The 69,360-nt window shown below is 32.6% G+C and overlaps 5 protein-coding genes across 10 annotated transcripts; 1 reads left to right on the top strand and 4 right to left on the bottom strand.

The window, feature by feature from the left end:
• Positions 1-2,961: 2,961 nt before the first annotated feature.
• Positions 2,962-4,008, bottom strand: LOC134716733 (uncharacterized). Its single transcript, XM_063579736.1, has one exon. It carries the CDS (start codon positions 4,006-4,008, stop codon positions 2,962-2,964), a length of 1,047 nt encoding a protein of 348 aa, XP_063435806.1.
• Positions 4,009-11,314: 7,306 nt separating this feature from the next.
• LOC134716732 (uncharacterized) lies at positions 11,315-11,782 on the bottom strand. The gene has a single exon (XM_063579735.1). The coding sequence runs from the start codon at positions 11,780-11,782 to the stop codon at positions 11,315-11,317; it is 468 nt and encodes a 155-aa protein (XP_063435805.1).
• A 3,560-nt stretch (positions 11,783-15,342) lies between these two features.
• LOC134714090 (perlucin-like) lies at positions 15,343-17,406 on the bottom strand. The gene is made up of 3 exons (XM_063575336.1): positions 17,294-17,406; positions 16,030-16,255; positions 15,343-15,476 (listed from the first exon to the last, which is right to left on the bottom strand). The coding sequence occupies exons 1-3, from the start codon at positions 17,385-17,387 to the stop codon at positions 15,449-15,451; spliced, it is 348 nt and encodes a 115-aa protein (XP_063431406.1). The 5' UTR covers positions 17,388-17,406; the 3' UTR covers positions 15,343-15,448.
• A 24,339-nt stretch (positions 17,407-41,745) lies between these two features.
• On the bottom strand, positions 41,746-57,080 carry LOC134715735 (CREB3 regulatory factor-like). Of its 6 annotated transcripts, none has more exons than XM_063578118.1 (7): positions 56,877-57,080; positions 49,643-49,745; positions 47,178-48,069; positions 46,639-46,710; positions 45,200-45,617; positions 43,890-44,113; positions 41,747-43,126 (listed from the first exon to the last, which is right to left on the bottom strand). In XM_063578118.1, the coding sequence occupies exons 2-7, from the start codon at positions 49,700-49,702 to the stop codon at positions 43,032-43,034; spliced, it is 1,761 nt and encodes a 586-aa protein (XP_063434188.1). In that variant the 5' UTR covers positions 49,703-49,745; positions 56,877-57,080; the 3' UTR covers positions 41,747-43,031. The 6 variants fall into 6 exon arrangements, with proteins under 6 accessions (XP_063434187.1, XP_063434188.1, XP_063434186.1 ...); XM_063578116.1 differs by lacking the exon at positions 56,877-57,080 and adding an exon at positions 51,724-51,892; XM_063578115.1 differs by lacking the exon at positions 56,877-57,080 and adding an exon at positions 51,066-51,605.
• A 10,282-nt stretch (positions 57,081-67,362) lies between these two features.
• Positions 67,363-68,737, top strand: LOC134716731 (uncharacterized). The gene is made up of 2 exons (XM_063579734.1): positions 67,363-67,967; positions 68,047-68,737. Exons 1-2 carry the CDS (start codon positions 67,363-67,365, stop codon positions 68,735-68,737), a joined length of 1,296 nt encoding a protein of 431 aa, XP_063435804.1.
• Positions 68,738-69,360: the final 623 nt, after the last annotated feature.

Here is a 69,360-nt window from a genome sequence, read left to right as displayed (position 1 = left end):
TGTTAAGGTATTGCTATTTTGATTTCAACATTTTCATAATCAAAATTACAAAAAGGCGAGACATATCTCTGTGATAACATTTTATCTTGTTTTAATTGTTCTACATTTGTCATTTCGGGACCTTTTTTAGCTGACTATGTGGTATGAACTTTGCTCATGTTTACTTAAAGGCCGTACAGTAACCTATAGTTGTTTGCGTTGTTTTGTCTCTTGTGGAGAGTTGTTTCATTGGCAATCATACAACATCTTCTTTTTTATATTTCATTATTTCTGTCCATAGCAATCGAGCATTGTTTGTGTTAGTAAGGATGTTTTCTTCTGACATTTGTGTCATAAAGTGTTGTTTGACATAAGTCCATTGTCCTTGAGCTCATTTTCATGTTTCAGCGACTGCTTGTAAAACATTTATGTTATTTCGGTCTTGTGCATTTCTTACTTATTATGAGTAATATGATAACTATATCTGTTGTATGGGTTCTTTTTTAGGTCTATATTTCTGTTTTACGGGTTCACCTGACCTTACACTCATCTCACAAATCAGTGAAATTACAACAGTAATCAAGGTTAATTTTAGTGATCTAAGATACTAGAAGAAACATTTAAACTATATTTGGTGTATTAAATAATTGTACTTTGTAAATGTCTGACTGGCACTTTTCCACCCCTAACACCATTTTCATGTTCATTGATCAATTTTAATTTTTGCTGATATCTAGTCTATTTTAGGACACTATAAGTAAAAGGTCAACTATAATTGGGAAATATGATTCATCTGACCTTGATCTCATTTTTATGCTTTGTTGGTTTTTTTTCATATACTATAAGTAATAGTATAAAAAAGAAGATGCGGTATGATTGCCAATGAGACAACTATCCACAAAAGACCAAAATGACACAAACGTTAACAACTATAGGTCACCGTACGGCCTTCAACAATGAGCAAAGCCCATACCGCATAGTCAGCTATAAAAGGCCCCGATAAGACAATGTAAAACAATTCAAACGAGAAAACTAACGTCCTCATTTAAGTAAAAAAGGTCTACTTTATTTTTGTATGTAATGATATCAAGGTATATATGTGAGCCAAGGCTCCTTGTTAAAAACCATGTTTTGGTCCATAGTGGTTTACTTTAACAAATTGTGACATAGATGGAGAGTTGTCTCACTCATACCACATCTTCTTATATCTATATATGTCCGTCTGGCTTTATCTGATTTATCTAAACTTGCAATCATTTTTATAAATATTTTCATGTCTTCTCATCAAACTCTATGAACAATAGCTCAACTATATTTGGTGTATGGAATATTGTAAGCATAACATGTCTGTCTGGCAGGTAACATTAAATAATAAGCAATAGTTCAACACTATTTGGAGTCTTGAATGATAGTTATGTGTACAGCGTACAGCAGTGTACATTACCATGTACTATTTTTTATGGTTTATGTATCAACGTAAAGTTTTTATATTTCTGTTTGGTATATTACTGTTTGGCATTCATACATCATAAAAAGAAGATGTGGTATGAAGATGTGGTATAATTTCTGTTTGTTTTGTTACTGTAAGGTCAACTATATTTGGTTGATGGAATGATTTCATGTTGTCTGCCATTTCCACATGAACCATCTGACCTTGATAATATTTCATAGTTCATTGGTCAGTGTTCAATTTTCGAAATTAGTGCCGTTTCTTAGATATAATAAGCAATAGTTTAACATTTATATACCTTATCTTCGTGAATAGTAGGGTTTAAAGGTGTTTATGTCTGTCGTGCATTTTTCATCTGACCATGAACTCGTTTACAATTATTATAGATATTTAATGCTCACTGTTTTTGAAAATTGAAGTAAAGCTTCATGTTACGCACTAAAACCATCAATTCTATCATTATAATAAAAGAGGGACGAAAGATACCAAAGAGACAGTCAAACTCATAAATCTAAAGCAAACTGACAACGCCATGACTATAAATGAAAATTACAAACAGGAAACAATAGTACATATGACACAACATAGAAAACTAAAGATTAAACAACACGAACTCCACCAAAAAGTAGGGGTGATCTCAGGTGCTCCGGAAGGATAAGCAGTCCAGACATTTCAGCGTGTACATTCTTGTTATAGAGTGTTCTTATGTTGTACTGTTACACCACTCTCCCAGGTTAAGGGAGATTTGGCATGCAGCCAAACATGATTAAAACTTCCCACATGCTGTTTTTGTCTGTCCTATATGGCAGGAGCATGTTATTCAGTGGTTTTTGTTTGTTGCCTTTTTTATATGTATTATTCGTTCATTGTTTTGTGATTTATGCAGCCGTTAGTTTTTCCGTTTGAATAGTTTTACATCTATCATTTATGTGTTTGCTCAAGGTTGAAGGTCGTATGATTACACATAGTACATGTAATGGATTGAGGTTGCCTGATAATTGACATTACATTTTGTACTCGTCATTAAAAACAAAGTATGTCGATTTCTTTACTTATTACTTCAATTTTAAAACAATGGATAAATATTTGACATTAATTATTGGGATCTATAGCGTACTAAATTATAATCCTGGTACCGTTGATAACTATATATAGAAAAGATGATAGAGTAATATGTATATTATATCAGTATGTGAGTTCTTATTTTTACAATATTTACCAAACACTATTGTTGGCATTACTAAAAACCTTAAATCCAAATAAACTGCTACTAAACCATCATCTGACATTTGGAATTTTGTTGGGTATTTTTACAGTCCTGACCAAAATGCTTTACTGCACCATGTCTTTATAAAATTAACATCTAAAACAAATTATCATGAAGGTAAATAATTACAATGATTTTTTTTAAGTATGTTAACAAAAACAAATCATGTAAATATATTGTAAATTATGACATATCTAACCTTTGAAAATAAACTTTAAATTAGTGAAAGATAACATTGTGCATATTGTGAAGATTTTGTTTCACATTAAAATCCTGATATGGTCACTTCGTATATCTTAGCCTCATTTTTAGTACTACCTGCTGATCTACCACATCCTATGTAGAGTTGTCCTATTGGAGTGAATGCAAGAGAACATGGGTAGCGTATGTTTATGTCACTTGTTTTATAATATGTCATCAGCAGGCCAGCGTTGTTCATAATATGAAGTGTATGGGTATGCATATCAGCTACAATAACATTGTCTTTTGGTGTTGTCACTATGTCTGTTGGTCTGAATGGTTTGTCCTTGTTTATTTCTGTTTCTCCTGTATAGATATTGATGATATCACCTCCCTGCCCTAACACTACCAATCTATATCTGTCGTCACTTTTTTTACCATCCACCACATGAATATTCCCATTTCTAGTACTGGTAATTTTTCTGAGATAGGTGAATAAAGGTTGTTTATGTTGATCATGTTCATACACTTTCTCGTGGTCTCCATTCTGATTCATAAGTATTACAGCTCTTCTTACTTCTGTACCACCTGCTACAAGAACGTTATTGTCACTGGTGATATGAACTGCTGTAGAAATGAATGGTGACACATTATATACTGAGTCTGTAAGTGTACCTGTATTACTGATTTGTTTTAGTTTCATTCCATCTGTAGATATAAGTAGATTATTTGATTGAGTAACAGTCATATCATAGACCTTGGTATTAAAGCTGGATAGTATGTTCAGTTTGGTTCCTTCAGGTTTTACTCTCTGTAATACTTTATCTGCACCATTACTTATCCACAGTGAATCATCATGACTATAAGATATATTTTCTACTACAGGTTGTTCTGTCTGATATTGTTTATTGATGTTTAACTGTACAACAGTAGGTTGTCCCACATCTTTAATGTTTACTACCTGATGATTCTCTTTGTCTTTTAAGTTTGGATGAATTTTTTCTTTGCAATGATTACACAATAACTTACTACAGTCAATACACTTCCACTTGATTGGTCGGTCATTGTCACATATTCCACATTTGGCTGAGGCTTGACTTCTTATAGCAGATTGAGAGTCAGAGAATGCCATGTTAGATTAATTGATATGACGTATTTTCTTCCTGGTTTGTATATATAAAAATACTACTACTTTGGTAAGTTATATAGTTGGTGGGTCATGGGAGACTATCCTGTTTATATTCAAGGTTTTTAAATATACAAGTGAAGGTGCGATTTGTTTGAACATTTAAATTATAATGATTATTATAGATTACAAGGCTACAATAGATTCAGTTGATTTTAACTATTTTCATTTTTCTCCATTATTAAACTATTTCTTGATTTATTTTTAACTGTGGTTCTTCAAAATTCATATTTTATTGTAATAAAAATTAATAAGAATGCATACACTGGGAATTGAATCAAAAGTATAGAACATGTAAATAAAGCCAACATTAGTATACCGCTGTTCAAAACTCATCAATCCATGGACAAAAACAAAATCGGGGTAACAAACTAAAACTGAGGGAAACGCATTAAAAATAAGAGGAGAACAACGACACCACATTAAAATGTAACACACACAGAAACGGAATAAACATTAGACAAATTCTATGAGAATAACAAATATAACATAAAAACCAGATATATGTACATGAATTTAGGATAGATAAGTACAGTGACACGTCTTATAGTAATGTGAATTTACACTCAAAAATAAGAGAAAACAAAATACACAACGGAACACAACAGCAAAATGTAACACACACAGAAACGAACTATAATATAACAATGGCCATATTCCGGACTTGGTACAGGACATTTTTAAAGGAAATAAATGTAGTCAAAGAACTTGAAATTGGTTATATGAATTGAATTTATATTCAATTAAAGATTTCTTGCTGTTGTGCAATACACTGTGCTGTTGCTCAATAAATCTGTTGTCTGAATATCAACAAATAAAGTTAAATTTATTCTCAATGTCATATTAGAAATTAAAGAAAATCAAAATGGAGCTTACATCAAAAAGTAAAATCACAAAAATACTGAACTCAGAGGAAAATCAATTTGGAAAATCCATAATCACATGTCAAAATCAAAAAACAAAACGCATCAAAAACGAATGGACAAGAACTGTCATATTCCTGACTTGGTACAGGCATTTTCAAATGTAGAAAATGGTGGATTAAACCTGGTTCTAAAGCGCTAACCCTCTCACTTTAATAACAGTCTCATCAAATTCCGCTACATTTACATGATGCGTTAAATAAACAGTCACAATTAATAAAATAGTCAAAATATGGGTACATCAGTCATCATCGTATAACAATTTTAAAAGGAACAAAAAAACATCTACTATCTACGAACACATGGATTGATTTGAGTGTCTGACGTCAGAAAAATTATATACGTCACATAAATTTGTCTTTCAATGTGCATACAAACAATTTTAAAATTTACATAGGCAATGTACGCATACAGGGGAAAAAAATCAAAAGTATGTAAGAATAAATTACAGAAATAGACCGAGATTCAAACTAGTCCAAAAGTTATACATAGAATTTATGAGAATCCAAAACTTTTAAAAGGAACAATTTAACAGGACACAAAAACATCTACTATCTACGAACACATGGATTGATTCGAGTGTCTGACGTCAGAAAAATTATATACGTCACATAAATTTGTCGTTCAATGTGCATACAAACAATTTTAAAATTTACATAGGCAATGTACGCATACAGGGTCAAAAAATCAAAAGATTGTTAGAATAAATTACAGAAATAGACCGAGATTCAAACTAGTCCAAAAGTTATACATAGAATTTATGAGAATCCAAAACTTTTAAAAGGAACAATTTAACAGGACACAAAAACATCTACTATCTACGAACACATGGATTGATTTGAGTGTCTGACGTCAGAAAAATTATATACGTCACATAAATTTGTATTTCAATGTGCATACAAACAATTTTAAAATTTACATAGGCAATGTACGTATACAGTGTTAAAAAATCAAAAGTATGTAAGAATAAATTACAGAAATAGACCGAGATTCAAACTAGTCCAAAAGTTATACATAGAATTTATGAGAATCCAAAACTTTTAAAAGGAACAATTTAACAGGACACAAAAACATCTACTATCTACGAACACATGGATTGATTTGAGTGTCTGACGTATACTAGAACACAATTAAGAGCTTGATTGAAAGTATGTAACCAGTTGTCTGGAGAATTTCAGGTATCAAACTGAATCATAGGCACTTGGAGACAGAACAATTATTTTAAGCCCTCTCCCTTTTGTCACAGGAAGCCCGATCTAGGGATCGTAACCCAGAGGCAGCGGTGTAAGCTAACTTCTTAAAAGCTTTATATTGTAGAAGATTGAAGACCTTGATGCATCATCCTTTGTATATATATGCCTTATGTTATGAAGTTTCCGTCTGTCATATGTTCGTTGTCCGTGACCTCATTTTCATGGTTCAGTGACCCCTTGAAAAGATCCTAATGCCTGTCGGACAGGTTTCACTTGACCTCCACCTGATTTCATGGACCAGTGAACCAGGTTAATTTTAGGTGGTCAAGTCCTTATCTCAGATACTGTAATATGTATACTGCATTTGGTGTATGGACGGATTGTAAGGTTTACATGTCCATCTGGCAGGTGTCATCTAAACCATGACCTCATTTTCATGGTTCAGAGGTTAAAGTTAAAGATTAAATTTTGTGTTTTGGTCTGTTTTCCTTATACTGTATGCAATAGGTCCACTATACTTGGTGTATAGAAATATTTCTTGATGTACTTGCCAGTCCGCTGGTTTTATTTGACCTTGATCCGATTTTCACGGTTCATTGCTCAGTGTTAATAATGTTTTAGTGTGTATTTCTTAAACAATAAACAGTAGGTCAACTATATTTTTGGCTCACCTGGCCCAAAGCTTTTCTCATCACTTGGTATTCGTCGTCCATCATCTTTAACATTTACAAAAATCTACTCCTCTGAAACTACTGGGCCAAATTAAACCAAAATTTAATTAAAAGATTCTACATCTAGGAAAAAGGTATGTTTTTATCCAGTTTAGAAAAGTTCGCACGAAGGACAGTTCTTCTAGCTAAGTTTAATGATCCTAAATTCATATTCACAAATTATGCCTAATCAATATAATGAGTGCATATTTGAGTTAAAAAGTTGACACTTTTTTTTTTAACATTTTTGTTTTTATTCATCAATATCATGATAGTGATGTGTAAAATGCTGCAAAATGTAATGCCCTTCCATGTTTCAATGAGCATACACCTTGACAGGATACAATTATTTCTAATAATAATAATAGAATTAATTCTATCATATCATTATTTCAATTCCAATAAACCGCCTCGACTGTATTGTGGCAGTGAGTTCGTCTCAAGTCTTGCAGGTTGTTGGTTTGAACCTGACCTGGTGAAACCAAATACTTTTAAATTGGTATTTGCTGCTTCTCTAGCAGCAAGGGATATTAAGGTGTAAGCGTAGATTAATGTATCCTCCTGTTGACTTTTAAACCTTGGAAAACTAGCATGTTAAAAATCTGCTTCAGCGTATCAATCTAGTACAAGGCAAGATAAATATTCATTTAAATATTAAAACGTTCTCATCCTGAATGTGCATAATAATTTGCAGTTTCTCATTAAGCCGTCATTCATCACTAAAATCATCGATTCTAATAGGAAAATTTATAACTTCTCTTCTCAAAAGCTGACCTATAATAAACGTTTCAAAATCAGCCATTTATATTTGATGAAGCCAATGCAAGATGATAGAAAAACTGTTTGACAATATTTTACAATTGAAATATCAATCGCATGCAGTCCACCATGTCTAATTTGAATAAGAACATGGTTTTTGTCAAGGCTGTTGCAGAAAGCTTGATGTTGGGTAGTGATCTGGTGGACGTGGCCACGGAGTTGTTAATTAACTTTAATATTTCAGAAGGTAAAAGTCTTCTTTGCTTCATACTGTATGTTTTAATGCCTAATGTTATGATTTGCCCATCTGTCATATGTCCGTTGTGACCTCATTTTTATTGTTCGTTGACTATGAAAATAAAGTTTAGATCTTTTGTAATGTCAATTTCTCACTTTTGATTGAAAGGATAACTATATTAGTTTGAACATACCTCGCACGGTCCTCATGTTGTCATACAGTTTTCCTTTGACCAAGACCTCATTTTATGGATAAGTTAACAAGTTTAGTTTTCATAGGCAAGTTCATATCTCAGATACTATAAGGATATGTTTACCCTATTTTGCGTATGTAATGATTGTATGGCGTACTGGCAGGTGTCATCTCACCTTTCCCCTGTTTCCAAGTTTCAGCGGTCAAAGTTTAGGTTTGGTGTTTTGGTCTATTTTTCTAATATTGTATCTGCTACATTTGTTGTAAGCAAATAATTTACGATGTAATTGTCAGACTGGTAGGTTATATTTTGACCTTGACCACGTTTTCACGGTTCATTGCTATATGTAATGTGCTTGTATTTTGGTCTAAAAAGTAGACAATATTTGGTGTCTTTACTAAGGTTTATATGTCTGTCTGGCAAGTATTATCTGACCTTGACCTCATATCCATTCTCAATGGTCAATGTTAAGTTTTCCTGGTAAAGTTTGATTTTGGATATTCTTATTCTATTTTTTTTTATACTAGAATTTATTCTCTATTTTGTATTTCTTCAACTCATTCAATATATATGCATTTTTGATATCAAAGAATACAATCTGTGTCAGCTCTTATATTAACATCCCCCTCCCCATACAAAAAAAATAAAATAAAAAAATAAAGACAGAAAAAAGTCATTGACTTGTACTCATATACGATAAAATTGATATCAAAATATTTTAATTATCATTGATGCAACATAGATATTCAGGGGGAGGGGTTAAAGGGGTCCTGCTCCCGAAATCCTGAGGTCCCGAAAATAGATAAATCTAAATCCCGATATCCCAAACTTCGAATAAAGAATAAAGAATTGCCCGGATCCCGAAACCTGAGTTTAAAAATACCCGATCCCGGATTCCCGAGAAAGGTCCTATCCCCCTCTATTCTATTCGTACATGTATTTTTATGAAAAATTATATATTAAGTGACATACATTTGTATTTTGTTGTTATTATGTCTTCCCGACAATATCTGGAAATCATATAAAAACAGTGTGATTTCTATAGGATGCACACCCACTGTCCAATTGTAATGTGCGTCTAGTTGTGTTACACAATAATATTCAATTAAGTATGAATTATCTTTCTTGTATCATAAAATTAATTGTTGAAATGGTTCCCATTTGGGTTTTTTATATTTTTTTCACATATTGCAGGAGAACTGTGAAAAGGGGACGATAGTTTTCCATAATATGATATTTTTTTTAATTTCTTTAGTGCAATCTTAAAACAAGGTAACAGTGAGTTCAATCTACAAGAGAACATATGGACGGTGAAAATAATTCCAGAGATATCTATAACAATATCTGATCCTAAGAGGATGTTTTTTGTTTTTTTTATATCAGAAGCTCATAATTGCAATCTGAATGTAATATATCAACTAGTTGAAGCCAAAAACATTTGACAATTCTTAAAACAATCCCCAAAAATATGTTCTATTAACTCTTACGGTTCATTGCAAAAACTACATGGGTGTGTTTTTTTAAGTTTACACTTTAATAGAAGATCATTTGAGTGTGCTAAAAAAAAGTGTGCAGAGTTTTGTATTGAAAAATCAGTTTATTATACACAAAAAAACAATTGAAAGGATGCATAGAAAGACCCCAGTGCCCTATTTCCATATGCAAAATTTCTTTCCATTTATTTAGTGATTTTATGGGAGTTTCATGATAAGTAGACAAAAATAATTTGTGAAAAATATGGGTATGATTTCAACTCTATTTGGTTAATGGTATGGTGTACATGTTGTCTGGCACTTGTAGGGCACACCTTTTTGGAATTTGGGGTCCTCAATGCTCTTCAACTTTGTACTTGTTTGGCTATATAACTATTTTAACCTGGACGTCACTGATGAGTCTTATGAAGACGAAACGCGCGTCTGGCGTATTGCATGATAACCCTGGTACCTTTGATAACTATTGACACTTTAACTGGCCTTGGCCTTATTTTCTTAGATCATTTATTTTTGGTGTTCAAAATTCGTAACTTGGTCTGTATCTAAGATACATCAATCAGTAGGTTAACTATATATGGTATATTGTTGTAAAACCTTCATAATACACACTAAAAACATAAATTTTTTCATGATAATTAAAGCAGGCAAAATACTTTAGCATATTCTTGATAAAGATTGTTCTTATTTTGTACTGTAACAGTACTGTCCCGTGTTTGGGGAGAGATAACATGCCTGAAATCTTTCCCATTCTGTTTGTTTCTATCCCATATCATGAACATTGTTATCTAGCGCTTGTCGTTACTTGCTGTATCGTGCTTGTTTTACGTTCCATGTGTGTTAAGGCTATTAGTTTTCCTATTGAATAGTTTTACATTTTTCATTTATGTACCTTTAAAATATCTACGGAAATTTGTATGTTTACCAATAGTCTCTTAAATATGACATTTTGTCTTTGGTGGCTAGTTTTCTTATTGGCAATTATGCCACATCCTTTTATTTTTATTAGAAAACTGTGTCTCATCATGTTGATATAACAAAACCAAAACATGTATGTCAATTAATCTACTTATAAGTTCGATTTTTAAAGAATGGATAAATATGTGAGATTGATTATTGCGATTTCAAGAAAAGATTATGGAGATTTATGTATTAAAAATCAAATTGCAAGTTCTTATTATTGCAATAACTAACTAACACTCGCATTGTACACATTATTAAAAACCTTGAATTAATTTTTTTTAATTTGCAGTATGTCTTTGTGATCTTCTGTTGTAGGGTTGATGTTTAATTAATAGTTTCCTCAAGCGTCCTTTTATCCAAATTGATTTCACTGTCTTCAAACCCTTATCATATAATAATATATGTTTAGTATTTTTTACCAAAATTACATGACTGTACCTTGTCTCCATAAAGTCAACAATCACAACAAACTGCCATTGAGATAACTTAAATACAACAATAGCTTTTTTTAAAGATGCTATATAAGTAAATTAAATGAAAATATAGATTACATAGGACAAAACAAATTGGAATATTTCTCCTATAAAAAAAAATATTAAAAAAAGCACTACAAACATTTATCATTTAATTATGTTTAAGGACATTTTTTACCTATATAACCCGTGACCATAAACTTTAAATTGATGAATAATACTTTATTCCGAAAGCAATACAGCTTATAGGATACATATACACAATTTTACACCAATATTGAAAGTAACATTATGCAAACTGTAAATCACATTAACATCCTGATATGGTCACTTCATATATCTTGGCATCCTTTTTTGTACCATGTGATGATCTATTACATCCTATGTAGAGTTGACCTGTTGGAGAAAATGCAAGAGAAAGTTGGTATTTTATGTTTATGTCACTTGTTTTATAAAATGCCATCGGCAGGTCAGCATTGTTCAGGATATGAAGTGTGTTGGTACTTGGATCAGCTACAATAACATTGTCTCTAGGTGTTGTCACTATGTCTCCAGGATAGAATTGTATATCCTTGTTGATCTCTCTGTCTCCTGTATATGTATTGATTATATCACCACCTTGTCCTAACACTGCTACTTTGCCTCTGGCACCACTAACTGCATCCAACACATGAATATTGCCATTACTGGTAGTTGTTATACTCCCTGGATAGGAAAATATAGGTTGTTTATGTTGATCATGTTCATACTCTCTCTCATGGTCTCCATTCTGATTCATTAGTATTACAACTCTTCTTCCTTATTTAGGGAAGTCTCTATTAATACCCCCTACTAGAATTTTGTTTTTACTGGTGATATGGACTGCAACGGGTACTAATTGTGACACATTATATAATGTGTCCGAAAGTGTACCTGTATTACTGATTTCTCCAAGTCTTGATTCCCCAGTTGATATAAGTAGATTATTTGATTGAGTAACAGCCATATCAAAGACCCGAATATGAAAGCTTGATAGTATGTTCAACTTGGTTCCATCAGGTTTCACTTTCTGTAATACTTCATCTTTGTAACTACACATCCACAGTGAATCCCCATGATTATGATATATATGACCTACTACGGATAGTTCAGACTGATATTGCTTATTAATGTTAAGTTCTACAACAGTCTTTTGTCCCACGTCTTTGATGTTTACTACTTGATGATTCTCTGTGTTTTTTAATTCTGGATGCACTTCTTCTTTACAATGGTCACACAGGAATTTATTACAGTCAATACACTTCCACTTGATTGGTCGGTCAGTTTCACATATTCCACATTTGGCTGGAGCTTGACTTCTTATTACAGACTGTGAGAACGCCATTGTTGATAAATTTATATGACATAATTTCTTCCTATAAATAATACCTTTTTGTTATATTTAGTTATGAATTGGTAATTCATTGGAGACTGTCGTTTGATATCAAGGTTTTTAAATCCCAAATTGTAGGTATGATTTGATTGAGATTTTAAATTATATTCATTATTATAGAAAACTAGGCTAGAAGTTGATTTACAATACTTTCATTCGTCTCCATTTTAAATCCCTTTCTAAATGATTTTTTTTTCTGTTGTACTTTAAAATTTATATTTTATTGTTGATACAAATGAATTAGAATACATACATAGGGGATAGAATCTAAAGCAGAGAGATTTACCTGCTTTTTTCCAGCAAAATATAAGGATATACAAAGAAATGGTGATTTACAATAGAAAATAACAACAACAAAAATTGAAGAAAATATATTGTTCACAATTTTTGGAACTGGCATTATATTAGCTGCAGTGTTTATTGCATGCTCATTTAATATACAGGTCCTAGTATGCCTGTCAACTTAGCAAAACAAAACATTTAATTATACGTTGTTATCAATATTGAGATTCAAACTTTTCCAATAGCAATTTTTGGGTCATGTATTGGCGGCATGCATAAAAGAGGAACGAAAGATACCAGAGGGATAACGAGAGAGTTCCCAAATTGCACCTATTATGACAGTTTTTGAACCTACGTTCATTTATAAATGCTTCAGACAAAAGGTTTCATTATGTGTTTATTTCGTAGATGTATCATAATGTACTATAAAATTATGATTTCACCAATTTAATTTTAATTCCATATTGAATCATAGAAAAATTGATCTGAACCGAACTCCAAATCATCAATGATTCTGTAATGAGAAGAATCCAAATTGTATCCACGCTTAAATTCAAATCGTCAAAAGTCGAATAACAGAGATTATGTTTAATATCTTCAAATATTTTGAACAATTTGATAGTAGTCAATGCTTACTCTTCATTTTTTTTATAATGGATACTTCTAACATATTGTATTTGCTACTTTTCAAACAGATGACGTTTGATGACGTCGCATGGCCACGTTTCCGTATATTTTGCTTTTTCAGTAAACACTCCATCTGTTGATAAATACTGTAAACGAATTGTGTATATCTAAATATGTTTACCTATGTTGAAAGACGTGCATAGTATCAAATCATAAAAATACAAACTGCTCTCTTTTTAGCTAAATAGGTGCTCTTTGGGTACTCGGTGCAATTTAAGTACCGTAACGTTATGTCTTTTAAAACCAGAATTTAATATAAGGTAGTCCTATTGTGATATGTTCATATGAACTGTTCTAATGGCAAATAAACTGGTTTTGATAATGTTTAAGTAGATTTTGTATAAGTATATGGAATTTTGGTTATAAATCTACATGTATTTCTATATTGAAACGGGATTATATGCTTTGTCTTTTGGGCAATTTTCTTAGTAATAAAATAAGATGAGGTGCTTGGCGTATGGCATTGTTGTCTAAAAATTTTCAGATTAATCAGGCAACCGCTGTGGGTTGCTGCCCCTGAATTGTTAAATTTAAGAAAATTTTACTATTTTTGGTTATTATCTTGAATATTATTATAGATAGAGATAAACTATAAAGAGCAATAATGTAAAGCAAAATTAGATCTACAAATAAGTCATCATGAACAAAATGGTCAATGGACACCGAAGGAGTAATTGACCTTTACAGTCAATTTAAAAAAAAATAAACAATTTTGTCAATTTTTGTCAATGTTTTCAAAATAATGTCCTCTCAAACTAATGGGCCAAATTCGTTATAAATAGAGATAATTGTAAACAGCAAAAATGTTTAGTGAACCAAGATCAACAAACACATCACCAAAACACATCACCAAAACACAATTTCGTCATAAATTCTATTCTTGTCTATAATGTGTGTCCTTTGTTTAATATGTACATAGACCAATGTGAGCGACACAGGCTCTTTATGGCCTCAAGTTTTCAAATTGTGTCTGATAAACCAGCCTGCCAAACATATTTGGCATAGGGGCTTAATTCAAGTTTTGTATATTATCTTGAAAAAAGCTATAGATAGAGTAAATCTGACAGCAGCAGAAATGTGTAGAATGTTTTAATAGGTACCAATTCGCAACCTTATTTAGTTAACTTCTTAATGTAGGTAAACTTATATCATAAACCTGTATGTTCTGTTATAGGGAGAAATTAAAGACCCAGCTTAAGATGTCAGAGGCAGAGCTTTTAAATAAAATCTTATGTTACTGTTTTGTAGTGTAAACAAAATAAAACATAAAATAAAGGCAACGGATACTGCTGTTCGAAATTCATAAATGGATTGAGAAAAAAACAAATCCTGGTTTCAGACTTAAGCTGAGGGAAACACATCAAATATAAGAGAACTACGACACAACAAAAAAAACACTAAAAGGTAACACGCACATTAACTAACTATACTATAACAATGGCCATTTTCCTGAATTGGTACAGTACATTTTAAGAAAAAAAATGGTGGGTTGAACCTGGTTTTGATGCTAGCTAAAGCTCCTGCTTTAATGGAAATGTTAAATATAACATTAAAATGACAACATTACATTACAGATCTTACAAAATACAAATACTATATTTTAAATGTATACAGAATATTTTTCATGTTTAATGTGGGCAGTATACGGCAGCAGAATTTTGGAAGTCTATTGGATACCAAATTCCTGTGTAAAAGTGAGCCACGAATTGTACATGCAAGCTTTCCTTCATCCAGGAAAAATTGGTACAAATGAAAATAAATGGATCCATATTACATCAATTGACAAGTACCATAAACACAACTGTCTAAAGAACACTAAAAAGGGACAAAGGAGGAAAGACATTTAGAGACTATGTCTATCCCAATCTGCCAAAAGGTATTACGTTTAAACCATTTTTGTTAAAATCTACCTTTGGACCTGAAAATATCCTTCAAATAAGTTGATACACAACGTAAAGTGTATTACTCATTAACAGTTTTATTTTAATAGTGTTTTCGTAAACAAATTACAAATTGCTGGCTCCAACTGATTACTGTTAAGCTAATACATCACCATCATCTCCATCATCCAATTATCTGTGGTTGATTTGATCTGGTAAATTATAATATAATATTTACTATGGTCGAGTCCATGAAATTTACCAATTATCGGTGATCAATTGAATTGTTTGTTGTTTGGTATTTAAAGTATTAAATTTATTTTTTTAAATTGTTTACAATATTTGTTATAAAATCTTATTTTCTAACAATTTGAATAAATGTATGCATTAACAAAGACTTTTATCATTACCCATAAAAAATTTGATTTCAATAATGGAATATATCATTTATAAATTATCAACTTCAATCCGAATTGAAAGACAAGTAATGATACTTGCGGTAATCCACATTGAAAAACTAGTATTGATACTTGCGGTAATCCACATTGAAAGACTAGTATTGATACTTGCGGTAATCCACATTGAAAGACTAGTATTGATACTTGCGGTAATCCACATTGAAAGACTAGTATTGATACTTGCGGTAATCCACATTAGATGTGTAGTATTGACAATAAAGGTAGTTCACCTGAGTCACATAGAAAGATTAGTGTGGGTACTAACGATAGTTCACGTAGAAACTTTAATGTGGATAGTCATACTTACGGTATTTCACACAGAAAGTTGAGTCTATTCTGACAGTCATTGTCATTCCATTTAAAGTTAGTAGAAAATTCGAACTCCACACAATTTTCTTTGCCTTGACTATTACTTGGTTGTCCTGATTGCCAATTAGTGAAGACAAATTGGTCACTACCATGTGTCCATACCCATATTCCCTCTGTCTGAATATCGGATCCTCCTAACCAGAACTTTCCAGGTGTGAATGCATCTAAATTAATTGAAACATCCAAAGGTTATTTAATATTTTTCTCAATAAAATTGACTATCTCTTTTTGGAAAATTGACAAATCCATTCGTTTAGGCCTATTTGAATTATACCTTTTGTTTCCATTACCTGCTACATTATTTTAGTTTAGATTGGTAGGCACATATTTTAATTCTTATAAATTCAATTCATATCACCAATTTAAACTTTGTTGACTACAGTTATTTTGTGTCAGAAACCTATTATGTGTCAATTGTTTAATGATAATCCAAATTCAGACCAGTATTAAACGCGAGAATCCATTTTTGCCCAACTGTTCAGGGTTGGATCTCTGCGGTCGTATCTAGCTGCACTCAGCGACGCAATTTTTTTATTTATTATTTACTTGAATCTGTTTGGGAGTCTAGATTTTACAAATATTATTATGAAATTCGATTTGCTGTCAATCTGACAGCCTTTTGTTGAAACTCTAATTGAATTCCGCATTTCTGACCTATGTCAATGGGGTTTAAGTTATCCTGAAATATCAGAGTTTTTATTATATTCTAAATCAAATTGTGTAGAAGGAGATTCAAAATCAAATTGTGAAGAAGTTTTACTTTTGGCTTTGTTTTTAAGTCGGTCAAAATTAGGGTGCAAAATTAAACTTTAATTGATTTAAAAATGCTGAATCTAACAGAGATTTGTTTATTGAATTTTCCTTCTTAAATTTTAAATTGGTAAAACGATGCATCACAAATTTATCAAATAATTAGCATTTTAATTAAGATATATCGATCCAATTCAATTGTAGTTTAAACATTACCCATTTACACTAGCTTAAAAACACTTTCCTCCATATTGGCATTCCTGTTCAAAGGGAAATAACTCAAATCACAATCCAATGATCTAGATTCACCTTCGATATCATTTGTAACCTAAGTGAACATTTTGGTGGATAAAGAAAAATTGTAAGTAAAAAAAAACCACACGCTCTTTAAAGTATCTAGTTCTTTTTAAACCATGAATCCATGTCTTCATAGATGTAATTAGATTACTTGCCTTTCCCTAACCTTGCTAAGTAGCTCGCAACGTAAAGTTGTTCTTGGTCAGTATCGATGTTAGCCAAATACCCACCGTAAACTTTGCATATCATCTAAAATATAGAAACTTTTGTAATCGGTACGATTTTTTTCCAGTAAATTTACAATAATAACTATAAAATGTTTAATAACTTGATATACTTAGGTTTTTCTACCCAACACATAGATCATTATCTGCCAACCAGGGTTTCCGCTGGCGGTCGCCATTTTCGCAATTTGCGAAAAAATAATAATTGTGGCGATAAAAATTCGTCATTTGCGAAAGAATTTGGCGAAAGAAATATATACAACGATTTATTTCCCTCCATCTTGTTTATTTACTTTTTCCGAGTTTCTCGGACTTTACCCGATCAGACAATACTCGGAATTCACCTTGACCTCATTAAGATTTTGACAGAAAATCAATAATAAGCTGATTGCATTTTATAGCTATCGATAACAAAGGACTAATTAATAAAGGTGTTGATTGAATTGTTTGACAAAATGATATGGTTAAATGGCTTCCGTTAACTGTCACATACAGAATTTATTTACAGCTTTGCGACGCACGTGTTTGAAGCAAACTTTTGACGTCTCCTCTCCTTTCAAAGATAGTTAAGAAAAGAAAGATGTTGTTGTGACGAAAAATGTTCAAAAGCAAGAAAAATCTCACATTAATAACTTAATTATCCTGTGACTTTAATACTACTCTCGAGTCGTTTGAGTGACACACGTGATTCAAGCATAGTTTTTTTTTACGTCTCACCTTTTTCACTAACGATGGTCAAGAAAAGAAAACTTTCGTTATGAAGAAATATATCAAAAAGGTTAGGAACAACCCCTCGAATGAGAGTAACGCTTCAAGGTAATGATTACACATGAAATGAGGGATCAATTTCATGTGATGAAAGCTTTTGTTTTGTTGTAAAAATCACTTCTTAGTACAAAGGGGCACATCAGTATTTTTCTTTTAAAGAAACTTGCCCTACAAACTATACTGGTATTATATGATAAAAACATGTCCATTAACTTGTTATATTCCAGGACTTACATCTTCTTTATTGATAAAAGAACAGTGGCACCTTTTGAGTTTGAGAGAATAATCATAGACACAATGGGAAAAAAACATCTTATTTAAGGGAGGGGGGGTTAGAAAAAAAGGTTAATTTTAAACAAAAAATATATTTATGTTACTTGGCGAAAAAAATAATAAAGTGGCGAAAAATATATTGTTTTGGCGAAAAAGGTGGCGAAAAAAATAATTGACCCAGGGGAAACCCTGCTGCCAACTGTCACATTTTGCTGGGGATTTCCCACATGGAGGCTCCCAATTGAAAAATTTTAATTAGCAATTGTGTCTTCAATTTAAAACAAAACAATCAAGTTTACCATTGAAATAGCATTGTAAAAGTATGAAGAAGCAAATACACAACATAATTTTTTTTATATTTGATGGCCCCTTAAAAGATTTTATAGGACTTCACAGCCATCTTGCAAGTAAAACTCTCATGTGTATTTAGAAATATTGGCATGTATGTTAGATTTTTATGGAGTCTTATGAACAACTTTTCGAAAATTTTGATTTTAAATGCATTTTTACTTTTTTGATTTTGTCTCCGAAATATTTTGGTGCGAGCGCTACTTATGAGTCTTATGTACAAGAAAAGGGTGCCTAACGTAAACATTATGAACTCGGTATATTTAGTGAGTTTTCATCACTTTTAAATTTTCTAAGACAAAAAGCTTTGTTCTTGTGATTTCTTACCAAAGTTATCATTGTGTTTTAATATACGTATGATTTTACTACATTGGACAATAGTGTGAATAACGTCACTATAGTATTCATTTTACTTAGTGGTTGACTTATATATATAGATCAGCTTTAACTTTTCTAAGATCAAAAGCTTTGTTCTTGTGTGATTTCTTGCCAAAGTTATCATTGTGTTTTAATATACGTCTGATTTTACTACATTCGACAATAGTGTGAATAACGTCACTATAGTATTCTTTTTTACTTAGTGGTTGACTTGTATATATATATATCAGCTTATTTTTCTCCTTGGGTTCAATTCTTGCTGAATACACTATCATGTTTTACTTTACACAGTAATGACACTATTATATATAAATTTAGAAATAATATTATAGACCTTTTTATGTGAATTTTATAGCGTTACTTACTACAATGAATTCTACTTCCTTTTTTCTGTTTGTTTATACAAATCCGTGCACAGTGTCTTCTGTTTTGTGGTGTTACACTTTTGCTTCCGGTATGGGTGAAGGTTAGTACCTATTAAAATGTTTAAACCCGCTACATCTGTTTGCTCGTGTTCTAAGTCGGGAAACTATTATTCAGTGGTTGTCGTTTGTTGTTGTGGTTCATAAGTGTTTCTCGTTTCTTGTTTTTTTCTAAATTTTATAAAGATTAGACCGTTGTTTTTTCTGTTTGAATGGTTTTACGCTAGTAACTTTTAAGGCCCTTTATATCTAGCCTTTCGTTGTGAGCCACAGCTCTGGTTTTGAAGGCCGTACATTTACCTCTAATGGTTGACTTTTAAAACGTGTGCCTTGGATGGAGAGTTGTCTCATTGACACTCATACCACATCCACTTATATATACAGTGTTACAGGTTTAAACCGTTAACTTCATAAGCATTTAATTTCAATAAAAAGTAATGACAAAAGGTCTTTGAAAACAAAGCATAAAGCGGTACACTAATTGAAAGTCTGCACATGTATTGTTTAAAAAGTCACACGACTACAAAATTTCACACAGCTTTCTATAAAGTTGAACGTCTAAGTCTAAATAGGTTTTTATCCCCCCTTCCCAGTTGTACCCTTTGCTAAGATAAGTGTGTTTGGAACTGTTATTCAGGGGGGAGGTATGGAAAAAAAAAGTATTGTGTAAAAGATATTTTTATATACACTTACTGATGCTTCAGCCCACGTAGCTCTAATTCCAAATTCTTTATAGCATGATTCTTTGTGGACTAGAAATCCATCCGGGCAATCTCCATATGCTACAAGTAAAATGGTGTACAATATATATTTTGTTCTGATATCACATTGTACAATGACAATGACACAATAGAAGCTCAAAGTATTGTGTACGAACCGATTTCTTGATGTTATCAAAGAAACAAAAAAAATATTATTTTTATTCAATAGAAGACTTGATTTAATGGATGCCGTATTAATATTATATCTGATTTCCTGTTGAATTATAGATGGTAGACTTACCGATACTGATTATATTCACCACTAAACAAACCAGTAGTCTGTAGACAGAAGACATTTCTTAAATCTTATCTTTCAAACTAAATACTGTTGAAGGTCAACATAGGTCACAGTATCTGGTCTGACATATTTTTGAAACTAGCTAAAGAAAGTTGTTCATGTATAGTAGGAACGAAAACTAAAAGTTTAATGTTAGAAAGAGCGGACTTGTTTCTACTGATATTCACGAATTGTTCATTTTCTCTTTTTACCCAACATCAACAATATTTGAGGTTTGAAATTAAATTTTGTTCTAAACATTTTATATATTTGAATTTGTTAGAGTTTAAGTCACGTAGAATACTCTTCAACTTCGTACTTTTTCTGTGCTTTTTAACTTTTTTTATTAGAGTGTCACTGATAAGTCTTTTGAAGACGAAACGCGCGTCTGGCGCATGTACAAAATTTCGATCGACGAGTTTATTTACAACCACTGGCTCGGTGCCACTGATGATGGCGTTTTTATTCTCCGAAGGTATCACCACCTCAGTCGGCAGCACTTCTGTGTTGACATGAATTATCATTGATACGGTCACAATTACAAATAAACTGTTAACAAAACGTTGAATATTTGAAATACTGTGGCTTTTCTACCTAAGAAATAGTTTACCTAAGCCAAATTTGCCAAAACTTTTAGGAACTCTAGGTTCTCAATGCTCTACAAATTCGTACTTCATTCGGTCTTTTTCACTTTTTATGCTTCGATGGACACTGATAAGTATTTTGTAGAATAAACGCCCGTCTGGCGCATATACAAAATTTCAATCCTGTTATCCATGATGAGTTTATTTACAACCACTGGCTCGGTGCCACTGATGATGGAGTTTTTATTCTCCGAAGGTATCACCACCTCAGTCGGCAGCACTTCTGTGTTGACATGAATTATTATTGATACGGTCACAATTACAAATAAACTGTTAACAAAACGTTGAATATTTGAAATACTGTGGCTTTTCTACCTAAGAAATAGTTTACCTAAGCCAAATTTGACAAAACTTTTAGGAACTCTTGGTTTTCAATGCTCTACAAATTCGTACTTCATTCGGTCTTTTTCACTTTTTATGCTTCGATGGACACTGATAAGTATTTTGTAGAATAAACGCCCGTCTGGCGCATATACAAAATTTCAATCCTGTTATCCATGATGAGTTTATTTACAACCACTGGCTCAATGCAACTACTGTTGGAGTTTTTATTTCTCGTGGGTATCACCAGCCCAGTAGTCAGCACTTCTGTGTTCACATGAATTATCATTGATAAAGTCATAATTATAAATAAACTATTTAAAATTATTTGCTAATATGCTTGGTTTATGTGTTATTTTGTGCTTCTTTGTTACATATGTGTTTGGGTTTTTCTTTTTAACTAAGATGATAACACAGTGTTGACTGCTTTATTTATGACATTTTATAACTGTGAATAAAATATGTTAGACATTAGAATGTTTAAAACTCATCATAGATAACATGATTGGAATTTTTTATATGCGCCAGACGCCCGTTTCGTCTACAAAAAAGAAAAATCATAAAAGTTCTGAAATTCGAGGAAAATTCAAAACGGAAAGTCCCTAATCAAATGGCCGCAAAATCAAAAGCTCAAACACATTAAACGAAGGATAACTTCTGCCATATTCCTAACTTGGAACAGGCATTAACTTATGTAGAAAATTATGGATTGAACCTGGTTGAAAAGCTAGCTTAACCTCTCACTTGTGTGACAGGTGCATCAAATTCCATTATATTGACAACAATGCTTTAACAAAACAAAAAGTTGTATATTTTCATTCAATCCTATTTTAGAATATTTATATACAGCAACATGTAATTATATTATTATTTAGAAGCACCAGCAATAGTTTAATTTAATTTCAGCAGACTGTCAAAAGATATTTGTCTATCTTAATACATCGAATTTATCTCCAAATAAGTTAGATGAATATAATAAAATATCAGAGGACGATGGCCACAACTTTGATATAGGCGTTGATGATCTCTTCAAGAATGTATATACTTTTGTATGAATCCATATTCTCTGGTATATGTGGTGTGGAATCAAGGTCGTAATTATTTATTAGCACATAGGATTTTTTTTATATGTGTACTTCATAATACATTTGGTCGTCAAAACTAAATATGATGCAGTTTTTCAAAAATCAAGATCAAAGTCAACCATCATTTTCCATACACAATGAATGGATATAAGATAACAACTAAAATACCTAATCGCCTTTTTTTTTTTTTGCAAAACGGCACGGATTCTGTTTTCTCATTCAATTGTTCATCCAAAAAATCAAAAAAATCCTATAACAAATTGTATCGATAAAGTGAAAGGGGGGTGAATGATGTACTTTTTCGTAATAATTTTTATTACGAGCATCAAAACCATAAAAAAAATCAAAAGAAAATACGATAAAAAATGCTTGCTATAAGATAAATATCTTCCATTGCCAAAAAATTTACAACTAAGTTTTGTACACTTACGGTAGGGTTGGTACACGTCGAAATAACAATGAACACAGACTGATATATGGCTTTAAACCCAAAACAAATGTTATAACATGCATTCCAAGGATTATGAGTCAGCATAGAACATACGAACAACTGTAAAAATTATTTTGGCTTACTAGAATCGGATTAAACTGTGTGAAACTTTTAGATTTTTTATAAGGGTCTTAGTGATACAATATCAGAAATGCACATTCAATTTGCAAATCGTACCAAAAGTCTTACTGAGAAAAAAAATTAGTTCTTTAACTTCTTCTGTCAGGGTGTGCGTTTGAACGTTCTTGCAGGATTCTGATCCTTGACAGGAACATAAGTCGGTACATGCAAGGTTTTGGGCGACACAAACACACGACTTTTTAAATAGTAAATTTCCCGTACACGAACACACGAGATCATGTAGAAAACTGCTGACATGTTTCCTTCAAAGAAGACAGGGCGCAAGGAACCTTTGAATGATTTCCATCCATATTCCAATGGTAGGGGTGGTTTTGCAAGAAAGGAATCATGCCAAATTTGGGTCTAAAATGAGGCATGAAGGATATGCTGTCGAAGCGCCGCTTCAGAGGGAGGCAAGCTGACAAGACTTAAATTCTTGCTCGTAGCAAGCTTAACGCGCAGTTTGTTAATGTCCTGATGGCAAAATGCATAGTTATTCTTTTGACCGTAAAGCCTTGCCACAAACCGTCTAGAGCATATTATGGCAGTCTCTGTGTCGGAATCTCCTAAATTGTATAGATCACTGAAATCAAATGCTGCCTCTTTCAACACTTTAAACACTGACTTTTTATCAATTCCAAATAGGGAAGATGTAGTTTCACACCCAGAGAGAGCATGTACGACAGGATGAACTCTACAAATGATTTCAGGTAGAGAAGAACACAGTTGATGAATTGGCAAAAACCTTCGATTATCTTTTAAAGTATCCATATTTCCCATTTGGACCCACAATTCACTCGTGTTGGTCATCTGCTTGAAAACATGAATACAGAGAACAATGCCATCTGTATCAGATGTTTTGATAACGATCCTGCCTTTACTTCCCATCTCTTTCCATCTTTTGTCTACATGTAAAGCCTGGAGGATCATGCGTGTGTCTGCCTCTTCCTGAGTACTAAACAATTCAGGACGTTCAACGACTTCCTGGTCAGAAATTGCTTTTGCAATTTCAGGATCTTCAATGGAACCTGCCATATAATAAGTATGTCCAGGGAGCACTAATAGAATATTGCTTTTAATGAACTTGACCAGGAAAACACAAAAAAATATAATGAGAGCCTGCTTGTTTTCTTTAACAATAAGAAATATCTTCCAGTCGGGGACATTTCTTCCTTAAATTACTTGAAACACCTGTGCATGAGCAGTGACTTTGGTTCGACGTTCTCTTTCAGTTGACTTAGTGGAGTGTTTTACATCATATCGATCAAAAACATCGGCAACTGAGTGTGCTTTTGTAAACCACCTTGCTAAATAATTGCAATAGGCAAGTGCGAGATCTCCAAAGGTTTTATGTTTGTTTGCATCCATGGACTGAACTATAGCCATACCATCTCTAATGTAAGTTGTCAATGAAGGATCAAAAACTGGCAAATAAAGAACTGGCGAGACTTCATTTTCAAACTGTTTAAATGAATCTGATTTACAAGATTTTCTCATTATTCCATCTTCATGGAACAGAGAAACTGGGAAAGGCCAAATTGGTAGTGAAAGAATACTGTTAATAGTAACATCATCTCTGATATTAGCCAAAACCAGAGCACTCCTGAAAACAATGTCTGGATTGATATGGCCGCTTATAATTTCGCCAGATTTACACTTGAGGGTTGTCTTAGCGTTCATATGTTCAAATGTTTTCAATTTGAACTTGGTTATAGGGCTATAGAAGCTTCCGATTTGGTCTACAGAAAGCGCACCGTTAATAATTTTTTTGTACATATTTTCTCCTTCACCGACAGCAGAAAGCAAAGAATCCTGAACTTCTCTAGTAGCATGCATGCCTGTAGAGATATTGATTATACAAGGAGGGTGGGCATCTATATCAAAGGGATGAGTCATAGTTTGGTTCAAATGGGTAACTATTGCTTGTACTTGTTCTTCGTCTCGCTTCAAAGCTGTTTGTTTGATTTCCTCATGCGAATTGTCACTTTTGCATGTAATACCAGCTCTGTCATTCATTTCATTACTAAAGGACGCTAATGAATGACGAGTCAGTGTCCATCTTATCAGAGCAGATTTCTATTTTGTAATTCCAACGACATCACCTGAATCCTTTGAATCTTTAATGGTAGTTTTTTCAGTGCCCATATCACTCCAAATACCATTTTATGTGCTAATTTTTGTTTGGTAGAAAGTTCTCCTAGTTTAAAAGCTGATTCGATCTCTGCTGGTAGTTCGAGCATATCAAGAATATATATAGACATTCATCTAGAGTAATTTGTACGGTTGGTAATGAAAAAATAGGGCAGCATTTTTTATGAGGACTTCAAATGTGCCGACCAATTACCTTTTCGTTCTGATCGTACATTTGACAACATAATTTGGACGGCAACCAGGAACCTGTCCCAATATTTGAAAGTAGGTGATGTATCGTGTCCCTATTCTTTGAACTTAGAGATAAGAGGTTGTACATGGTCTTCAAACAACTTTTCCAGTCTAGTTTTAATGTCTGGGGCTTGGTCCGTTTGGTCACATATACTTGCATGGAACTCTAATAACACATTCCAAAACGCAGATAGTATCTGATCGAAGTAATTAAAGGTCATACACCAGTGTATAAATGCTGAGATAAAAAGAACTTGTAGGGCTTCAAACACAAGTGTAAACCCTCTGACAGCCCTGTTAAACTCTTTGCCATTTAACATAAGTTCAGCTGTATTTCCAGCATTCACACCAGAATCCACCAACAAATCGTTTCCCGATAGAAGCTAAGAAACACGACAAGCTGTGGAAATCACCAAGTCTGAGCATATGGCGATTAAAAATGTCCGGTTTGGACCATTTGACTTGTTGTGCAATTGCATAGAGTTGCTGGTCAAATGTTTGTATAGCGAAATTCTGTCCAGCTTCATTAGACATGTCAAGACATTTCTTCATGGCAGTATACACTGTGGCCATGTCATTCGGTTTAGAATCTATAATTGAAGGATATGCTTCAACTGTAACATCGGCGACCTTTGTAGACAGAAGACAATTGTACCCTGTCCAGAAAGGAATTCTTTTGTACATTCGCTTTTATTTTGATTGGGAACTCTGTGACATCCCTCGACAAAAGTCTGGAGAACACCCATATCTGGTCAACATCATTACTTTTTTAATATAATCACATAATTGAAGTTATTCAAAAGCATCCGATCTTCGTGGAGGTTCTGATATACATTTTGGTTTAAGGTAAGGAATAGCATCGGTCAATGATGCTGCTGTATCATTTATAGCCAACGATCTCTCAATTCCTCGCTTGATTCGATCTAAACCATAGTCATGAACGCCAGCTGACGTAGTTTGAAATACAGCTTTAGCAAGAAAACAGAATGTGCTTTTTCCATGTATTGTCTCGGCGTTAATGTCAACATTATCGGAACCCTCTTGAATCAATCGATCAGCTTCTGAAATAGGGCGAATACCTCCTGGGATGTATCGATCGCCACTGGTACGACTTATCTCATGGTTTGCAACACAGGTAAGTTATCTTGCAATTCAGTATATGTAACGCAAAACCCATGCGCGTTCAGAATTTCAATAAAAGACGCTTCGACCCAAATGCAAACTCGTGGTAAACTTGAATAGCAAGACTAAGATGAAAAGGTGTCAGGATACTACGACTAGTTGCAACAATACATTCCGTTAAAGCCAAACGTTTCCTCACGCTTTCTGTTTTGATATCAGAAGGAACAGTTCAAGTGCTAAACGCCTTTTCGTCCGTAATCCAACTCAGAAGAATGAATCGGGCATTGATGTGAAACAAGTGAAATAAGGGAACATACGATCTAAAAAAAACCATCACATTTCTGAACGCTTTAAATTTTCCACAATGACGTCTTGACCTACACTTTTAAATTAATATAATGTGCATTATTCACAAATATTTTCATACACCTCAAATTAATACCTGTATTTCTCTTTGACTTGAATTCAGAATTTAGAATTTGAAATCGTAAGCACTAAACAAAAAAAATTGTACAAGTACTAAGTGTTTAAATTCTATAATGTTTAATTGTACTAAGCCGTCTGATAAATACATAAGTCAAACAATGATAGTTACTCGCACTTGAATCCAGAGGACAAAATATATGGGAACAAGAAACCTCTTCAACAAAGGTAAATGAACATAAATTCACAAAATAATAATGAGTGAATTTGTTTTAACAAGTTAAGCTGATCATGCTTAGCTACTGCACCATTAAAGTTAAAACAGATGGGAATACTAGTAAATCATTACTTCCTATGTAATTTTTTGTAATATTTTTTTTTTAAGTCCTACAAATAATTGTAAAACGCCTATTACTTTTTAAGAAATTTATTACTGTATTGCGATATCTTGCTTCATATAGTCATTGGTTCATTTAACCCTATCCAATAACTGAGCCCCCGTCTTGTTTTCTGAAAAAAACAAGAAAAAAGCATAATATATATTTGAATGTATCCTTCAATATTTTCTACGATTTTATAGAAAAAGTGTTTTTGAAACAACGAATTTGTATTCTAATTACACATCAGTAGACTCACACAAGTTCAAAAGTAAATTCCAATATATTTTTTTTTATATTGAAGTGTCAAACAAGGAAAATCTCATCATGGTTAAGGGATTCGAACGATATCTTAACATTCTCAGGAAAAGTAAAGATTAAGATTGAAAATCTCCCAAAAAAATAACCAACAATTCCTTCACACTAGAAAAATTGCTATCGGTATTTGTAAATATATTATAGTTTTCATTATCAACTTGTTTTTGAAAGAAAATCCAATACATATGTATAATTTTGGAAACATGAAATTATCATACTAAATTACTTACATTGCTTCACAAACAAAGTCTGCCTTAGTTTCACATGAAGAAGCTGTCCAGTTGAACATATGAGTCCTGTCCATAGAAGCACAGTTCTGTTGTCCATTAAAATCATTTGGTTGACCCAAAGCCCAGTGGGAATACATCGGAGTGGTCCTTGTTGTTGACCAGATCCAAGTACCAAGTTGAAACATGTCGGTAAGGCCAATCCAGAAATCTATTTAAATATAAAAAAAATAAACATTTTAGATATATAAAAAAACACGATCATGTTAATCAGATACGCTTGCAAATATAAGGAGATTCAACACAGAACGGGCTATTGCACATCCGCTTTACATTCCTAAGTTGAGTTGCAATCTTATTTTTAGCGAATTTACAAAGTCATCTTTATTTCATTGAACTTTTAGTTCTTAGTTTTATTGATATTACCATAACATACAATGCCATTCATGATGAAAACATATCAGATTTTACAACGATTTCATAGGTTTTACTTGTATTTGTTATAAATTCAAAAACGAACAAATCTACATCACTTGATATTCATTTAAAACGATTCAAGTGGGTAAGTGCAAAAACAAATTTGAAAGGAAGAAAAATGATTCATATAGAATAGAAAATTCTAAACGTACATACGTCCAGGGAATCTTGACAGCAAACTGCTAACAATGTTCTGTTCTACTGCCGAGTCTATAGTAAGTAAATGTGACTCAAAAAGAGTGCAATAAAACTGTAATATAAATCATGAAATGTCATGGAGTTAAAATCAGTCTGAAAAAGACCTACGTAAAATTGCTAACACTATACAAACAATTTTAGTATTCCAATGAGTGTGCGTTCGCATTTATTATTGTAATCCGCAATGTAGGTTTGTACAATCACGAAGAACTCATATCTAATGTTATTGAAAATGTTATTGAAAACAAAACCTAATGACATATGTCGGATAACCACTATAACGTTTTGTTATATTTTATGAATAAAAAGAAAGGAGTTAGTGAGTTAACGTTGACTACAACGAGACCATGTAATGATCACAGCAATACCCGCATTTAGCATTAGACCCTGTTAATACTCTTGAAAAAAAACATTTAATTTTAACAGAATTAAGCTTCCAAATTTATTTGTTCAATTATATTGTGTTTACATTCGAAAAGATACTTTAATATTGAATAGTGTCATCGAGATGAAAAGAATGGAATTGCTTAAAATGACTTTAACTTTAAGGGCATTATTCTTGGCCAGTAAATATCGAATGCATGCTAATCTGAAAACCGTTGTAAACGAATATTATATAATGTCTGGTTGAACCTTAATTACAATTGAGAAACACAATTAATCTCATATTTCTTATTGTTTGAGCGTTATAAAAAACTATTGCTGTAAAATGTGAAATATAACTGTTTATTTATATTTCTGCATGTGGTATGAAATATTGAAAACATGCATATACTGTTATACCACTGTCCCAGGTTAGGGGGAGGGTTTGGATCCCGCAAACATTATTAATGTGTGTGCCTGTCCAATGTCAGGAGCCTGTAATTCAGTGGTTGTCGTTTGTTTATGTGTTACATATTTGTTTTTCGTTCATTTTCTAATATAAATAAGGCCGTTAGTTTTCGCGTTTGAATTGTTTTACATTGTCTTATCGGGGCCTTTTATAGCTGTCTATGCGGTATGGGCTTGGCTCATTTTTGAAAGGCCGTATGGTGATCTATAGTGATAATGTCTCTGTCATTTTGGTCTTTTGTGGACAGTTGTCTAATTGGCAATCATACCATATCTTCTTTTTTATATATTCAGGACGAAATGACGGAGATGTAGGAATATACCAAGTACAACATAACATAGGACCCAACTCTCTTCTCCTTGTGTTAGAGGTTACCTTAGTATAAAGCGTCACCATACGAATCTGATCTGGGACATAATTATAGTCTCATATTAGATGAACCTAAATTTTGTTGAGATGCCTTAACTCCTATAATATTTGACTTAAATGTAATTATAATATTTATAATTAAGATCTCACGGAAGCCTCTGCCCATGTCGAAGGTATATTCAACTCCATATAACATGATTGTCCATTCGCAATAAATCCATCAGGACAGCTGGCTTTAACACCGAAACAAGTAACTAGAAAGTAGAATTATTACAAAATCAAGGATTAAAACGTAAACTTTTTTTTATGAGAAAATATTATTTTTTTCTAAAAGAAGGGGAATTTTGAGAAATCGAAACCGTCAATATAAGAACATATTCCGGATAATAAAACGGAAAGAAAGCAGTAAACAATAACTTTTCCCTTGACAATGTTTGTCGGATGTCAAAAATGACTATAATCACGTTCGATTAAAACTATATTTCCTTATGTCTTTTAGGTGAATGCACTTAATATATCATGTGCATTACTATACCAGGACGTTTGTACTGAAAAGAATAAGCCTAATATTGTTTCGACACATCATAGATGTAATATCCATCTATGGTCACATTAACACTATAATTTTATTCTATTTGGAACTCCTGCGCTGTGCAGATACAACTATAGGCTAGCATTAACATATTTGAATTGAATTGAAATGAAAGTAATATATACAGTAAAAAACCATTACAAACTATGAGTTATCTTACCAAACAAAATTAGAAGAATATTACACGCCATTTCAAATTACACAGATTGAGATTAGATAAGAAAAATAGATCGTTGTCCAAAATTACACGACCCGACATAACAATAATAATATATTTAGTCCGGTGCTGCAAAAGTTAGCCTAGCACTCTAGATATATAAAAATATTATACAAATATAGCCTTTGTATGAGGTCGATACAAGGATATATTGACCTGAAAGAAGTATATTGACTGAGGACGAAGTCCGAGGTCGATATACTTCTTTGGGTCGATATATCCTGTATTGACCTCATACAAAGGCTATATTTGTTATATTATTAATTTCCGACCATATTTGTATCAAAATCGTCATTTAGGTTTGTTGGAATTTTATAAATATTACATCAATTTGTCTCCTTGACAATAACAACAAATTAGTTGTTATTTAATTTAATTTTTTTTTTGACATTTTATGTATTTGAAGATTTTTTCCGTCAAATTATTGATCACAGATATCATGTGTTTCAAAACGTTAAACAATATACTGAAATTCATTACATGACGTCACAAAGTATATCGGTTTTTAGATATTCTAAAAATAACCGTGCGATATGCATTTTGCCGGTCAATATGCTCTTTGCTATACGCCGTTTTCTCTCTACCTTCGAAAATATAGTTTAACATGTGACTATGCCTAAACGAATCAAATTTGTTAAATAATACGAATAAATAATATTATATTATAGCGCTTAACTTTACATCTACACCTTGGACTCTTCTCAAAAACAGTTATGATAATAACTGATCGTATTAAGAAATACTTAATTATTTATGACTTACAAGTATCATTTTTTTTTCCTAAACGCTATTTTTATTTTAAAATATGGACCGCCGCTTCCTGTATTAGATGTTTATAGTAAAACAGCCTATTTTTCTTTTTAAAAAAACAAGTAACATCTACTTGTATGTACCTATGTTTTTCTGTCGAATGAATTGTGCAAATTTAATAAAAAAAAAAAAAAATTACGTGCAAATATAATGATTACTACGCGCAAATATAGTAGTAATGCGCGCAAACGTAATTTATCGACACTTGCGGCAAGGTTTTAAGGTCGTATGGTGACCTGCACTAACATTGATACTTGGATGAAAGATTGTGTCAACAACATGACTATTATTTATCATAGTAAAACGGAAAAAAAAATAGTTTGACATTCTATAAATTGCACCCGGTTTAGATAAGTAAAAAAAGGAGCAGATGTGGGTAACACAGAAATATTTGGGACATGCACAATTGACACATGCAAAAGATGCGAATTTATTAGAGACTACTGAAAATCTGCCATAAAAACAAGTTCAAAAAGGCCCAAAACATTCAATGTACGAAAAAGACAATCATTAAAATAAATGCTAGCAGATACTAATTACAAGGTCCGACTGATGTAAAAATCAACTATTTAACATATGAAGTATAGTCAATAAATCAAAGTATAATTGTTTGAAGGAAACACCAACAACGCCGTTTGTCGAGAGGCTATTGACTTTACTTCCTGAAATATTGTGTTTGACCTTGGGTGCACTTTTGTGTTTTGACACCGATATAGTATAATACCAGTACACACGCTCTACGGATGAGATTAATTGTTTTATTAATAAGATATTCCACAAGTTTGGTAAAACGTGGTTCTTTTGATACCCATTTCTTCACGTAAAATCATACATAATGTAGTTTGCACATGAGCAGTATGGCAACTACCAACTAGTCCAAAAAATTATGAGTCTTGAAAGGCTTTTTTTCCGTAATGCCAAATATCCTTTCAAGACGTCACAGTAATAATTATTTGGACTACCGTCACAGAAAAAAATAGCCTTTCAATGCGTCATTAGAACCTGATCATCACAGGGTCAGCATATACGATCTTCAGTAATGCAAATGCTCTAAAATGCCAGGTGCTAGAGGTCTGCCATGTATCCGAAATTTACTGAAATGACAACAACGTGACTAACATGTGACTAATATATACAAAGAAGACCAGATGATTTTCTTGACTTTAAACACGCAAACCATCCTGAGTCGAAGTAAATCCAGTTATTCTGTAAACAAATCGCCATATCTGTAATCTCTGCTTGTGGAAAATTAAATTCTATAGAGCAGAAAAGGATAAATCAGTTAAGAAGAAACGCTTAAATCAATAATGTCCATATAACAAAAGACAAAAAAAAATCACAATGATACAACAATAATAAATATCACCGTGAGAAAGAAAGATCGTAGTATCTGAAATAATAAACAAAAGTACATTGAAATAATGTTGTCTTTTTTATTATTATTTTCCACTCAGCTACAATAGAGTTTTACGTCTATGTTAAATTCATTCATATTTTTTTAGTTTAGACTGATGGGTATTTGGAGAGCTCGTCTATTGTTGCAGATTGTATATATACTGACGTCTCAATGTCTTAATTCTATTTTATTGGGTTGCTGTCTCATTAGTTTTTATCCAATTTATTGTTTTATGTGCTCTTGTCCTTTTTTCCCACTCTACAGGTTATTTGAAGTACCTTTTAGAATGTTTATTCTTGGGGTAGAAATAAGTGTGTTTGTTTTTAAAATGATTAACATTATAACAAAATGTTGACTGCTGTACCCCTATTTTTAACATTTATTTTATCTTGTATACATGTATGAATGCTTTGTTTTCTACAATTTTCTACATCAGGCAATGCCTGTACCAATGCAGGAATATGACAGTTGTTATTTCATTCGTTTGATGTGTTTGAGCTTGTGATGTAACCATTTGAAACAGGACTTTCCGATTTGAATTTTCTTCAGAATTTTGTATTTTTCTTATTTTAATTTTTAGTAACTCGAAAAATTCATAGTTTTGTTATCAGTTAATTTATGATGGTGACCATATAAGATGATAATCCACGTAAACACAAAAATGCTAATCCCTGGGCCGGTGATACCTTCTGAAAGGGATTCTTCACCAGCAGTTTAATCGAACCAGTGGTTGTAAATTAACTCATTATAATACCAGGATTAAAACTATGTCTTCAATAAAGGCAACAATATTATACCGCTGTTCGAAAATCATAGATCTATTGAGAAAAAAAAACGGGTTACAAACTAATACCGAGGGTAACCCATCAACTATAAGAGGAAAACAACGAAACAACAGAAACCCTAAAGTGCAACAAAAATTCAAACGACAATGTAACAGACAGAGAAACAAACTATAAGATAATAACTGCTATTTTCCTGACTTTGTACAGGACATTTTATGAAAAAATTGGTGGGTTAAACCTGGTTTTGTGGTTACAGTCAAACCTCGCGCTGTTATGGCAATATTAAATATAACACATAACTGACAACACCACATGACAGGACTACAGTACAAATAAATGCAAGAACATTAAGGACAGAGAAATACATAAATAAACAATACAATAGTACATTTCGACATGCGTCTAGTTATCAAAAGTACCAGTCTTATGATTTAATACGCCAGACGCGCTTTCCATCTACACAAGACTCATTAGTGACGCTCACATCAAAATGGTTAGGTAGCCACACAAGTATAAAGTTGAAGAGCACTGAAAACCCAAAATTCCGGAAGGTTTTGTCAAATACACATAAGGTAGATATTGTTATCAATAATGTTCACGGCATTATAACATAATCAGACGATCCCGTCTACTGAAAATCTGTCTTGCCCTTCTATTCATTAAACATGGTTTTTCATTACATAAAAAAACTCATTGTAAATTGGTTATGATAGTTAACTCCTAAAAACTAGACAGAAGAAGGTTTTTGATGTTCTTATGCCAAAGAGTCAGGTTTTCATCTAGACGACTCGATTTTCGTGTGGTACTTGCTATAATAGCTCTAACTAAAAGGCGAAGCAAACAGCTATGAAAGAACATATGACTTTTGTATATATTGAGGCAATAATGGACACGGCAAAAGTTCACCACCTCGCCTAGATTGCCCATCATATGGTTATAAATGTGGATACTGCATCACGGTGACCATCACTTTGAAAAAGTATGTAGAAGAAACCTGACGCTCTATGTAGTTTATCAAACGATTTCCAACACAAATTTGGCATGACATTAGCTGTGGACTTTCAACTTTATAATAATGTGTCAAATGTTTTGGTTCCATATCAAATAAAGGCAACAGTAGTATACCGCTGTTCGAAACTAATAAATCGATAGAGAAAAGAACAAATCCGAGTAACAAACTAAATCAGAACAAATACAGTAACTGCATCTGCAAAGGAAGATACAGGAGGTCTTCGTTGTTGCCTCGTTGTCAGACCTATTCATCAAAATCAATGTGAAGATACATACTCAGAACAATAAAAAGTAAAATGACAAAAAAAACGAACTCCGGGGAAAATTCAAAACGGAAAGTCTATAATCAAATGGCAGTATATAAAATCTCAACACTTCAAATGATTGGATAAGAACTGTCGTATCCCTGACTTGGTACAGGCATTTTTATTTAAAGAAAACGGTGGATTGTGTGAACAAATCAAACAAACATAACAGGTATAAATGTCAAAAATAGGAGTACAGCGGTCAACTTGCATTGTGTTACATTCTTAATCACTATAAAAAAAAATATGCCATAGAGAGACACAAAAAGGCATATGCATAAAGCATATTAGCAAAATTAAAAAAAAATACAAATAGTTATCAAAGGTACCAGGATTATAATTTATTACGCCAGACGCGCGTTTCATCTACATAAGACTCATCAGTTACGCTAATATCAAAACATTTATAAAGCCAAATAAGTACAAAGTTGAAGAGCATTGAGGATCCAAAATTCCAAAAAGTTGTGCCAAATACTGCTAAGGTAATCTATGCCTGGGATAAGAAAATCCTTAGTTTTCGAAAAATTCAAAGTTTTGTTAACAGGAAATTTATGAAAATGACCACATTATTGATATTCATGTCAACACCGAAGTGTTGACTACTGGGCTGGTGATACCCTCGGGGGCGAAACGTCCACAAGCAGTGGCATTTACCATGGCACAAAAACACAATGATGGGATGTATAAATACAGAGCCATGTGAAATTAATATGACCAACACAAACTTAACAGTAAAAATAACATTCAGGGACAGATAAAAGAATACTATAACACCTTATTAAGATGATAAACAACGTCAATACCCAGAATCTATACTTTAAGACCATCGTGTCCTATTTACGAAGTTGATACGGAATATTTGTCAACAAGGTCTTGGTAACTTTTTTTACAAAGAAAAACGAGACATTCTTTGTCATACCACTGGTTCATAAACTTTTACTCAGAGACTGATGACGTTTTACAAAGTAGCAGCTGAAAGCTCTTGAATACCGAATAAGTTGAGAAACATATGAAGTTGAAGTTGGTATATTGCTACTAAGTCGAGAAATTGATAATTTCAAAATTAAAATCGTCTCGTTTGTTAAATTAAATTATAATCCTGGTACCTTGATTACTATTGTCATAAATTATGATACTGAGAAGGCCGCGTATGTCAAATTCGAGATATTAGTCTCAAAATGAGACAGAGGAAACCGTGCATGTTGTTCCTTTAATTATTAATTATAGGGTATATAGTAATGGAACCCAATTGGAAAAGCTATGATTGTTAATAGAAAGACATCATCAATATATCTGAATGTGAAATTGAATGATCAAGCTTCTTTCATCTTCTTGTTTTTGAAGAAGTGTCTGAACTCTTATGAAAATAAAAAGAGGTCGGCAGTTTGTTCCCATAGAAATGCCGGCAATTTGCTGAAAACGTCTTCCTCAAAATTCAACAAATATGTTGTAAATATGAAACACCAGCATACTGATAATTTATTTCTCTGTGTAGCATGTTTTACCTATGTGTTCACTTTTCCAATGACATATATTTAACTGACAATTCTGACAAGCAGGAGTCTGATTCACAAAATAACTTACGACTTAGTTTGGTCGTAAGTATACTGCATTATTCATAATTTACGATCGATCTTAGTCGTAAGTTTTTTTTGTGAAACCGACTCCTTTTTTCAGGAAAGAAGCGCTCATCACTCTTAGAATGATCTCTGGCAGCTTTTACTTCATTGCTGGAATCCTTTAAACACAACAGACGATTAATACATAACAATAGTAATCCATGTTTGAAAAAACTGAACTTTAAGGGATTTGCTTTAATGCTCTTCAACTTTCTACTTGTTTCTTATCTGAGCGTCACTGATGAGTCTTATGTAGAAGAAACGCGCGTCTGGCGTATCAAATTATAAGCCTGGTACCTTTTAATACTATTGAATTAGACAAATTTTCAAAATGCTGAAAATGTAACGGTAGTAACCAAAAATCTGTAGTACTTCAATTTTAAATATCAAATTAAGTACTGTAAAATACAGGTACTCAAATATTACAATAACTTTAAAGTAACAAAATAGTACTGAATAGAGTAGAATCACAGTACAACAGACATTTTTGGTACAGAAATAGTGCCTATGTAAAGTAGTTATATTTCTCGTTTCTCGTTTTGTTTATATAGATTAGACCGTGGGTTTTCCCGTTTGAATGGTTTTACACTAATAATTTTGGGGCCCTTTATAGCTTGTTGTTCGGTGTGATCCAAGGCTCCGTGTTGAAGGCCGTACTTTAACCTATAATTGTTTACTTTTTAAATTGTTATTTGGATGGAGAGTTGTCTCATTGGCACTCACGCCACCTCTTCCTATATCTATATAGGTAAGACAAGGAACAGTCCATTTATCTATATATTCCTGGGTAAGAACAGATCAAATGGCATATTTGAAATCAAATATGAAATCTGAGTGAGAGGTTGGTCTTCCGACTCGAGTTGGTATACTAAGTATTGGATTAAAGTAACATTTTTCCTAAGATCTCATCCCAGCGATGGTTTATAGGTATTTCATGACAAAACGTTGATGATATCGGTTTTAGGCTGATGTTGTTTGTGTTTTCGCATAATCATGTTTGATGCGACTGTCATACAAGTAAGAGGTTCAGCTAGCTATTAAAAGTTTCACTCCACCATTTTCTACATAAGAAAATGCCTGTTCCAAGTAAGGAATATGACACTTGTTATCCATTCCTTTGATGTGTTTAAGCTTTTGATTTTGTCCTTAGATTAGGGACTTTCCATTTTGAATTTTTCTCGGAGTTCAGAACTTTTGAACATATTGTCTACCATCCTATCAGAAGATGTGAAAGGCGATAAAAAAAAAACGTAACGCTAGTGTGAATTTTTTAATTATTTGAATTATGTTACTTCTGTAAGTAGATCTTCGGTTGACCCTATCATAAATATAATGTACTTAATTACACATTTCAGAAATTTCTACATTGGTCCTATGAATTCTGTTCATTAAAAGATCTTAGACTACTATTGGACATATTGTAGTCTCAGGCAGAGACATATGATACAATTATATCTCTCTCTCAGGAAAAGACTTTTTTTCAGTTATTTCATCTTGTAAGATGTGAAGAAAGCAAATCGAATATAATGAACTGGTAAATCGAATTTCGTCGAGAAAGTAATAATCTACCTTACTTTGATTCAACAGACAGTATTTATATCAAGTACCACTTCTGTGCTGACATGAATTGTCATTGATATGGTCATGTTTATAAATTAATAAAATTAACGGTACCAATTTTCTTGCACCAGATGCGCATTTCGACAAAACATGTCTCTTCAGTGATGCTCGTGGCCAAAATAGTTGAAATCCAAAGCTTATTTAAAAGATGAAGAGCTATAATCCAAAATTGACTGTTTACAAAACTTTTGAATATTTGAAATTATAAGGCTTTTTTAACTCAGGAATAGATAACCTTAGCTGTATTTGGCAAAACTTTTAGGAATTTTGGTCCTCTATGCTCTTCAACTTCGTACTTTATTTGGCCTTTTTAACTTTTGGATTTGAGCGTCACTGATGAGTCTTTTGTATACGAAACATGCATCTGGCGATATACAAAATTTAATCCTGGTATCTATGCTGATTTTATTTATACCTTGCAAATCCTATGTCGATACTTATTTTGTCATTTCAGTCATTCTTTCCATTAGTCCGCTATAAACATTTCATTCGGGGAGAGCATGGTCACATATCATTTGAAATTGGGCTTAGGGCTGACTACTTTTATTAATGAGAGTACTCGGAGTTTGTCAGTGTCTTTTTGTACTGTGCACATTACGATGGAACATCTTTCATTTGATTGTTTAATTTGTTCTTAGTGTTTTCACACAAGCCCATTGTTAGTGGAATTGAGCCACAGCACATAAATACAGCCCAGCCTATTATTTGTGATTCTGTCCGAGTATTCTGATATCCAATGAATGGCATTAGCTCTTATATTCGTGTCTGCCATATGTGTAGCTGTAGTAAACATTTATCATACTTAAGCTTTTATAACTTACTTTACAGTTTGGGTTTTTCTCATTTCTGAAGTTTGTACAGTGACCTGTAATTGTATGTCTCATTGAACATGGCCATACTGACAGATAATCCAATCTGATCCTGGACACTCTCTTTACAATACAATTAGGAACATAGTTACAAATTGCCAATTCAATGATATGTTGTGAAAAGATAAACAGCAGTGGACAATGCAAATAAGCCAAATTGTAACTGACAATATGGTGTTGACCTAAGTTTGAAATTATGAAGTTCAAAGTATATCAAGTTGTTTTATCTAACATTCAGTCATATCTAATTTTTGTACCATGGATTTCCTTATGTACTTCTTCAGCAAATCTGGCTGGTTATATAAACAACACGATGACCTAGCTCAACAATAAATGAGCTACGAAAGAAAGAGAACAGGGACCTTACCAAGCATGGTACTGAAGGGTCCATATTATGGTGAGACAAATAAAGGAACCCAAATGGCCCTAAAGGAAAGTTCGTCATGTTCAACTCTGTACAATAATCATAAAACCAAATGTTATTTACAGTTTTTTTATTTGATGCATTTAACAAAACTTTAACATGAAACAATTCTTTACAAAAGTTAACAATTCTTCATACAACCTACTTATTCTGAAAGACTTGTGGATTTACAGCTTTACCCGCTTACTTTATGTACAATCTGGCCATGATTTCAAGAAAACTTCTTTGGTTATCATGAACTTCATTAAACTAGTAATGTAATCATGGCCGGTTTCTTAAGATTCTGTACTTTTCAAACACATTTTTTAAGACTATTCCATAAAACAATTATAAAATTATAACTTTTAAAATCAATTTTTTTTAAATTCTATTTTTCATAAAACAAAAGAATTCTTAGATCTTTGAGTATTCAGTCTATGTTGAATTATGGTCCGTATGGTTTTATTGACATTTATCATAGAAACTGTGATATTATTAAGACTTAAAGTTAACAATTTTATGAAATAGTCTTTGACATATCATTACTACAAATAAATATTGCAAAAATATTAGTGTAATAAGCTAATTGTATATATACATGATCCAAGCAAATGTGTTTAATGTTTATTCTTGATTTGTAAAAGGCAATCATTCTGTGCCATACATTATTATTCTAAGATGTCATCACAAAACCTAAGTTAAACTCTTCAATCTACACACTTGTCATTCTCCTGTCTGTTACTTTATCTCCTTATGGGTGACATGACAATATTCTAATATTTACAGTAAAGCGATATTTGTAAGTCTGACTAGGTGTTCTAATTATCTGTAGTGCAATATTTACAACAACAAAAAAAGAAAAATTGTATAGCTTCCACTTTAAAAAAATACTTATTTAACTACAAACAATTGGTCAGTAAATATATAACAGGTTACCAAAGTACAGGTTACATCAAAACAAACTTGTTAGAGTTGTAACCAAATGAAAAATAACTTGACCACTGGTCTTAGAATGACCAGTAAATAATCCTTATTAGTTGTGTAGTAAAGAATGATAAATTTCATGTAATAAATGCTTCACCAGTCTTTGCAATGATCAATTACTGTTTAAATAATTCTCATTTTTACTCTGACATACTAAGAAAGATAGATTGTAATTTTATAGATAAGTAATGAAAATGTATAAAACAAATAATTTGCAGTCAAACTACAGGGGAAATGTTTCAAAAGTAGATTTTTTTGAATGGACTTTGCAATTTTAAAGGAATCTACAATTTTGTATTTGTATTATACAACATTAACAATACTTCAATAAAGTCCAATACATAATACAACAGCATCAAATTTAATGACTACATACTGACCTTAATGAGCCATAGTAGTTCTTTATAATAATACAAAATGTATAGCTATAGTAAAGTGTTGTTATCTCAAAAGCACTATGATATACCTTACTGGGTCAATTATATGAAATGGATTACTTAAAAAATGCATGGAAGAATTGTAATAATTTTGGTGTGGGGGAAATGATAACATCTTAACTCTTTTGGGTCCATTTGTTAAAAGTTTCAGATATAGGCAAGTTCTCATATAATTAGGTTCTTCTTTTTTGTTTTTTTTTATTTATAATTTCTTAAAAAATAGTATATACTAAAACTAATTTTTCAACATTTAAAATTATTCAATTATAATCCTATACATTTTTTAGATTTTGGTATAAATAGGGATGACAACACAGCATATAAAAAAGCAAAAATACATCAAATTCTAACAGATATACAAGATGTATATGCTGTCAGCAAGAAATCAAGCATCAATAACTAAAGGATTAAACTTAAGCCTAACAATATTTCTAAGCACTATTTTCTATCAAAGCAGTTATTGATATACTATATACAACATATAAAAACACACAATTCTATCTACTATGGCACTATATCAAAATATATAAAAAAAGGTTTCTATACATAATTCCCTAAGATTAACATTGGTTACACTAACATCTGATGAGTTTGAGGATTGCCTTGATACCTAAGCAGTGGTGGATCCAGGGGGAGTGTTCCGGGGGTTGGAACACCGTTTTTTTGGACGATCAATGCATTTAAAAGGGGTCATATCAGTGGAACCCCCCCCCCCCCCCCCTTTGTCCCAGGCTGGGAACCCCCCTTTTTAAAATGTATCCTCCCTTGTTAAGTACCAAATATATGTTACAGAATGTGTACAGAAATTTCATATAAAATAACCGCACATTCTAACAATACATGTGTGAATGTGAACTTAAATTACAATCAACATATGTCAAAACTGTAGATTTTAGTATTTTGTGGGTACCAATTTTTGTGGGTTTTATTTAACAAATTTTCAAAAACATATCCTATCAAAAACTAATTTGTAGAACAATTAAATTCATGGTTTATTTTAACATGCAAAATCCACAAAAAAAAGTTCCTAATCACTAATAATAGTGTTTCAAAAACAATTGTTAGCAGTAGAGTAACCAATACTTAAAATAAATAATTCAAACAATAAATAGACAACAACAACAACAACAACAAATAAAATGGACTCTGATTACATCTACTGTGAATAATACATGAGGATTTCCAAAGATTACAGTGAACGTAAAAAATAAACTAAACTTATTTATATTTTTTAGTTTTATGAATTTATGAAACTGGAAAGTCTGTCAAAAATTTGTTTCTTCGAAATTTTGAACTTTCCACATATTTCCTAGTGATGTGATATATTACAATGAAATACTAACAATTTGAATGTTTGACTAGCAAATAAATGATGGATTAGTGAACATTTCTGTATTTACATGAGAAATTTTTGACTAGTAAAATCATAAAACTGAAGATTTATAAACATTTTAAAGCCATAAATGCATACATTTTTTTCTTTAAATCATGTTATCATGGTTATAGGCCAAAGAAAAAAAAATACTATTTTTCTAATTTAATTAAATTAAAGTGACAAAATTAACATCAAACTTTATTGCATTTAATTTTTTAATCAACAAATTACAAGTCTTTCAGATTTGTTTTTCAAAATGAGCAAATGAAATATTTACATAAAACCACACTAGTATATATATGTACTATTTACACAATTTTCCCCTTGTTTGAATAAAATAACAATGTATTTACAGTGATAAACACATAAAATGTACCATTATATACAAAACATAAGCAACTATACATTCTCTGTAACCATGTCAATAGTTTGAGCATTCAACGAAAACAACAAAACTTTTCGCATTGTCTGCACCAATAATGTAATTTGAATTCAACATGAAGATACACACCCATTAGTTATAATTGTCAGAATCACAAAGTTAAAACTAAAGGCTAGATCCAAGATAACAACAATTTTCGAACAGTCATCACAGTGTTTGGAACTATAGTCTATTTTGTTTATAATGTCAAGTCTATGATTGATCTAGACCACCTGTAGGATCCCCTTCCTCCACTTTACAAAGCACTCGGTTTACAAATTCTGATGTATCACCAGCAACCTTGTATGCTGAAAAAGATAAGAATAGAATGATTTAATGCAAATTCAAATTTCTGATTGTTTTTAATACATATTTTTTTAGAAACTTCCGTAATAATCCACTATTTACACAATTCAAACTTATTGAAGAAATTGGCTATGGTAAAGGAGTATGTTCGATAAGGTCCTAAAATGGCCCCCTTGTTCAGCGTAAATTTCAAAATCGGATTTATTGCCCAATATCATGAGAAATTATAGCTAATACATTGACTAGATCGGATATAAGCCATTTTGTTGAAAATTTTACGTTTCTGCGTTTGATACTTTGATTATGATGTCACAAGTTGTACTCATATAGATTTTTCACGATAAAATCAATGAAAATGGGTAAATTTCCAAAGATTATTTGACCGGAAACGTAGAGTGCATAGGTCGACAACAAAGATCTTTTAAAATAATGTTTGTGAAGACATTTAACATGTCTTATTTGAATATTAAGCTTGTCGACGCCTGGGCTATATGTTTACTGGTCCTTTATGTGGTTGAAATCCAGCTGATTTTGTCAAATTTTCACCAAAATCCCTTATCTTGACCTTTTTTGGGATGTAAAAATCAACGTCTTAGAATTAAACTTAAAACCAAATATGGCACTTACCTAACTTTTTGACTTTTCACTTTATTAGAAAATAATTTCTGCTTACAATCAAGTTGGCTTACCTAAGTCCTGATTATGTTTAACATGTAATAGTTACACTAATTTTAAATAAATCAAACAAATGTATTATGAACTCACTATAAGCCTTTTCTGCTGTTTTTTCTAAGTACTGTGTCATTGGAAGGTTATCTGTGCCCTCTTGTTTGACTATTTTCCTCTCTGGTAGAGTTTTCTGAAGGACTTGTGTAAATTTCTGCTTCATATCTTGTGTAAGTTGTAACAGCTGCTTATGTTCCATATCTAACCCATGTAACTTGATTTTGTAAGCTTCATGTTGGGCCTTTTTCTTTAGACGACAAGCTCTGGAAATAGAAGGGACATTCACATTATGTAAATTTTTAAGCAATTCACTAGTAAAATAATGGATTAATTACATACAGAAAATTACATTTCACAGTGGAGTCTTTCCTTTTATAGCTGACTATATGCGGTATGGGCTTAGCTCATTGTTGAAGGCCGTACGGTGACCTATAATTGTTAATGTTTGTGTCATTTTGGTCTTTTGTGGATAGTTGTCTCATTGGCAATCATACCACATCTTCTTTTTATATTTTCATCATATTTTGTTTTTGCAATATGGTGTTGCAAGTTTCTCTCCATGACACATGAGTTTTGAATGCCCTCTGAACTTTCTGAACTCGTACAGGAGAGAAAATGAAATTTAAGGAATGGTCTTTCTAATTTAAGTTAGCATCACTGAACATGCTGAATACTCAATAGACATTAATTGATAAAATGTGCATCTGGTGCATATTTACTGTGCATTTTATAGTTGTAACTGTTTGTGTTCTTTATATTTTGTATTTCAATCATTTGACAATTGAGTTAATTAAATAAAAATACTCCGGATATAAATAATTAAAGTTTCATTATGAAGTATGAATATATTCAACCAAGTGGGGTACAGTATAACTTTTAGAAATACATTTTAATTAGTCTTGGCTGACTTAGAAAAGTTTACTTTAATGTGAAGAGTTCTCATTATAATGCCTTTGTTGTTTTAAATTTATTTTTTTTCTGTTGTTTTTTTTTACACCATATGCTTGCTGTTACATTTTTTTTCACACAGTGGGTTATACATTTTTTAATAATATGTCCCAAAAACATGTAGATTGGAACTATGTATGCATAATGTACATGTACTATCAGATGGAAATATCAAAAGGTCTCATACTGTTCTTAAGCTTTTTCCTTCCTTTACATGCATAAAGTAGAATTGCAGGGATTATCAGTATTCACTAAATTACATTTGAATCATATTTACAGAACGCCAGAGATTTCCAGTAAGTGAACACAAAAAATTAATAAAATTTTAAAATATTCTCTCCCTTTATTTTTGAAACAAATTGTTCTCATAATAATAAATTTGATAAGATTCTGCAGCTTACCTAGAAGCCAATTTGTTTTTCTCTTTTTTTGACTTGTTCCGACTTGAGACTGGCATTTCACTCAATGGAATAAAAGAGTCTATTTGTTTGTTTAACTTGTTAATTTGCTGTCCAATCTGATAAAGTTTCTTTGGATTCGGAGAGACATCTGTTCCGTCTCCTCTTCGAGCTTTACCGCCATGACGTATTGTCGTACCCGCAACATTTTTACTTGCCACAGGATCAAATACTGGATCTTCAAAATCCTTCACAACATGTGGATCATCTTGTTCTAATTGTTCAAAACTAACACGGGCACCTTTAGGTCCTTTTGATTGTAAATTATATTGCCAGAAATACTGTCGGGACTTTCTCTGCGAGCTGTCCGTTTCATGTTTATATGACCACGAATCTTGACTGTTGTCATCATAATCAGAATCTACAAAACAAAGGATAAGATACATTAGATTTTTATATTCACTTGAACCAAATATATGGTGCTATGATCATGATGATTGACACTAATGCTAACTGAAGGACAAGTACATGTATATTGTTCCATTTCATGGCTAAGCTACATGTATCTTAAGAGAACAGATATTAAAACTAAAATGAGTGTATGGATATCATATTTGTAACTATAATTTACTTACAATCATAGTAATGTGACATGAATATTTGACAGTAACGTTTGATAAAATTCTAATAAAGTGTACTTGGTAAAATCAAATATCAGATTAAGCTTTCGTTGGTTTTTTGTGTGTGTAAATTTCATCAGTTTGATGCTAATACAAATAATACATACATGTACAAATGTATGATTGAGAATCTAAATTTTACATTACAGCTAATTTCCTAATGCATGTAAAGCAAGACTTAGGTTAGTTTGCTTGCTTTGTTTGAATATTGTACAATTGTAACTGGGATAACGTCCAATCTAATTTAAGTATGATATTTAGGTTAGAGTACATTGTATGTATTTATATATTGTTTGAAGATGTCAATGCTAATTACAAAGCTTGAATTAATGTTTATACAAACAGAGCAAGCAAGCCTTCCAAAGTTTTACTTACAGGCATTAGGAAATTAGCTGTAATACACACTAACAACAAACAATAATTTAATTTTGGATGCATATATGTAACACGTCTTCTGATTGACTGACGTTATTTTGTTATTAGCCCATAGACATAATTTAGTCATGTGACCTTGACGTCATCAACGTTTTTTCATGGTTTTCTACGGTTTAAAATGGAATTTAAAATTAAATTATAAGAAATGACTGTAATATTTTTTCTGTCTATTCCAAATAACATAAAAAATGTGGTGCACACTGTTAAAGAACTCGCTACGCATGTTATTCAGTCATTTCAGTGTGCACCACATTTTTTATGTTATTTCTTCATAGACAGAAAAAATATTACAGTCATTCCTTAAATGTACATTATATATTTATTTACCTGAGTCATGAGATTCACGATCACTTTCCATGTCCGATTCATCATTGGATGTTACAACAGACTTGTAAGAGTCTAACAAAAGAATAATAATCAACTGTTACCGCTAGGAATTTGTAATTAAAACACGATTTATATTCATTCATGTACATGTATGTTTGTGTACATGCACATCAGATCAGGTTATTAAAAAAAAATATTTCACCCTCTTTTCTTTCATTTTTAACAACAAAAATCAATATGTTACCAAGTGTACATGTACATGTACTACTGCACGTCTTATCTTAAAGATAAACAATTATGTTCCAATTTTTTGTAGTACATGTATACACTAACAGACATAAACATAAAGTTTTTTTAAATCATATTAATTGCTTTTAATTACAGTGAAAAGATATCTAGATGTTTCCTTTTAAAAGAATTTTAAGTCAAACCTTGACCTTAATTGAGAAAGATTTTCTGAAAATCACTCTATTGAACAACAATTTAGCTGAGATGACATGAAAAGGTTATAAATACATTTAAATGCCCTATAAAATTACCTGTACTAAGTCTTGTTTGTTTTGGTTGTGGTATGTCTTCGTCCTGCTCATCATCATCGTATATATAATGTTTGATCTCTTCCCACTTTTCATCAACCTCTTTGTTACTAATATTCTGTTTTCGTTTTGCAGGACTTGTTGGAATCTTTGGGTTAGGCACACTTTGAACTGGACTAGTGGTGGACTCTGATTCAATTTTAGTAGGACTGGTTCGAATGTGCAGCAACTGACTCATTCTGGTTGATACAGTGTTATTATCAGATTCTGAAGTAACAGTTGCTGATGGTTTTCTCCCACAAAAAACAGGTCTAGCAAGTGAACTTTGCTGTGATGTTTGAGGCAGCTGAACTGTTGAAGACCAATTGCCCTTCAACTGCTGCACTTGTTCAGAGATTTCTGACCCATTTTCTTGTTTCCATGTTTTATTTTTGTCATTGACACTAGAATTTGGACCAACTATGCTAGCTAAATCATCTAATAGTGATTCTGAAGCATTCAGTTCAGCTAAAGTTGGGTTGTCCATTTCTTCATCCATTTGAAAAACATCACAATTTAGAAAATCCACATCACTTTTTGTGTCCATTGGCCATGCGTTGGACTGAGACTCTGATGTTTCTGCTATGAACATTGGTGAACCTTTAGACATAGGCAGAGCAATATCACAAGAAGTTTCCAACTGAGAATTTAAGTCAAAGTCCTCATTCTTTCTACTACATGTCATATTCCCAAGGGAACTTTGCATGTCAGCTTTCTCCTGCTCATACATGAATAATGAATTTGGACTAGATGCATAAACTGATGTATCCAAACTTGTTTTGTCTCTTATAGGTGGGTCATATAATGATTGTTCAGTTACATATACACTGCTTAAATATGGATCCATTCTTCTTGGCTGAAAAATACAAGATAATCTTTAAATAATTCATACATAAAGCTTTTGAACTTGATGACAAAAAAAAACAATGTTTCAATGCTGTTAGATGCACTTTTTTAAAATTACTGAAATGGATATCTATGCAATATTGGTTTTAAAGGTCTAATTTTATATTCTAGAAATTTCTGCTTGAATTGTCTCCCTTTGTTTATGTTTGTAAAATTGTAGGAAAACAGCTGTCAGTTGATCAATATACAACTACCGGTAACATTGAATTTCAGATCTTAAATCAAAAAAATATAAAAACAATGAGATGTGGAATATGATTGCCAATGAGACCACAATCAACCATAGGTCACCTGATGGTCTTCAACATTGAGAAAACCCACACTAAATAGTCAGATGACATGAAAAATGTAAAACAATTCCAACAAGAAAACAAATGGCCTTTATACACATAAAAATACAATTTATGAAAAAACAAATATGACAGAGAGTAGGCAGGCAATAACAACAATATTAAAGGATTTCATATCTAATATTCTATGCCTTTGAGAAATGTGTCCCATCTTCAAACCTCAGGTGTGGTGACAAAGAGTCAGATTAGCTCATCCTTAAAAAAACAAAAATCTAGTGTCAAGGATTATTGCAATGGTTTGAGCAAGCCAAGTTTAAGAAGCTATCATGATTTAAATTTAATAAATTTTAAAAAAAATAATAAATTTAAAGTATGATATAGCTTTATATAGGTCCCCTGTATTCAAAGACTCCTTCAGAATAGGGGTGTATCAAGTCATTTTTAAAAGGGGTTCCCAACCCAGGATAAATAGGGGTTCCAACCATATGTCCCCATTCAATGCATTGGTGGTCAGAAAAAAAAGGGTTCCAACCCGGCCTGAACCTTCCCCTGCATTCACCACTGCAGGACATTACAAATTCCTGCTACTTAACCAAGTGGTGTGAAGTAGATCTATTTTACTTCTTTATCCAGTTTAATTCATTTACCTTCTACTGCTATTTTACTTTAAAAAGCAAATTTTCCTTTTCATTTGTTAATAATGTACATTTTGTATTACTCTTAATAATGTACATATTGTATTACTCTTAATAATATACATATCGCATTACTCATTTATTAATAAGCATCTATAATTCATGTTACAATGTACTTATCAATTTACAAATGACTTAGACAACCAACAAATACTAAAGGAAGTTGATTTGTCTGGGCATATACTTATCAATTCCTGCCCCATTTTTTGTCCAGTTAATTATTCGTCTACAAAAAGGTCATGGTTTAAGACGAGGAAGTGTTATTACCAGACTTGTGATCAAGAAACCCTTTCAAGGCCACGATTATATTTTTGAAGCGAACATCTTTCTGCGCAAATGTATATCTTCCAAATTTAACCTCTATCCTTGAAAAATATCCATGATTGCATGTAAGTACAATATGTATACATTAATATCTGTAATTTTTCAAAACCGATTCATTTTCAGGCTTATTTTGCATTTGAAGAGAGGAAAGATAAAAAAAAATTGTAACCTGTTAGATTTTTCATGCAATCGATTTTCAAAAACATAATTTTACCCGTTGCTGGGCCTGGTTGTAACCAAAGGTCATCTGTTGTTGAACTGGTGTATATGGCATACAATTGTAATAACAACCACAAGACGAGGATGGGTAACAAAAACTGGAAAATAAACAAATTGTGTGTACATTTTATTACATTTTATTACATGTATATAGCTAAGGTAGGTACATATGTGTACATTGTTTTATCAATCGATATCAAATAAATTAGACTTATCATGCAGCATGCCATGGTTTGTTCACTACAAAACTGGACCTTTAATACTAAAAGAAATTTCTAGTTCACTCTTTTTTAATTGCTTAGCATTTTGAATATTCTAGTTTTGGTTATTCTGCTCCCTCTCTATCTTAAAATCTGACAATGGCAATTTACATGATTTAAATTCTTTCGAAAGAATATTTAAAAAAAAATTTAATGGTATGCAACTGAAAGTACATTTATTTACAAAAAAGTAACTCATTTATGAAAAAATTAAAATTGTGCAATAAAAATCAATGTGATTGTAATAGATGTCATCATGACTGATGACAGATTGTACTTATGTAAGGTGGGGTATTTTTGCATGTGTATTGGACCTTGATGTTAATGTATATGTATAAAACTGTCTACAAGACTGTATTTTCTAAAATTAAGATACATGCACACCTGTACATGTTTATGACCTAAAAATACATGTAAACCATTAAAAAGATTAAATTGTCAAGTTTATTTCAGTTGTATATAATGGTATACAATGTATACATAGAAACCAGCCAGTGCTTCATTTAAACTGGATTTAAAATATGTTAACAACATAATGTGCATGTATCTACAATTTGAAACTATGAAAACTTATTATTGCAAATCAGTATTTGATCCAGTGTGGGTGGGGTACCCCCATGTACCCCCTCCCCAACCTTTTTTTTTAATGCTTTTGAATTAGGACATATGGTTGGTAAATAGTTGGCACACTGCTTTATCCTGGGTTGGAACCCCCCCCCCCCCCTCTTTTGAAAATGACTGAATCAGCCACTGAATATCATAATGAAAAAAGTTGTTCCGTGTATAATTAATCTTCTTTTCTTAAACTTCTTTTTATCAAATGAAATTTAGTTTCTACTTCTGACCTACAAATGTTTAAAATTTAGAAAGTCTTGTCATACAGATGACTATTAACTGATTTCCCAAATATAAATACACTACTGACAAATAAACTTGTGACTTTAATTTGATGGACAAATTGAGACATTCATCATCATTGTGTAATATAAAGTACAATGTATAACTATAAGTATACATATGTAAGTGTTGTATAATTCAAAGTAGTTGTGAGTACAGCTAAACAGACACAATTAATATATTGCAATAGATAAATATTCAAATAAGTGTATAGATGTTCCAATAAATGTTCTTTATAAAGACATATTGTACTGTTCTTACCTGTTATACATATAAAATCTCCTTGAACTATTTAAATCAAACCAAGGTATACAATTGAAATTTCTTTTTTCCATGGTCTATTTTTAAAGTTTATTCACACTTTTTCACAAAGACTGTTAAAATTCCCAATTGAAATGAAAGTAAATTAGATGTAAGTTTAATATGTGAATGGTCAAGTGTCAAGAATAATGATAACCTCGCTTGGCACACCTCAAGTTTCTCCTATTTTTAAAACGTAAATTTCAACCCAATTAGCATACTATTGGGCCCTATCAGAAAACACACTGATGATTGACAGTTGAGGTTTAAAAATTAAATGATGATGTGACAAAATATCCTGTCATCTTTTTAGCAGCCATACACATACTAAAAAAAAAGCCTTGACCTTAAACAACCCTGATCATCAGGTCGATGACGGATTTCATCACAATCCCTTATGTTTGCAGGCAATAAAACAATTACTCATTCTTAATACACGTAACCCAATTTATTAATGAACCAACTACCGTTTTCCCCAACAGATTCAACAGTTTAAAACCACACATTTCTACTTGGTAAACAACTTGTTTTGATTTCATAACCACGGGCCAACATATCATGCATTCTTTTTTAACACATTTACAAATAAAGATATTTAATCAAGTAAGTTTCTACTTACAACTTGAATGTCCCAAGACTATATTCCAATTTTGTCATATAATGTCAACTATCCTGGACTTCAAATTTTATAATGTAATATTTTGTTTACGTTTTCCATCAAAATGGAGCTTTGTTTTGGTATGGAAAGTACGGGAACTTTGGTCTCGTGATGCAATGACATAGTCACTCGAAATGACCAATCAAATCAGAGCAACAGATCACCGAAAAGAACACAAACAAAATTAGATAATAATGGACGTCATAAATTAACATATTTACTATGAACAACAACAAAATCAACCAACAACAACAACAACAATAACAACACATTTTATTTGTCAATCAAGACAGTACTGGCAAGGAACTGAATTAAAGTGTACAAATAATTGTGAAGATTTTTTTTTCATTAACAAAAATACGATAAATATGGGAAAAGGGAGACAACATGCACAGTGTAGTACAAAAACTGAGTGAATGAATGAATGTTTCCGTTAGTATACTGTGTTTTATACTAGAATATATCTATGTTGATTTGTGTGTTCAATGTAATTGAAATGAAACTTTGGACTTGACTCCGTTATGTTATGAATTGTATACTATTAACTCATGTGTATTGGTGAAATGGTGTGAAGGGTATTCACTAGCTGCAGAACCGTAACTCTTATGGTCCTTTTTATATATACTGAGTGCCGATGAAAACGCAACACTTGGTTTTTTCAAAAATAAAATTTATATTGGAAATGATAATCTTTCAAAATAAATTGTTCTTGAAAATTAACAATTATAACAATAGATCGATATCAAACAAAAATGTTTCATTGTCATCTTTCAGACGCTATAGGTAAACGAAACATCCAATGTCGAATCATCAACTCACAGTCCTAACAAAACATGTTACAACCCCGTTGTGTAGCGCAATCACGACAGCGTCGTGGAACTAATCATTCTGGACGTTTAATGTGATCTCGAGGAATGTTGTTCCACTTGTCCCGCATATCAAACTCAAGCTGACTTTATGATATTGGTGGTGGTTTTCATCGTCTAAACCATGTCCAATCTGATGCAAAATGTGCTCGATCGGACCAAAATCGCGCGAAACACATGACTTTTGGCCAAGATGGGTGCCAAATGTCTATGTAACCACCACTGAAGGTTTTCGGTACACAATGAATGATTTATGGTCTACAGAATTCGATATTTACGCCTTACGGCCGTTTAGATATCACTAAGGAAAGACTTTGGTTTAGTTTTAGTTTAAACATATTTCTTTAGAGTGGATTGGGAAACAAGTTTTGCAACTTATATTAATCCCTTTCCACTTTGCGGGTGCGAGTGCTGCCTTGTAGCGGCATTAGCCTACTCTTTTTCGAAATCTACAAGGGTGTCTTTAACGTGCAAGAGATATGGCTCTCTCTTAACACGGGTCAGCCATTTATCGTCCCCTTCCGACGGACTATCATCGTTTCCTTAAGACCATACTCGCAAATGGTGTCAAGAGAGAGCCGAAAATTGAGTTCCTGAAATTTTCATCCCAACGGGAATCGAACCAGGAACCTTTGTGTTATCAGTCCGATACACTAACCACTACACCACGGCTCTCTCTGACTTTGGTGCTCTTTAACAATTTATGTGCAAATGGTGCTTTACTGAAATTGCTCCAAAGGAACTACCGTGACCACCATTGAACTCTCGTGACCTTTGTACACCCATCAGAGTCAATATCGAATATGTTTAAGATCAAATGTATCGGTCTGGCTGAGCGTTTCTTGTTTTTTGTACCCTGGGATGTCACTTATCATTTAATGATCCATTTTGGTTGAATTTGTGGATGATTTGGGTTATTGTAGAGGCTACAACTTCAGTCTTGTGTAATTGCATGCAGTGAAAGGCTTCATTGGATCATGCCCAAAACTGCATGTCGCTGGTTGTCAGAAAGTCCTGGCATTTACTCAGATGTTTATTGCAGTTTCCTTACAATAAGGGCGGGAAAATTCATGACATTAACCAAGCTTTAAATGACAAAATCGTGAAAATGGTGCGTATGTTGAAAAGCGGTGAACTCGGTTTATGTCCGTTCAAAATAACCCTCACTTCGCATTTGTTCCAAAAATTACTCTTTAACCGTAAAGTTGTCGTCAATTGTCTTTAAAGCCATTTTAAACCAACTATACAAAGTTCTAGTATACCGGTAAATAAAATAAAAATTATAAGATTTTTTTTTAAAACAAAAGTGTTACGTTTTCATTGGCACTCAGTATATTTTTTTTTATTTTGCGGTACCGAAAAAAGTCAAAAAATAAAATAAGGACATAAGAGCTACGGTTTCGTAGCTAGGTATACACAAATAAGACCACAACTCTGAGACAAAATTAAGATACGTGCGAATATTTGTTTTACTGTTTTCCGGTATTTCCAAACTCCTACAGACTTAACTTTTTGTTTCTTATACAAATAATTTATTGTGTTTAAGGTCATTCGTTCGAATCATCTATATTTTTCATAAGAAATGAACCTTACTCGAAATAATATTACTTTTTGGCATTGCAAACGGTAGTTCGAGATTCACGGCTCTGGTGTCTGATGTCCTTTTTCTGGCTATCTGTGCCACACAGGCACTTGTCTCATATTTTCCCCTTATACACCTTAGTATAACTTTATATTGAGGTATATAGGAGAAAACTCTGATGCAAGTGCCTGTGGTGCCACAGTAAGGCTATTTGGTATTCTTCAAGTTAACATGATTCCGAGGAAACCATTTCCGTTCATTACATTTGATATCTGCAAACATCAGGGTATCTGATCTTGCATTTATAAATAGGATTATCTGACTTATTGATTGAACATCTATATTAATATTCTTATGGTAAATTCTTATGCCCATTTATGGACATTATGTTTTTGTTCTGTGCGTCCATTCGTTTGTTCGTTGGTCCGTTCGTTTGTTCGTCCGTCTGTACCGCTTCAGGTATAAGTTTTTGATCAAGGTATTTTTTGATGAAGTTGAAGTCCACTCAACTTAAAACTTAGTACACATGTTCCCGATGATATGATCTTTCTAGTTGTGATGCCAAACTTGAGTTTTGACCCCAATTCAACGGCCAACTGAACATAGTCAATGGCAGTGCGTGTGGGGCATTCGTGTACTATATATGGACACATACTTGTGAATCAAGTCAAATACGAGTAAACGGTTAATGACAACACTGTAGCGGCTAATATCATTACCACCAAGGCTACTTTAATGTTGTCATGTTGTCTATAAAACTCAGTCATGCTTTGAGGTCTAAATATATCTTAAAATTGGATTATTAATAATATAAATACCATATGTGGCAGCTGAATTTGTATATCAGTGATATTTTTCTTATCGATGTCTGAATTCTGACAAATTTTGCAAGAAATTTGTCAATTAAAAAATACGTTGGTCAATGCTATCAGTTTAGTCATAACATAATTTTTTACAATCAAATCTATACCGAATGAGGTACAGTTGATGTCCACAACATCATTTTAATTGACAATAGTCATACCATTTATTCAACTGACTTGTAAAAATGAACAGACACTCAATTTAATTAAAATATATTTCTCCGATTTCGTCATACTACGTTACTACAGGTGTAATACCACCATTGATTTTCCCCTATATTAGTCTTTGTTAAATTTGCACTTTTCAAAAAAATGTGCAAATTTTATCTTTGTTTCAAAAACTTTCAAATAACTTGGCATGACTGATGAGTAAAGTTTTATCCTGTCCAGTACTATAGAAAAAAATTCACATAACATATCATTGCATTTAAGAATATAACCATCATTTGAAGTAAACCAATCAAATTTCTCTCCTTATTTTATCTGTGTACAAGGTTTAGTCACCATGAAACCTCAAGAATACAAAATTGTCTATTGAAATCCCAAATAAAAAATAATGGTGTTTTGAAATAGACATATTTTTTTCGACCTATTTTCGGATACTACAACCGGATAGGACGTACCATGATTTGGTGGTATTACACCTGCATGTGAAATAACGTAGTATAACGAAATCGGAGATCTATATTTTATTTAGATTTAACAAACACTATTAATATTGAGATGTTAATAATTTAAAATCCATTCTCACTCACTCATTCTGGTCATTATTCATTTATATATCAGTGAGACTAGCTACTTCAGTTTTCAGTGTTTTACTAATTGGTTGAACATATAAAAAGTCAAATATTTACTAAAATGGAATTTATTTTCATATGTGGCACAAGAATAGAGCTAACTGTATTTTTTTTTAAGCTTGGTTTTCTATATAAGTATCATTTTGCGACAGTAGTATCTACGATTTACGAAGGCCAAACTTAAAATACAATACAGGTATCTCCTAAATAGTTCCCAAATATGACATTGAAAAAGACTGGAGACTTCTAAAGGATGGCAAAAAATTATTTGAGAAAATGCATATTAAATTTTTTTGTTGGTAATACCATAATTATAAATTCATAGGAAAAGAGGTCGAATCTGTCTATTCAATTAGGAAATATCCGTGGTCATTTGCAAAACAGACATTCCATGAAGGTCCACCAACATACGATGGCGTCCATTACATTAGTTCTTTAAAAGAGTTCATCTCCACCAAGAGGAATCTTTGGTGCAAAATCTTACTTATAAAACGGTACTAGAAGATATTACTCATGCGTTCTTTGAGATCATGCAGTCTGATATAATTAATGGACACGATGGCCATGCAGTCACCTTTTAGCGTCCACTAATTGCATCTGATTTGAAGCCGAAAAAATATTGAAGTACTTATTTGCCATCAATGAATAGGTGAAGAGGGTAATATTTTTTTTGGAACCATTTCATTAATACATGTATGTCATGTTTGATAATTTCAAATCATATCCGGGCTGACTTTTAAATCAAATGCGGGACAAGCACGAGAAATAAGGAGTACCGACACGAAACATGAAAAAAACGAAGAAAAAAACGAAGACAAAGCACGCACATTAAATCTAACACAGTGAAACTTAAAAAACGAAAACGGCACGTGAAATGAAAAGTCAACGTAAAACGTTGCACGAAAATAACACTACGAGGCCTAACGTTATATGATTTGCCAACCTCAGTCTTCAAATAAAATTATAGATGAATGGAACTTTGAAAAGAGTATTAGTATATAATTACCTTCATTTCTACTTGTGGTTATTTTTATCAATTAGGACCTAGTCGTAACAAATTTCTGGGCAGATAATGTTCATCATTTCAGTCGTTCGTTCCGTTTTTACAGTGTTTTATATCACCGATATATTTTCTTCGGTTTACGGACGAGTCTTCAAAGAATGTTCCACTTTTTCACCTTTGGCCTAAGTGTTTGTTATTAACTGGAAAACGGTTATATATATAACAGTTCATTGATATGAACATTTTAAACTGCTCAAACTGAAGTTTTCTTTTTCAGTTATATACAGCCATGTACTCATTGAAGCATAGCATTGTTTACAAACACTACCACCCACACAAACCAGTTTAATCCAAAACTCAACAAAAGTTGTGATGTAAACATGTTGACGCATGGTTGATGTCGTTCAAGGTCAAATATAGGGGGTTTCCCTTCAATGTCGAGAAACTAGATCGTGTATCGACCACTGGGGGTCGGCAACATGTGATTTTGGGTACAGTTGTGCAGCTGGGGTTAAAATAATAACCCATGTTCATTCATTGAATAATTGTAAAATACCTACCCAGTATGTAACATATATTTCCCAAAGAAATCATTAGTGCTATAACGTTAAATACAATAAACAACAACACAATGTCAAATATATATCGATGTGTTACACAATATTAAGTGCAAAAGGTTCGACATGTGACCTCTTTTTTATACTATACATATAGCTAGAGGGTTAAGATTAATTCAGTTGTGACAGTGTAATAAAATTAACCCAAAAAGTTACACAGCAGATGTGGAATTTTTTTTAATGACTTGAAACCACTTGCTTGAAACATGTTGAAGAGTTTGGGAAAGTAACAAGCTAATATAGATTCTACTAAGATAATAAATAATGAATAATTTCTCAACAAACCAAATCAATATAGAGTGGGGCGCAAATATTCGCCGGGGACACAATTTCGCCGTTTTATAATTTAGAAGTGTAGGGGAGATTGGGGTATTATTAAAGTGGTCACCGCGTTAGTTATTTCCGGTAGCTGTCTTAATGCGAGTTGTCTCCCGTCAGACACGTAGCTGATCAACACAATGGGCGGACAAAGTGAAAGAAAAGTTAAAAGGTAAATTGAAGGTCAATGCACCTTAGAGTGGGAGGCCCATATTCGCCGGAGACACAATTTCGCCGTTTTATGATTTTGAGGTATAAACACTTCAAAGGATGGCTGAAATGGAAGAAAATATGCCGATAAATTATAATTTTATAACAAATAAAATGATTATTTTTTAAACTTTAACAAAATTACGGCACTTACTGCAAAAGATCGAAAAACGGACAATAATTTTCGGTCAATTTCCTGAATGAAAAACAGGATTTTCAAAGATTTTTTTCTTAGTAATTTTTTGACTGATTGACCTAAATTTCTGTTTTTTACACCTTTGAAATGTCTGCTGTTCATCTATAATGATTTTATTTGATAAATATTATAAAAAGCTGCATTTATTTGGTTTTAAATAGATGTGTAAAAACGTCGAATATGTATATAATTCCATGGGAAGATCTACTATCCCCATATATTACGATAGGGATAGTAGATCTTCCCATGATCTCCCATGGATAGAAAACAAGTGTCTGTGGAATCTGCCCCGTTCGGCATCAAACGTTCGTGAAGGCATACTTGAGATTCTTAAAACGACAAGTATGCCCTTAAAATGAGACTTTCAATGATGCTTTTGATAGTACAATGGTATAAAAATACACAAAAAGCTGAATGATCAGTGCACACAACCCCCCTTTATCAAATAAAATTGAGAATGGAAATGGGGAATGTGTCAAAGAGACAACAACCCGACCAAATAAAAAAACCAACAGCAGAAGGTCACCAACAGGTCTTCAATGTAGCGAGAAATTCCCGCACCCGGAGGCGTCCTTCAGCTGGCCCCTAAACAAATATATACTAGTTCAGTGATAATGAACGCCATACTAATTTCCAAAGCCTAGTTATAGTTCAATAGCCACAACAAATGCATCATTATAAAATGTATCACCTTAAATGGTCTAAAAGAAATAAATCTGTTAATCACTTTAAAAGAATAAATGGTTGAAATGGAAGAAACATACCGGTTAATTGTATTTTTGTATTAAATATGATTATTTTTCAAACCTAGACAAAATTTCGGCACTTACCGCAAAGGACCGAAACACGGACAACGACTATCAGTCAATTTTCCTAGATGAAAATACGATTCCAAAGAAGTATTTCTTAGTAATTTCTTGAGCCGGACTGATTGTCCTAAATTTCAATTCTTTACACCTTTGAAATGTCTTCTATTCATCTATAATGAAATTGATTTGATAAATTCAGGAAATTTCAAATAATCTAACTTTTCATATGATTTTCTTAAAAGAAACACGTTTTCAAGCAAAGAATATTTTGCTTTTGATGTTATCTTCATGTATAATATATAGAAATGTCAGTATTCTTCAAAAACATATAGACACGAACATTAGCTACAGTAAACATCATGGAAAATTATGTCGAAAATGAGCACCCATGCACTCTATCGTTTTACATAGTTTAATATATTTGTACATAAAACGTTTGACTAATGTCCTTTTTTATTTTAAATATCTGGAGAACATATATAATATAGTATAACGTAATCGGAGATCAATATTTTAATTAAATTGCCTTATCACATCAGTGAATTTTGTTTTCCATCTCAAGATTCTACTGCTGTCAGTTTTCGATGTCTGGCAAAACTTAACTTTTGAGGCTGTAATCCACGGCGCTGTGTGGATCCCAGGTCTTCTGAGTCTGTACCTGCAAGAAAAAACAAAGTGTCTATTACTTTCACATTAATACAACAATTTTGGAAAAGGGTCAATTAACATAAAGATATAAATTAACATTTGAGGCTGTAATCCACGGCGGTGTGTGGATCCCAGGTCTTCTGAGTCTGCACCTGCAAGAAAAAACAAAGTGTCTATTACTTTCACATTAATACGACAATTTTGGAAAAGGGTCCATTAACATAAAGATATAACTTAACTTTTGAGGCTGTAATCCACGGTGCTGTCTGGATCCCAGGTCTTCTGAGTCTGTACCTGCAAGAAAAAACAAAGTGTCTATTACTTTCACATTAATACAACAATTTTGGAAAAGGGTCCATTAACATAAAGAAATAACTTAACTTTTGAGGCTGTAATCCACGGCGCTGTCTGGATCCCCGGTCTTCTGAGTCTGTACCTGCAAGAAAAACGAAGTGTCTATTACTTTTACATTTATACGAAAATTTTGGAAAAGGGTCCATCAACATAAAGATATAACTTAACTTTTGAGGCTGTAATCCACGTCGCTGTGTGGATCCCAGGTCTTCTGAGTCTGTACCTGCAAGAAAAAACAAAGTGCCTATTACTTTCACATTAATACGACAATTTTGGAAAAGGGTCCATTAACATAAAGATATAACTTAACTTTTGAGGCTGTAATCCACGGCGCTGTGTGGATCCCAGGTCTTCTGAGTCTGTACCTGCAAGAAAAAACAAAGTGTCTATTACTTTCACATTAATACGACAATTTTGTAGAAGGGTCAATTAATATAAAGATAAAACTTAACTTTTGAGGCTGTAATCCACGGCGCTGTCTGAATCCCAGGTCTTCTGAGTCTGTACCTGCAAGAAAAAACAAAGTGTCTATTACTTTCACATTTATACGACAATTTTGGAAAAGGGTCCATTAACATAAAGATATAACTTAAATTTTGAGGCTGTAATCCACGGCGCTGTCTGGATCCCAGGTCTTCTGAGTCTGTACCTGCAAGAAAAAACAAAGTGTCTACTACTTTCACATTAATACGACAATTTTGGAAAAGGGTCCATTAACATAAAGATAAAACTTAACTTTTGAGGCTGTAATCCACGGCACTGTCTGGATCCCAGGTCTTCTGAGTCCGTACCTGCAAGAAAAAACAAAATTTTTATTAGTTTCACATTAATACGACAATTTTGGAAAAGGGTCCATTAACATAAAGATATAACTTAACTTTTGAGGCTGTAATCCACGGCGCTATCTGGATCCCAGGTCTTCTGAGTCTGTACCTGCAAGAAAAAACAAAGTGTATATTAGTTTCACATTAATACCACAATTTAATAAAGGGACCTACATATCAAAAATCTAAATACATTGTTAGACTCAGCCTATATTCAAGAAATCAGTTTTTGTTAAAATCAAAGTAACTTTAATTCTAGATCCTTTTGATCTTACTGTAGACCAATTTTAAAATGGTACCAAAAATTAAAAACCCATATACATGTACATTGTTAGATTCAGCATATCAAAGAACCCCAATACATTTTAATTTAAAAAAAAATATGAAATAAAACCCAAAAAAAAATTTAATTTTGGACCCCAATTTGGACAACCTTGAAAACTGGGTCCATAAAAAAAATCAATTTTCTTTTAGATTCAGCATATCAAAGAACCCAAAGAATTCAACTTTTATTGAAATCAAACTATTTTAGTTTTGGTCCCTTAATACCTTAATGTAGCCCAAATTGAAAACGGGACCCAAAATTAAAAATCTAAAGTACAAATGTACAAGCTTTGACTCAGCATATCAAAGGACTCAAATAATTAATTTTTCGATGAAAACAAACACAGTTTTGGACCCTTTGAACTTGATGAGGACCAATTTAAAACGGGACCAAATTCTAAAAACAAGAATTCAAGAATAAAATCCCATTGAAATTATTGAAGAAATAAGCAATGTATACAAAATATTAGAAAAATATTACTTGTGGCTCCTAATTCCTAAACAGTTTGGGCTGTAACACCAAAAATGAATCCCAACCTTCCATTTCAGAGAGATCCATACACTTACACACAAGTTATTGTCTGGAAACTGAAAAAAAGCTTATTTTGACCCCATTAAAGACCCTGAATTCCTAAATTGTTGTGACCATAACGCCAAAAATCAATCCCAACCATCAAACCCTGTGGTTGAATTTCATAGAGATTAATGTACTTAAACTAAAGTTATTGTCTGGAAACTTAAAAAACTTGTTCCTGTAAGAGGGCTTACCAGGCCATTTTCCATAAATTTGTAATTTTTAAGGGGTATAACTCTTTTGAAACAAGAATGTGTCCACAGTACACAGATGCCCCACTCGCACTATCATTTTCTATATTTACTGGACCGTGAAATTGGAATAAATTCTCTTATTTGGCAATAAAATTAGAATGATCTTATCACAGGGAACATGTATACTAAGTTTCAAGTTGATTCGACTTCAACTTCATCCAAAACTACCTTGACCAAAAACTTTAACCTGAAGTGTAACAGACGGACAAACGAACAGACGGACGGACGAACGAACGGACGCACAGACCAGAAAACATAATGCCCCTCTGCTATCGTAGGTGGGGCATAAAAAGTTGAATGGCCACCATTATAGAAAATAACAGTAACCCTAGTTATTTGAGATCTCTGATGATTTGTGATAAGGATATTTTGACAAATCACGGTCAAATTTTAACCAACTTGATACTTACTCAGTAGTGTGTAGTAGCAGAAAAGGAATGCTTGATAACTGAGTTAAAAAGAACATTTCTATCCTCTTATATAAGGGAACAGCAAGTCTCATAAACTTCATAAATAAAATTCAAAATCTGAAGTGAGATGTAAATCATAAAAGTCAGTGAAGTTGAAAATTAAGTAAGAATGATGTTTAAGAATGAAACATATAACTGAGGCCAAATTAAAATATGTGTGGTTCCAGTTACCCTACCTATCTTACATTTTAGTCTAAGAATAGCCAATCCTAAAGATTGAATGGGGGCATTTTTCATTAAGTCCGAATAATTTGCTCCAATAGACTCAATGTAAAATCAAAAAAAATCCTTGCCTATCTACAATGTACCCCAACTTTTGTTTAGATGTAAGCAGTTGAGCTCAAGTCAGAATAAACAGCTGCACCATGAGCACATGATATGCCCTTGGTCTTTTGTGAGAAGTTTTATGCAATAATCAGAAATAGTTCTGAGACACAGCGCAATATGTGAAAAAAAGGAAACCCATAATTCTAAAATAAAATTTTGAATCATCACCAAAAAATATACAGATCTTTATATTAATATAATTAAGAAGTGCATATAGTTTTAAGCAATAGTTATTAATGGTTTTTAAGATATGACGCAACATGAGAATTACCCCCTCTTTTCTTACAAAAAACTTAATAACTCCACAAAGTAAAATTATGAATCATCACCAAAAAGTATACAGATCTTTGGATTAATATAATTAAGAAGTGTGTGAAGTTTAAACCAAAATCAAAAATCATTTTTAAGATACAGCACAACATGTGAAAAAAACACAACCCTGTTTTAGTTATTAAGTCCCGCTACTCAAAGTTTAAATCCTATTTTCACCAAAAAGTATACAGATCGCTTGACCATCATATCTTAAAGAATCAACTATTTTAAGTTTCATGAAATTTGGATAAGACGTTCACAAGTTACGGTGCGACAAATGGATGCGGGACAGACAAAAAAGTGATACAGACAGACAGACGGAAGCTGGATATTTATATATCCATTATACCTCCAGTCAAAATTTTGACGGGCATGTAAAAAGTGGGGTATTCCCTGTGTACCAGTGTTTAAAAAAGGTTACACAGAGACTTAGAATCCTTTTCCTATTAAAATTTATGATATGAAACTAACACAAGCATTTTTAGCTACATATCAGTACCATTTGTAAATACTTGAAACATTTCAGGAACAACAATAAATGAAAAACTAAAGCCTTGTTTTTTCTAGAAGTAAAAAAATACATTTTTTTTGTTTAGAAATCAATTGATCAAGCTACATGCTCCAGGTGTAACTGACCATAACTGAATTATGTTCACTTCTATTGAAAAAAATCTATTCATTAAATTTAAATGCCTAAGTGATTAACTATATTTTTGTCATCTCATAATTGATGAAAGATCAACCTTCTTTCCTATTGCTTTCTCTGCTTCTGTCAGATAATAGCCACAACCATCAAACTGATTATACTGCCATAGTTTGATGCGCATATTAGACCACCCCCAAAATTTTGAAATTTAATTCAGCTTTGTTATATGGTACATATACATGCCTCAGATTTTTTCATTTATTTCAATCAATTATTAATATACAAAATTTTGCAACATCTTAAACTGTCTTTAATATTAATAATTCAAAAAAATATTTGACAACAGAGTGGATTGGGGGTAATTCCTATGGTCTTTGATGTTTATTTACACTTATCGACTTACTTTAATCATAGCATTTACCGGTCTACTCGACTCATTTGAATATGTCAACTTTTATTGGCATGAGAAATTTGGACTTGAAATGAATAACGTGGACTGGTAACAATAAAAGACATTCATCTATCCATAAACAGGAGGGATATGAAAAGTATGTTGGCAAAATACAAACTGAAGTCCCTAACTATACATAAACTTTGTTCTTCTTCTTTTTATGGTATTCGGTTATCCATCATAGTTTTTGTGTTTACTAACTACTGCGCATGCTTACTAAGAAAAAACTTACAAAAATAGTATCCGTAAAAAATAAATAAAATCGTAACATGACATGTGGTAAAAACTATTAACATACCTACTACGGTTTACTGTTCTTTATTGCAGAAAACAGTTGGTGTCAACTTTTCTCTAAAATATTAAGTGTAGCGGAACGTGGGTGAGGGGAGGAAGTCACATTTGGAAGCAGTTAATTCCATTGAGTATAATTGTTAAAGGGAAAAAAAGAATAATTCTAACAGTAATTTTGATGGCACTGCGACAATATGATCACCGACACGTGAACAATTTTATAAAACAATAATGATTATAAAAAAAAGAAGATGTGGTATGATTTAGGGGTGTAAAAAACAATTTAAACGAGAAAACTAACGGCCCGCTTATCTATGTCTGCGACTACTATAACACATTATAGTAGTCACATTATAGTAGTCTCAGTTTAAGTACAATATGAGTTTAGTTTTGTTTGTTTAAGTCTGCGTTGTTGAAATAAAGGAACGCCATTTAAGGTGGTATGGGAGTCTAATATAAAAATGAGAGAATTTGATCATACTCTGCCAAAATGTAGTATCTATTGATATATGTTGAAAAATATAATAAAAATGAAAGGTCACTGCATTTGCTCAAGCTACAGGGCGTGACAAAATGACACATTGTTTATGGATTATACAGGAAAAAATACCATTTTGTGATTAAAAACTATACGAAATGATAGAATTGTTAAATACTTAAGGAAAAGATAGCTTTCAGACATTGCTTTGAGAATAACAAAAGAAAAGATATGGGTCATTGTACGGGTTTTTTTTCGGCTAAAATACAAAATAGGAAAATTCCATGTAGAATCCTCAAAAAATTGCACTGTTTAGGAGTTACCTCCCTTTAAAATGCCAATTTATTCATTTTGTTAAAACAACCAAAATTAATCAACATTTGCAAAAAAAATAATATTGATAGGTTTTATTCCTATAAGTTGGTTCTTTTAAATGAAATTTCACATTAAATATCTGCATTCCTGCATCCAATTTTGCTAACTCGATAGAAAATCTGGACCTTCAGTTCTCTGTTTTTTACAATCCTAGATGGAGGAAGACACTTATACCACCTGAAGAATATTTAGCATGCCTGTATGGTAACGATTACAGTCCTATACATAATCGCACGTCGATCATCTAAAGTGTATTGTATTGTTCAGCAGTATGAGGGTTCCAAACCGAGCAAGCATACTCTAGTTTTGGTCGAACATGTACACGTGTCGTACTTAGGTATGCTCGAGACATAATGACGTCCTTAATGTATGTTATAGAGGTTTTGAAATTTCTTTTAAGAAAGCCTAATGCTTTTATTTGCAATAATATTGTTTGTGTGGTGATCGGACCTGAGTCCATTTTAAATCCGATTGAAGAGTAAAATTAAAATGTGATGAAGAGATGGTTCTATACAGTATGACTGTGACGAATGTAATTACGTTTGACGGTGGTTTTCTTGTTTGAGGCAGTGAGAACTGTACATTGTGACGTCAAGATGGAAAACTACCATCTGTAATGAATGGTTGTATCATTTACGGTATATATATATATATATATATGTATTAAAAAAGATGTGTCTTTATGAGTTTTTAACTCGAACTCCACTTTCAAAATCACTTATAATATAACCATTCGCGTGTAAAAATCAAATTACACCGTTAATAACAGGCCCGGGTTTGGGGTTTGGGTTTGTTTTGCTATGTTTTTGGGGGGGAGTACTTTCTATATTATTAGTGGAACGAGTGTGCCGAAAAATAGGGTCCCTTTTTCATGCCCTGCAGATTAGAACAGGGTCCCTTTTTTATGTTCTGCTGGAGAGAACCGGGTTCTTTTTTCAAACAATTAAAGTATTTGTCTAGTACAATTATTTAATTGCTCAAGATACAATCTAAAACCTGGATCTCCCGTTTATTTTATACGATCTAGAACAGGGTTTAAATTTTCTGAGCGTGTTCAGAACAGGGTATGTTTTTCAATATTTCTGTTTAGAACAGGGTAGGATTTGGCAAGTGCTGTCGGCACAGGTAGGAAAAATTACGATCGATATTTACTAAAAAAAATAGACATATATAGATAGTGTCTTTAATAATGAACCGTTAATCGGGAAACTAAACTTCTTTAATCAAACTTAAAGCTGTTACTTAATATTGAGCCATAGTCTGTGTTAGTCACGTTGACGGGTGCATGCACTACGTTTGAGCGAATTTAGGGATTAAAATGTTTTACGTTTGCGCGCAGATTTTTATTATATTTGCGCGCATTCATTTTACACGTAATCTCAGGTAAATATATAATAAAAATATATTTAAATTATAAATGACTAATTTTTTTTTTGGTTTGGGGGGGGTTATATATTTTCATAAAAGATATGACTATCAATTATTAATTTTGAAAATAGTTTGATAATAAGTAATAAGAAGCTATCTCAGTGGGATTGAGCTGCGATTTACAACAAGCACATTCACAACAACATGGCAGAAACTACAAAAAGGAATAGTTACTGGATGTACCATCTCAGTTATTTTGTTTGTCATGGGAATGAATATGATTATTAAATCTGGAGAGAGAGAAACTAGAGGCCCAAAAACATCAACTGACATTAGGCAACCACCAAATAGAGGGTTTATGGACGATTTAACCATCACTACAGATACCCATGTCCAGGCTAGATGGGTGTTGGAGGCTTTGGAAGAGACAGTTACATGGGCAAGGTTTGCTTTTAAACCAAGGAAGTCTAGAGCTTTAATAATAAGGAAAGGGAAGAGCACACACCAAGTCGAACTGAAGGTGCAAGGGGAAGTCATTCCATCAATAATAGACAATCCTATCAAGTGCTTATGAAAGTGGTATGATGACTCTTTAAGTGACAAGAACAATATCAGGAAAATCGAACAACAGGTTTCAGAGGGAATGAGGAACATCGATAAGACAGGTCTACCAGGGAAATTAAAGGCATGGATATACCAACATGGACTCCTGCCAAGGATATCATGGCCACTTATGTTGTACGAAATTACATTATCAACAGTTGAGAAGCTTGAAAGAACCATCAACAGACATCTAAGGAAATGGTTAGGTGTCCCTCCAAGTTTTACAACTGTAGGACTGTACAGCAGGACCGCAAAGTTGCAGCTCCCATTAACATCTATAGTGGAAGAATTCAAAGTATGCAAAACTCGCCTTGTAATGACATTGAAAGAATCAAAAGACGACAAAGTAAGAACAGCAGGTGTCCAAGTAAGAACAGGGCGACAGTGGTCAGCATCAAAAGCAGTTTCAGAGGCAGAGAGTAGATTAAGGCACAAAGATATCATAGGAACGGTGGCAGTAGGAAGACAGGGCCTTGGAACATCAAAAAGTTGCTACTGGAAAAACGCTAACACCAAAGAAAGACGAAGTCTAGTTCAAAGAGAGGTAAAATCTAGAGAAGAAGAGAACAGACAAGCAAAGACAGTAGAATTAGGGTGCCAAGGCGCATGGTCAAGATGGGATTTAGAACAACGATCCCTCACATGGTCAGAAATATGGCGATATCCTCAGTACCAATTACAGTTTCTTCTGAGATCAGTGTCTAACACCATCTAATCTGCACAGGTGGAAACTATCAGAAACACCAGATAGTCCCTTGTGCGGAAATAGAGGAACACTTCATCGTGTACTTTCAGGATGCAATATCGCTCTCACACCGGGGAGATATACATGGCGACACAACCAAGTACTCAGGGAACTTGCTGAAGTGATAGAGAAACAGAGGAGGGATGCAAAACAAACTAAGAACAAACCTATTAAAATCCAGTTTGTGAAGGAGGGGGAACTAGGCCAGAAAAGTAAACAGAACACATCAGGAATGTTAAATCAGGCTAAAGACTGGCAGCTAGAAGTAGATCTAGGGAAAAAGCTGCAATTTCCGGACATTGTACCAACCAACCTAAGACCAAACATGGTTCTATGGTCTTCTGGCAGTAAAAAGGTTATGATAATTGAGCTGACTGTTCACTGGGAGGAGAGATGTGGCGAAGCCAATGAAAGAAAGAGGGCAAAGTATGACGAACTATTGGCAGAATGTAGAGACAAAGGATGGCAGACATGGAACTTTCCTGTTGAGGTTGGCTGCAGAGGCTTCCCTGCACAGTCAGTGTGGCGGTTGTTTTCTGCAGTAGGAGTGACTGGCCGGCAAAGAAGAACAGCAATACAGAAACTATGCCAAGCAGCAGAGAAAGCGTCTTGCTGGATATGGATGAAGAGAGACAGTAGTAGCTGGAAACCCACCACCAATGCGCAGTGATTGATCACCACTGTGGACCCCCCCATCCTGAGAGTGTACCGAGCTAGGGGTCAAAACACATGATGACGGATGACCTCGGCTGAGGACATTGGCAGTGTTTGCAGTAATTCCATCAGTACTGTATGTAAGTAACTTGTCACATAATTGAACAAATTAATAAATAAATAAGAATTATTACCTGTTTTTCCCTAAGATATTACTGAATAAATTCTTTCAAAATAGGTGCCTTAGGAGACTTAGTCTAACGGAAGGGGTACTGATATTTGGAAATACTTGAAAAAAAATATAAATAAATACGCATATATTACCTTATTTTACCCGAGTTTAACTGTCAAAAAAATGCACGCAAATGTAATCAGAAGCTGCGCTCAAACGTAATGATTTTTGCGCGCAAATGTAATGGTAATGCGCGCAACTGTAGTGGTAATGCGCGCAAACGTAATGCACCGACGTTGAGAGTACTCGTGTTTTCTTGTATTAACTAAGTCTTAAACCCAGTAACTTTAATTTTTTGTTTTTTTAATTTTATGATTTATATTTTTCATGTACACCAAATCTCTATAATAGAGGAAATAAAGTTATATAGTGTACAAGAAACAATAGACTTATTCAACTCTGTATTT

Source organism: Mytilus trossulus, chromosome 4 (genome assembly GCF_036588685.1).
Source record: "Mytilus trossulus isolate FHL-02 chromosome 4, PNRI_Mtr1.1.1.hap1, whole genome shotgun sequence".
Classification (NCBI taxonomy): Eukaryota; Metazoa; Mollusca; class Bivalvia; order Mytilida; family Mytilidae; genus Mytilus; species Mytilus trossulus.
This window is presented reverse-complemented; position numbering and strand designations above follow the sequence as displayed.

What these genes read in the sequence shown, in the direction of transcription:
- LOC134716732 (XM_063579735.1), bottom strand. Translation starts at nt 11,782, where the DNA reads ATGAATCAGAATGGAGACCATGAGAGAGAGTATGAACATGATCAACAT.
- LOC134715735 (XM_063578115.1), bottom strand. Translation starts at nt 51,139, where the DNA reads ATGGAAAAAAGAAATTTCAATTGTATACCTTGGTTTGATTTAAATAGT. An exon ending in TCGTGAATCTCATGACTCAG is followed by an intron (nt 45,618 to 46,638) that starts GTAAATAAATAT and finishes TTTGTTTTGTAG; the next exon opens with ATTCTGATTATGATGACAAC. An exon ending in AAAAACAAATTGGCTTCTAG is followed by an intron (nt 44,114 to 45,199) that starts GTAAGCTGCAGA and finishes TTCTATTTCCAG; the next exon opens with AGCTTGTCGTCTAAAGAAAA.
- LOC134716733 (XM_063579736.1), bottom strand. Translation starts at nt 4,008, where the DNA reads ATGGCATTCTCTGACTCTCAATCTGCTATAAGAAGTCAAGCCTCAGCC.
- LOC134714090 (XM_063575336.1), bottom strand. Translation starts at nt 17,387, where the DNA reads ATGATATGCAAAGTTTACGGTGGGTATTTGGCTAACATCGATACTGAC. An exon ending in CTTAGCAAGGTTAGGGAAAG is followed by an intron (nt 16,256 to 17,293) that starts GCAAGTAATCTA and finishes CAATTAATTTAG; the next exon opens with ATGCATTCACACCTGGAAAG. An exon ending in AACTTTCTGTGTGAAATACC is followed by an intron (nt 15,477 to 16,029) that starts GTAAGTATGACT and finishes ATAATTTACCAG; the next exon opens with ATCAAATCAACCACAGATAA.
- LOC134716731 (XM_063579734.1), top strand. Translation starts at nt 67,363, where the DNA reads ATGAGGAACATCGATAAGACAGGTCTACCAGGGAAATTAAAGGCATGG. An exon ending in GAACAACGATCCCTCACATG is followed by an intron (nt 67,968 to 68,046) that starts GTCAGAAATATG and finishes TAATCTGCACAG; the next exon opens with GTGGAAACTATCAGAAACAC.